Source organism: Scyliorhinus canicula, chromosome 26, assembly GCF_902713615.1.
Source record: "Scyliorhinus canicula chromosome 26, sScyCan1.1, whole genome shotgun sequence".
Taxonomy (NCBI): Eukaryota; Metazoa; Chordata; class Chondrichthyes; order Carcharhiniformes; family Scyliorhinidae; genus Scyliorhinus; species Scyliorhinus canicula.
Window position 1 is genome coordinate 10,242,299 of NC_052171.1, and position 52,930 is coordinate 10,295,228.

Consider the following 52,930-nt stretch of genomic DNA (forward strand, 5'->3'; position numbering starts at 1 on the left):
CAGAATAGATTAATAAAAGGGAGTTGCATAAATATTCCATGGGGAAATATTTACAAGATTAATGGGAACACTTTCCAAAAAGTTGACATTGACGCGATGGGCTGGATGGCCTCCTTCGTCACCATACAAATCTCGGAGTCTACAAAATTGTTACTTTAGAAAACAACTGTACTCTCAAATGGCAAGAATTAGGAATACTGAGTGCACTTAAAATTTGTTAGTCCCCCATGTCCGTGCCCTAGTGGGCAATAGTTTGACGTGGGTGCCACTGATCTATAGAGGCGTCACAGGACGTGGCTGAGGGCAGGGGGTAAAATTGGCTTAGTCTCTCTTCCGAGAAAGGCTCCGGAAACCTATCCACTGACCCCCATCTCGGAGTCGGCCAAAAGATGGTCAAGCGTGATGCCACCTGGAGTCGATTAACCTGCTAATAGCTCTCGAACACACGAAGAGCAGCCACTTGAATAAGATACCAAATGGTGCTGACAAAATCCAAAGTGTTTGAGTCCTTCCTATCTCCTTTCGAGGTGTCCCTTCAAATAGCGAGAAAAAGCAGAAGACTGAAAGTTTAAAACATCCTGCGATCCGGGATATTGTATTCTCCGGCTTTTCTATTTGGGAGAAGGAAGAGCCAGACTCTTCGGCACCAAGTAGACGGGAGGAACCGGTTTTGGACGGAATCAGTTTGATTGGTTAACTGGAAACCCATGGGTTGGCCAGGGACAGTGTTCTGCCTGGCAACAGCCAGACATTGGTTCCTGCTGGGTGATGTTTCTGAGCGAACCTTCCAGAAGTGATCCGGCCAGTTGCGTTTTCTATCTGTTTAATTAAAGATAGTGTTCATAAAGTTAGTTTATTGGGCGCAAACCTCTGGTATTTAAATAAACCTAATTTCACGGGCGTGGTGACTCTGGGTCAAGTGGGGCTGGAGGTGACCGCACACTAGCCCCGGGTGTCTTAACAATAGGGGACTAAAATCCAGCAATCCTTTGCATTGTTTGGTGCACTGCCTGACTCTCTCTCCGCAGGTTTCGAGCTGGGCTTTGCAATGGCCAGTCCCAATGCGTTGGTTCTGTGGGAGGCCCAGTTTGGCGATTTCCACAACACCGCCCAGTGCATCATCGATCAGTTCATCAGTCCGGGCCAGGCCAAGTGGGTGCGACAGAATGGAATCGTCCTGCTGCTTCCCCACGGCATGGAAGGAATGGTAAGACCCTTTCCCCGCGGGGCGGCTATCTCGGGAGAGGATTCTGAATAAGTTCTGTGTTGATCGCTGTGCGGCGCTTAAGCTCTCATGTGTCAGAAAGGTGGTCAGGAAACCCAGCGAATCGACAGAAATGACCGTAGCAACGAATCCTTCTGCCCCTTTGGGCATCAGCGAAAGGCCCCCACTGAGGCCGTCTTGGCAGTTGCCTGAGAAAGTGATATTTTCCCCAGACTTGATGGAAAGAAAAATTGAGCACAGAATTTTTTTAAGAATGCCTTGCGCCCCCACCTCCCCCTTCCCTCCGGGGCGCAGGGCTTCGTCGGCCAGGCCGCAGAGCACTTGACTTGGCATCGTGGCCAGGTAGGGCGCTCCGCATAAGCGCTCACTGTCTTCCTCCTCCGAACTCTTCATTCCGCGGCAGGTTTGTGTCGAGCTGTAAATGACTCACGGCTGTTGTGATGGTTTACAGGGGCCGGAACATTCGTCCGCCAGACCCGAGCGATTCCTGCAGATGTGCAACGATGATCCCGACATCGTTCCGGTGAGTGCCAAGGGATATTGTGGGCAGCCCCGCCGGTGGGGGGGGGGGGGGGGGCGTAGTGTGCTATTGTGGGATTGCACTAACCTTTACCCGTGTCTTTTCTTATTCCCCCCGCCCGCCATCCTCCAGAAACTGACAGAAGATTTTGCGGTGCAGCAGCTGTACGACGCAAACTGGATTGTTGTGAATTGCTCCACGCCTGCTAATTTCTTCCACGTGCTGAGGAGACAGATACTGCTGCCCTTCAGGAAGCCGGTCAGTCTGGCCTCTGCCTTGTCCGTGCTTCCCTCTTATTCCGGTTCCCCTCGGTGCATCGTTTCCCAGCAAGTTTTCTTCCCTGAAGTGGGCCAGATGGAGTTAACGACAATCGCCGGTTGCCCTGGTCACCGTTCCTGAGACTAGCTTTCCGTTATAGATTTATTTGTTCAATTTAAGTTCCGCCAAATGGCCTCATTCTGCTCCTCTATCTTATGAAGGGAGAATTCGGGATGGGCAATAAATTGCTGGCTCCAGTGAAAGAATATTGTTTTTGAATCGGAAGGGAAATCGCTTCCGAAATAATCCTGCTCGCCATTTCCTTTCGTTGTCCGTTTCTGCCTAGGCCTGGTCTGATTTCAAGATGGCGAAACAAAAGGACAGGATAAAGAGGGCTGAGGGGGCCTGGGCTTTGCTCCAATGCACAAAGGGTTGATTTACTCGCCAGATTGGAGTGACGTGGGGCAATGTATACATTTCTGTTCTGCATTCCTACTGATTTGGTTGGCGCAAAAATAGCCTTTGGCCCCCGGGGCCCCAGGAGGTGCCCTTTCCTGTCCGTCCTCCCGGCTCTCTCGATTCAAACTGGACCAGCTAGCAAGTACATATTAGGAGCACAAGTGTGGCTCGGGTGCCCGTTTTGAGGGCCTGGTCGCACCCTGGAAATGCCCCTTATTCAGTCAATGATTAAGGCGAAGGTGTTGGATGAACCGTTCAAAGAGTCTCCCTCCTCGGAAGCGGCCTTCTGATGTTTGCTCTCTCCGAGGGAGGGTCCGCGCTGAATCACGTGTTCCGGTGAAGATCCTAACAGCCAAACTAATTCCTGTGCTTTCAATTCCAGCTGATTGTCTTCACCCCCAAATCGTTGCTACGACATCCCGAGGCAAAATCCAGCTTTGACGTGATGCTGCCAGGTAGGTTGGCATGGCGACGAGGGGAGCCCCTCACTGCCTCCTGTCCCCTTGCCCTGAAAACCCTCACTCCCCCACTGCCGGCAGTGACGACCCCTCCCATCGTCACTTGAGCATCCATCAAAACGTGGTTAACCGCCGCCGGCCTCGTCGTGTTGTCTTGGGCAGCACTGTGGTAGAGATGCGCCGTTCCTGGCAGCAGCCTCCATTTTAGGCCCTTGCCACTACTTTTGGAATGGAGTTAGTGGATTGATGGAAGGAGGAGCGATCATTTCCTGGCTACATGCCAGGCTTCCCTGACTTCTAGCATATTTTCCTCCGGGCTATCCTCAATCCAATCTCCCCGCCCCTGTTGCCGCCACCATTGGTGTTTGCAGCACAGTCTCTTGTGCAGTGCCCCCCCGGTGGGGGGGAGGAGATCCATCAGCTCTGCCCGATTTCGCACGGTTGCTCGTAGAGTGGACGAGAGAGAGTCACTGCAGTCCATGCTGCCTGGGACTGGGACCTTCTCTTTCAACCCGATTTCCCCCGGAACCCAAGACTTCCCTGTAGGGTTCCGCACGATTTTCCAATCATTTGAAAATTGTCCCGGGGAATTTTCACATCTGGAAAGGACATCTGGAAATGAGACTGTAGCTCGTCCCGGTGACAACTCTGAAGTCCTGTCAAAGCCTAAAGGTGTAAGACGCCACAACTGGCGAAGAAAGAGCTGTACAGTAAAGCCTTGTCCAATCGCCATGGTATTTTCAGATTCTTCAAAGCAATATAAAATCTTTTTAAAAATTCTGGCTCCCTGGCTGGATCGGAACGTCTCCGAGACAGCCCGCTAGAATTCGGGAGTGCCCGCTGCTGCTTTGGGTCAGTTCCTTGTCCGTTTTAACTTGGCTCTGGTTCCAACAGTGGGTCTGCACCGAGCTTCCGAGAGAGCACTCTAACCTAGGCCCATTCCCTCCACCGCCCCATCCCCATAACCCCACCTAACCTGCACAGAGGAAACCGGAACACCCGGAGGAAACCCACGCCAGTGAATCTTAAATCCCCTTCAGACCTCTGCAGTTATATCCACAACCCAATCAGCCATCACCATATCGAGGGGCTGATAGGCCCACTCCTGCTCCCAGCCTTTGTGTTGTGGACCCCTGTCCGAAGAGAGGCAAGATCTCCTATTCAAGGGCAGCAGGGTGGCGCAGTGGTTAGCACTGCTGCCTCACGACACCGAGATCCCAGGTTCGATCCCGGCTCCGGCTCTGGGGCACTGTCCGTGTGGAGTTTGCACATTCTCCCCGTGTCTGCGTGGGTCTCACCCCCCACAATCCAAAGATGTGCAGGTTAAGTGGATTGGACACGCTAAATTGACCCTTAATTGGAAAAGATTAATTCGGTACCCTAAATTTATATTGAAAAAAAAAGTTCTGCTCCTTTTCACAAACACCTTTATTTTCCTTGAACATTCTTGATATAAAACTATCACCACATTACAAGAGCCACCTGCAACCCCTTTCCATATCACTGTCAATTATTGGATAATTAACATCAGTGAGACATCTAATTGAAATGTCTCTTAACCCATTCCTTAACATCACTGTCCATGTGGAGTTTGCCCATTCTCCCTGTGTCTGCGTGGGTCTCACCCCCACAACCCAAAAAGATGTGCAGGGTGGGTGGATTGGCCACGCCAAATTTCTGCTTAATTGTGGAAACATCCGTTTCAAACTCTGGTCGCCAATGACGGTTGGAGGGCTTCCGTTTCAGTGCCCGTGAGTCAGGGAAAGGGTTGAATCTCGCCACTGACCACTGCTGTGTTAGGGGTGAGCTGTGTTGACCCTCACAATAAACCATGTTCCCCTCACACCCTTGGGCATGGAGACTGATCGCTTGGCTTAATATTGTCAGGGGGCCAGGATCTTTGGGACGTGCAAAGCGAGGAATGGATGGCATGTGTATCTACCTCCTGAAAATATAGACGTTGACGGCCTTTTTTTTCTTCTCCCCCCCCCCCCCCCCCCCCCCCCCCTCCTCACTTCCAGGTACAGAATTCCTGCGTGGAATTCCGGAGAATGGGCCTGCAGCCGAGAAGCCGGAGCAGGTTAAGAGGGTGCTGTTCTGTACCGGTAAAGTATACTATGAGCTGGTAAAAGAGCGCAAGACTAGAGGGCTGGAAGCCGAAGTGGCCATCACTAGGCTGGAGCAGGTGAGAATGAGAGGGACTCCCTTCTGAGCTGGAGACGGTCCCCGGGGACCTTCCCCTGTAACCTAACCCCGAGGTCAGAATAACTCCCCGTGTTCAGTAGCCTCTCAGCACTCACTGGACACCAGACAGGGATATCTTGATGAGTTACCTGCGGCCTACATTTATTTGTGGTCCCTCTCCCCGTTTCCTTTCTTAAAACACACAGGATCAGACGTAGGCCATTCGGCCAGTCGGGCCTGCTCTGGCCCGTGTCGCAGGGGGGTCGGATCCCCCCCCCCCCCCCCCCCCCCCCGTCTTCCCTTTTCACCTTTTGCTATAGTTTGGGGGAAGGTGGTTGGGTAAATGATTTGGGACCAACGCACTCTGGAGCCTCACCATGTCGGGCCTTGTTTTCGCCTCTCCCCCCCCCCCCCTCCCCCTCCAGCTCTCTCCCTTCCCGTTCGATGTGGTGGACGAGGAGGCGAGGAAGTACCCCAACGCCGAGCTGCTCTGGTGTCAGGAGGAACACAAGAATCAGGGTTACTACGAGTACGTGAAGCCGCGTATCCGTGCCATCACCCGCCGCGAGCGGCCTGTCTGGTGAGTAAGGTGTAGCGCTGAACGCTGCCGGCTTAAAGCTCTGGGGGAGGGGGGGGGATGGGCACCCCCATCCTGGGTGTCTCCATCCTGGGCGTCGAGGCATAAAAACAAAGCTACACTAACAATTCAGGGGGGGGCCAAATACAACGCACTCAGCCGTAAAGCAGATTGACCGTCAAATGAATCGTCAAGTACACGTAAAGGCGTTTCCACCCCCCCCCCCCCCCCCCCCCCCCCCCCATTAAACATTCCCCACCAGCCTCGGGAACTGCGAGCCTTCCCATTGGCTCCCTGCCCTCCTCCCTCCCCAAAGCATCACCCTCCGCGTTGCTTGAGACGCCCGCACTACATTTCCAGCTCGCATCTTCAAAACGGTCACGGATCAGAGACGTTACAGTGCAGAAGGAGGCCATTCGGCCCATCGACTCTGCACCGGCCCTTGGAAAGAGCACCCCTACCTAAGCCCACACCCCCCCCACCCTATCCCTGTAACCCAATAACCCCACCCAATCTTTTTGGACACCAAGGGTGTCATCCAATCCACCGAACCTGCAGATCTTTGGACTGGGGGAGGAAACCGGAGCACCCGGAGGAAACCCACGCACACACGGGGAGGACGTGCAGACTCCACACAGACAGTGACCCAGCCGGGAATCGAACCTGGGACCCTGGAGCTGTGAAGCATTGATGCTAACCACCATGCTACCGTGAGGCCCCCAAAGGAGTCGGGATCGAACCTGGGACCTCGGCGCCGTGAGGCAGCAGAGCTAACCCACTGCGCCACCGTGCTGTCCCTTATGCAGGCCTACTATGAGAAGCACATGTATTTAATCTGTGTGGGGGAAAGATTTGGCTCGCTGACGGGTGAGGTTGAAAACCTAGCAGCAAGGAGACGGGCGAGGAAGATGCCCGATTCTCCCTCGCCAGCTGGCACCGAAAGCAGGATTTACAGCCTGTGCTTCCCGATCTGGTATCCTCCAGCTGGGTCATGTCGGCCAGGAGGAGGTTGGGGCATCGAGACTGAACATTAACCAGACCAGGCATAGCAGCTGTCAGAGTCCTGACTCGCTGTGTTCTGTCTGAAGAGCGTCCCTCACGATTCGGGGGGGCCTTTGCGATAGTTGTCCACTTCTGTGCCTGGAATTCTGTGAACCTGAGGAGTGAATTGAAGGCCTACCAGGGTCAGCCTGTGCTATTAGCCCACAGCCAGTAAGAAGGGTGGCGGGGAAGTCGCTTTTTAAGTGAACGGTGTTCAATTTCGATTACTACGGAGCACCGATCAGCGGTAATAGATGGAGCTGAGCTATAATCACCGAGTGTGCCAGGGGAGAGCCAGTTCATCTTATACTACAGCCTTCCACAGTGTTGTCAACTTTCCACACTAATTGATCGGGAAGAGCTACTGAGCGAATCTGTGGTAACGAAATGTACAATGCGGACTAGCTGGAGAAACACAAACTATTCTCCATTGAACATAAGTGGCTGAGAGCGAGTCTGGTGGTATGTAGGATAGAGGAGGTAGAAGTGAAAAATGGCTTCAAATAAGGGAGATTTGTCTATCACTGGTCATCTCCTTGGCACGTGTTCAAATGGAGTCGCCGTTGTCGTGGAAACGGCAGCTAGGGCAGCATGGTAGCACAGTGGTTAACACTGTCGCTTCACAGCTCCAGTGTCTCAGGCTCGATTCCCCGCTTTGCGTCACTGTCTGTGCGGAGTCTGCACGTTCTCCCTCCCCCCCCCCCCCCCCCCCCCCCGTGTCTGCGTTGGGTTTCCTCCAGGTGCTCCGGTTTCCTCCCACAAGTCCCCGAAAGACGTGCTTGTTGGGTGGATTGGACATTCTGAATTCTCCCTCTGTGTACCCGAACAGGCGCCGGAATGTGGCGACGAGGGGATTTTCACAGTAACTTCATTGCGGTGTTAATGCAAGCCGACTTGTGACAATAATAAAGATTATAAAAGTCGGCACTTGCGACAGCGCAGCACTCCCTCAGCACTGCACTAGAGTGTACGCCTCAAGTTTCAAACCAAGGCCTATGGACCAGGCTTCAAAAACCTCGTCAGCCTTGGCGACTATTGAGCCAATGCTGGCAGTTAGAACCAACACATTTAGGATGTTGTTTCTTCACAACTCCAGAGAGAGAGAGAGTAGTCCAGTCAAATGCCAGTTTAAACAATTGCATAGGGAGGGAAAACTATGGGGTCTCCCCGGCGGGCAAGTCAAGAGGAGCTGGGGTCACCTCCCTTCTCCTGTCTCATTTTGGACCTGGGTTGATTGTCAAGCTTCATTCACTAGCCAGACGTGAATACGGCCCACCAGCTCGGTCAACTTGAGGAGCCTGTCAGACTGATGGCCTCTCTCTCTCTCTCTGTCTCTCTCTCCTGCAGGTATTCTGGCCGTGAGCCGGCCTCTGCCCCAGCCACGGGTAACAAGAACACCCACTTGCAAGAGCTGAAGAGGTTCCTGGAGACCAGCTTCAACCTGGACGCCTTCAAGAACCTGGGCGTTTAAGAACCGGCCTTGGATTCATTCGCCGTCTGCCCCTTCATCTTCCGTCCTTGCTCTAGGGACTAGGCTGTGCATGCTACTGAGATCTAACTTGGACATCTGGGTGAGAGGCTTGTATCTGCAGCATTTATTTCAGATAGAGCTACGAGAAAAAAAGAAAAAAAAATACCTCGATTCAATACAGGAATTATGAAGCAGAAGAGAACTATGTATAAAACAGGCCACTGACGTGCTTTAGCTTCACCCCCTCCACTTTTTCACGTATTGTTTAACTTAATCGAGCAGTCAAAGTAATACGGTGTGGTTTGTAAATTTTGTGAATAAGGAATTTTTCTATTTCCGAACTAGCCACGGGCTAACTCCCGCTCGATGGCTGGCTGGCTCGCGTTCCGATTTTAACTACCCGACCCATCCCAACCCCTTCCCCCGCCACACCACACCCCCCACCCCCACCCCCCCCCCCCCCCTCTCCACTGCTACATGAGTTGTTGAAAGCGGTTAACTTTGGGAGAAGGCATTGCACTTTAGCCTGTGCCAAAGTCAAGACGACGATATTTTCACTCCCCTATCTGTGGAAGCGCTTTCTCTCGGTGACCACTTCCCGAGAATGCGTGGTAGGAAAAGCTGATTTATTTATTTTGGTACAAATAAAAAGTTTTCAACTGACTATATAGCTCCATCAATAAAAAGACGTTCTCCTCGTGCAACACGTTCTGGTTTTGCTTTGCAATGCGCCGCGGGCTCTTCCTCTTGTGCCTTTAGCTAAGGTTAAGTGGCTTCAGGTTCTCTGGAGAGGAGGGTTTGTTCTAGAGCGGGTGGGGCACATGGGGTGCACCATTGTTCTAGAGCGGGTAGTGGGGAAAGTGGGCCGTGTGTTCTAGACCAAGCAAGGAGAGGGCAAGTGGAATGAACCATTGTTCTCGAGAAGGTGGGGAGAGGGCAAGTGGAATGAACCATTGTTCTCGAGAAGGTGGGGAGAGAGCAAGTGGAATGAAATGAAATGAAAAATGAAAATCGCTTATTGTCACGAGTAGGCTTCAATGAAGTTACTGTGAAAAGCCCCTAGTCGCCACATTCCGGCGCCTGTCCGGGGAGGCTGGTACGGGAATCGAACCGTGCTGCTGGCCTGCTTGGTCTGCTTTAAAAGCCAGCGATTTAGCCTGGTGAGCTAAACCAGCCCCTAATGCACCATTGGTCTGGATCAAGGAGGGAGAAAGGAATGCTCCATTATAGAGCGGAGAAGGGTCAAGTGGAATGGGCCATTCTAGAGTGGGCAAGTGGAATGCACCGTTAATCTTAAACAGGTAGAAATTAGTCAGTTGTTCGAGGGCTGGGAGTGGTAAGTGGAATAAGCTTTTGTTCTAGAATGGGTGGGGAGATGGCAGGTGAAATGTGCCATGTTCGAGAGCGGGCAAGTGGAATGAGCCACTGTTCTAGAGAGGGCACCTGGAATTAGTTAGTCTTCTGGAATGAGGAATTGTTCGAGAGCCGGTTGGGAGAGGGCAAGTGGAATGAGCAATCGTTCTCGGGCGGGCCGCTAGAGGGTGAATGAAATACACCATTGTTCTTGAACGAGTGGGGAGAGGACAGGTGGAATGCACTATTGTTCTGGAGAGGGCAGGTAGAATTAGACATTGTTCTAGAGTGGGCAGGGAGATGGTGAGTGGGCTAAGTCATTGTACCAGAGCAGGTAGCGAGTGGGCTAGGCCATTGTTCTAGAACAATAGCTCGTTCTACATGTTCTCTCCCCACAAGCTCTAGAACAATGGGTTCGGGTGGGTGGGGAGGGAAAGTGGAATGTGCCATTGTTCTAGATCAGACAGGAAGCGGGCAAGTGGAGTGCACTATTGTTCGAGAGCAGGTAAGTGGAATGAGCCGCTCTAGAGGTGGCAGGGAGTGGGCAAGTAGATACATCAGGAGGGGCAAGTGAAATGCAATGTTGTCCCAGAGCGGGTAGGGGAAGAGGGCACGTGGAATAAGTCATTCTGGAGAGGTCAAGTGGAATGTGTTCTAGGACTGGGAGAGGGTGCATGGAACCACCCATTGTTCTAGAGCTGGTGTGGAGAGGACATGTAGAATGAGCCATTGTTCTACAGCTCGCAAGTGGCATGAGCCCCTGTTCTAGAGAGGGCAAGTGGAATGCTCCATTGTTCTAGAGAGGGCGAGTGGATTGAGCCATTTTTGTAGAGCGGGTAGAAAGTGGAATACTTTGTGGGTCTAGAGGGAGTGTGGAATGCACCCTTGTTTTGGAGCGGGGCCGGTGAAATGCTCCATTGTTCTAGAGTGGACGAGGAAGAATGGCCCAGTAGAATGCACCATGGGTGGAATGAGCCATTCCTCCAGGGCAGGGAGAGGGCGAGTGGAATGAACTATTGTTCTAGATCCGGCAGCGAGATGGAGAGTGGTGCGCACCCATGTTCTAGAGTGGGTGGGGAGAGGGCGGGTGGAAGTTAGTCACTGTTCTGGAGTGGGCAGGGAGAGCTCGGGTGGAATGTGCCATTGTTCTAGTGAGGGAGGGCAAGTGGAATGAGCCATTGTTCTGGAGTGGGCAGGGAGAGCTCGGGCGGAATGTGCCATTGTTCTAGAGAGGGCGGGGAGGGCAAGTGGAATGAGCCATTGTTCTGGAGTGGGCAGGGAGAGGGAGGGCGGAATGTGGCATTGTTCTAGAACAGGTGAGGGTGGGGTTGTCACGAGCCAGCGTTCTAGAGCAGGGAAGGGATATCCAAGTAAAATACATGTGCCAGGATTCTGGAGCGGTGGATGACATGAAAAGCACCCTCACTGAAGGGGACCTGGAGAGGAGAGGGAGCCAGGAAATGTGGGTGGCATATGAACGGTGGCATTGTAATGTTTTTAAAGGCGGAGATTTTGAAAGAGGGGGCACTGCCAATGAAAAGGGAGCTGTGCTTGGCCCTTGGGGCTAGTAGTGGCAGGAAATGTGAACTTCTGACCTGTGACCATGACCCCTGCACTTCATCGGAATACAGCCAAACTGCCTGTGGCCTGGCGCAAACTGACCCATTGGTCAGAGCGAGGGAACAATCTCAAAATGATTTACTGGCATTCCGACTCTGCCCACACAAGCGTATTATCAAACCCGTGTTCATTTTACCACAGAACATCCATTGAAGATTTGGGTAGGCAGGAGCCCGTTGCCAACACACTCGTGCGTATCATTAAGCAGGATTCCCTGGCACTCTGTGAAAACTGCCGTGTTTAGTCATCCATCTGCTTTAAGTCAGGGCATTCATTCGAGGGATGTGGGCTTGGCCAGTGTTTATTGCCTGTCCCTAATTGTCCCTTGAGAAGGTGGGGGTGAGTCGCCGCCTTGAGCCGCTGCAGTCCGTGTGGTGTAGGTACACCCACCATGCTGTTAGGGAGGGAGTTCCAGGATTTTGCCCCAGCGACAGTGAAAGAACGGCTGATATATTTCCAAGTCGGGGTGGTGAGTGACTTGGAGGGGAACCTCCAGGTGGTGGGGTTCCCAGGTATCTGCTGCCCTTGCACATGGTAGAGGTTGTGGTTTGGGAAGGCGCTGTCAGGGGGCAGCACACGGTGGCGCAGTGGTTAGCACTGCTGCTTCAGCGCCAAGGTCCCAAGCTCAATCCTGGCCCCGACTGTCCATGTGGAGTTTTCACATTCTCCCCGTGTCTGCGTGGGTTTCGCCCCCACAACCCAAAGATGTGCAGGGTAGATGGATTGTCCGTGCTAAATTGCCCCTTAATTGGAAAAAATTTATTGGGTTCTCTAAATTTAAAAAAAAAGAAAAACAAAAGGAAGGTGCTGTCGAAGGAGCCTTGGAGAGTTGCTTGCAGTGCATCTTGGAGATCAGAGTTTTTCAAAAAAAAATTTCCCCGCTGACCTTCGTGACCCACGGTCGCCTACCTTTGATGCAAAAAGGGGAATCTGCTCGGTCCTCACGTTCTCACTGGGATCAGGTTCACAGGAGGAGAGCGCAATGCGCGTGTCAGGTACAGACTTCAGCCAGTTCCTTTGTGCCATCTTCATCTTTGTGAGAACGGTAAATCCCACCTCGTACATGTCAACCCGATGGGCAATAGCAACAAAATGCTTGTTTTACTCAGCACTAGATTCTCCCGGGAGATGCTACTCCAGAATACTGACAGCCCGTGGACTTTTGGAGTGTTTGTAATGTGGTAATACAGGTCGGGTACAGCGGTGAAGTCTTTTTATTTGGAGTCAGTGGTAAGTTAATAACTAACTCTGGGGTCTCGCCCTCAAAAGGAATTTTTCACCCACCACTTCTCTTTCAAAATCTCATTTGCCAGTACTTCCCCGCATATAACGCACACGGGCGTTGCATCCTTTTTACGCAATTGATAAAACCATACCTCAAGAAACCATCGTTATACCGCTTTGTTCGGGAGTTAAGTTTCTTCTTTGTAGGCTGTTAACCAGTGGCCCTGGAGCTGTGAACAGAGCTAACGCTGCTCTAGACTCTCCTGAGCCGCTCTCTCCAGCAGATTCTGTTGTGAGAACCTGTCCAGTAAGTACACTGCCTATTTGTGTCCATGGCCATCTCTTACCAGTAGCAATAGATCCATCTTCACAGCCCTCTTGATAGCAGCTAGAAAACGGAAGCAGCTCGTGACGATTTTGCACCAAAAGCAGGTACATGTTGGGCGCTTTACGTCAAGGGGGCAGCAGGGTAGCATGGTGGTTAGCATAAATGCTTCACAGCTCCAGGGTCCCAGGTTCGATTCCCGGCTGGGTCACTGTCTGTGTGGAGTCTGCACGTCCTCCCCCTGTGTGCGTGGGTTTCCTCCGGGTGCTCTGGTTTCCTCCCACAGTCCAAAGATGTGCGGGTTAGGTGGATTGGCCATGATAAATTGCCCGTAGTGTCCTAATAAAAGTAAGGTTAAGGGGGGGGTTGTTGGGTTATGGGTATAGGGTGGATACGTGGGTTTGAGTAGGGTGATCATGGCTCGGCACAACATTGAGGGCCGAAGGGCCTGTTCTGTGCTGTACTGTTCTATGTTCTATGTGTGTGTGCGCACAGAGCGTGACGTGCTCACTGCTGCCACCTCTGGCTGGAAGACTGCATACATCCTCATTCTTTCTCCTTTACAAGGTGGTAGTGGGCGACATTCTCAACTTCAAATCTGGCAGCGGCCATTGGGCACTTCTCCAGCGGTAGCAATGGCCGCGGGAAGGGTGCGACCCATTGCTCCCTGACCCCCCTCCCAAAACACCCGCTCGCGACCTTTGAAAAACCCTGTTGTAGATGGTACACACGGCTGCCACTGGCGGTGATGTAAAATCGATGGTCTGTTCGTGGGATCTTGCTGTGCATTGGCTGCAAACCATATTGAGATGTGAAAAGCACTGGATAAATGTTTTAATGCATTTTAAGGATTTTTAAAAGAGCCTTATGGTGAATCGCAATCCGTCGCTAATTTGATTCCTGCCAGTTGTATAATTGCGTAATTAAATCTGAAATCTCGTTGATTTGGAAATTTAAAGTATTCTGCGTGACCTCTTCACTCCCGCTCACCCAGGCAGAGTCCTATTTAAGGGAATCTGGGACTGCCGGCATATCTATGACGCTTAAGAAACGAGTGCTGTTGCAATAGGTTTGAATTCTGTGCTGGTATATATGTAGCGGGGCGAATGCGGTCAGCAAAGTTCAAATAGAATAGACGGGGTTGTTGGAACCTTTCAAGGGTTACTGGAACGCCCAGAGCAAATTCAAATTGCTCTTCAGAAGAACCAAGACTGCTAGATCACTTGCAGAGCGACGTTGAACGGATTAACTGCGTTAAACGGAAACGGGACTGACTGGATTGATCTACAGAGGATTCAATGGGCTGAATGGCCTTCTCTACCAGAATGACGATGGCTCGCTATTGCTCCAGCGCACATTGGCAGTCAGACTTTGACGGTGGTACAATGGACTGCTGCTTCACAGCTCCAGGGTCCCAGGTTCGATTCCCGGCTGGGTCACTGTCTGTGCGGAGTCTGCACGTTCTCCCCATGTCTGCGTAGGTTTCCTCCGGGTGCTCCGGTTTCCTCCCACAGTCCAAAGATGTGTAGGTTAGGTGGATTGGCCGTGCTAAATTGCCCCTTAGTGTCCAAAGATGTGTAGGTTAGGTTACGGGGATAGGGCGGGGGCTTAGGCCTGGGGGTTAAGATGCTCTTTTGAAGGATTGGTACAGACACAAAGGGCCTCCTTCTGCACTGTAGGGATTCTGCGATTCATTACGGTCTGGTCCCTTGCATGCTGCGCAAGAACACGGGCCTAGCAACACAAAAGCCACTTCACCCAAGCTCTATAGTTGAACTCAGTCAGGCAAGAGAGAGAGCGATGCAGTTAGTGCTCTCCCCCCCCCCCCCCCCCCCCCCCCCCCCCCCTTACTGGGAAGAGAAAGAAAATCAGCCCCGATTTACATTCCCTCGATGTCCATCCCAAGCATGCATGTTAGAATCCATAAATCCCGACAGTGCGGAACGGAGGCCGTTCGGCCCATCGAGTCTGCACCGGTCCACTCACCCTGCATCTGCAACCCCGTAACATAACCTGCACATCTTGGGACACCAAGGGGCAATTGATCATGGCCAATCCACCTAACCTGCCCATCTTTGGACTGTGGGAGGAAACCGGAGCGCCCGGAGGAAACCCACGCACACAGGGGGGACGTGCAGACTCCGCACAGACAGTGACCCAGCCGGGAATAGAACCCGGGACCCTGGAGCTGTGAAGCAATAGTGCTGACCACTGCGCCCACGCGCGAGAGAAGAGCAGTCACGAGCCCTCGCGATTGAATAGTCCGTCATGTGAGTGGAACGGCCATTTTGTTTTTCCAAAACAAGGCGATGCGGGAGGGGGGGGGGGGCCTAATGGGAACACGGGAAGTTGACGCTGTCCAGGACGGTTGGGCTTAGTTTTATTCCAGCCCGATTTGAGGATGTAGCACCTTCCCCCACCCCCCCTGTGCTTGACTACACCGTCGCTGTCAGATAATTGGACTGGCTGTAAGTATATTTTGCGCCGGGATTAGGTGCACTGTACGGCTGAAACACTCCTGCGTTATTTGCTATTACATTTGGAAAAGCACAAGAGATGGAAAGTTCTGAAAGCAGTGATTCGGGGGGAGCTGATCTCCATCCGGGCCCATAGGGAAAGGAGGGAGAGGGAGAGACTGGTGGGGGAGCTCCTGGATGTGGACAGGAGATACGCGGAGGCACCGGAGGAGGGGTTGCTGGGGGAACGGCGCAGTTTGCAGGTCAAATTTGACTTGTTGACCACCAGAAAGGCGGAGACACAGTGGAGGAGGTCGCAGGGCACGGTATATGAGTATGGGGAGAAGGCGAGCAGGATGTTGGCGCATCAGCTCCGCAGGCGAGATGCGGCTAGGGAAATTGGTGGAGTGACGGATAGGGGTGGGAATGTAGTGCAGAAGGGGACAGAAGTAAATGGGGTCTTTAGGGACTTCTACGAGGAACTGTACCGGTCAGAACCTCCGATGGGGAGAGGGGGGATGGAGAGCTTCATGAACAGGCTACGGTTCCCAAGGGTTCAAGAGGAGCTGGTAGAGGGGCTGGGGGCGCCGATAGAGTTGGAGGAGCTAGTCAGGGGGATTGGACAAATGCAGTCAGGTAAGGCGCCGGGGCCGGACGGGTTCCCTGTGGAATTTTATAAAAAGTATGCGGATCTGGTGGGCCCCCTGTTGGTGCGAGCTTTCAATGAGGCATGGGGGGGGGGGGGGGCTTTGCCCCCGACGATGTCGCGGGCACTGATCTCTCTGATCCTAAAGCGGGATAAGGACCCCTTGCAGTGTGGATCATACAGGCCTATCTCGCTCCTCAATGTTGACGCCAAGTTGCTGGCGAAGATCCTGGCCACCAGGATAGAGGACTGTGTGCCAGGGGTGATACACGAGGATCAGACAGGATTTATCAAGGGACGGCAGCTCAACACGAATGTGCGGAGACTGCTAAATGTTATTATGATGCCGGCAGTGGAGGGGGAGGCGGAGATAGTGGTGGCGCTGGATGCGGAGAAAGCGTTTGATAGAGTTGAGTGGGGGTACCTGTGGGAGGTGCTGGAGCGGTTCGGATTCGGAGAGGGATTCATCAAATGGGTGAGGCTGCTCTACGCGGCTCCGATGGCGAGTGTAGTTACAAATGGAAAGAGATCGGAGTACTTTAGGCTCTACCGTGGGACCAGGCAGGGGTGCCCCCTGTCCCCCTTGCTCTTTGCACTGGCGATTGAACCTTTGGCTATGGCGTTGAGGGAGTCAGGGAGATGGAGGGGTCTGGTGCGGGGTGGGGAGGAACATCGTGTATCGCTGTATGCGGACGACCTGCTGTTGTATGTGGCGGACCCAGAAGGGGGAATGCCGGGGTGATGGAGCTGTTAGCGGAATTTGGGGGCTTCTCGGGCTATAAGTTAAATTTAGGCTAGAGTGAGGTATTTGTAGTACACCCGGGTGATCAGGAGGAGGGAATTGGGAGACTCCCATTTAAGAGGGCAGTGAAGAGTTTCAGATACCTGGGGGTGCAGGTGGCCAGGAGTTGGGGGACTGTCCATAAGCTTAATTTTACCAGGCTGGTGGAGCAGATGGAAGAGGAATTTAAAAGGTGGGACATGGTGCCGCTATCGTTGGCGGGTAGAGTGCAGTCCGTCAAAATGACGGTTCTCCCGAGGTTCTTGTTCCTTTTTCAGTGTTTGCCCATCTTTATCCCTAGGGCCTTTTTTAGAAGGGTTACGAGCAGCATCATGAGCTTTGTTTGGGCGCATGGGACCCCGAGGGTGAAGAGGGTCTTCTTGGAGCGGGGTAGAGATGGGGGGGGCTGGCGTTACCCAATCTCTCGGGGTATTATTGGGCAGCCAATGTGTCGATGGTGCGCAAGTGGATAATGGAGGGGGAGGGGGCAGCATGGAAACGGATGGAGAGGGCGTCCTGTGGAGATACAAGCCTGGGGGCCCTGGTAACGGCGCCGTGGCCGCTCCCTCCTACGAGGTATACCACGAGTCCGGTGGTGGCGGCTACCCTCAAGATTTGGGGGCAGTGGAGGCGACATAGGGGAGAAGTGGGGGGCTCGATGGAGGCTCCGTTAAGGGGGAACCATAGGTTCGTCCCGGGGAACATTGATGGGGGATTTCAGGGTTGGTACAGAGCGGGCATCAGACAGCTGAGGGACCTGTTTATTGATGGGTTTGCGAGCCTGGGGGAGTTGGAGGAGAAATTTGGGCTCCCCCCGGGGAACATGTTCAGGTATCTGCAGGTAAAGGCATTTGCTAGGCGGCAGGTGGAGGGATTCCCTTTGCTTCCCGCGAGGGGGGTGAGCGACAGGGTGCTTTCGGGGGTCTGGGTCGGAGAGGGGAAGATATCTGATATCTACAAGGTTATGCAGGAGGCAGAGGAGGCGTCAGTAGAGGAGCTGAAAGCTAAGTGGGAGGGGGAACTGGGGGAACAGATCGAAGACGGGACATGGGCTGATGCCCTGGAGAGGGTTAATTCTTCCTCCTCGTGTGCGCGGCTTAGCCTCATCCAATTCAAGGTGCTGCATAGGGCCCACATGACTGGGACAAGGATGAGTAGGTTCTTTGGGGGTGAAGACAGGTGTGTCAGGTGCTCGGGGAGTCCAGCGAACCATGCCCATATGTTCTGGGCATGCCCGGCGCTGGAGGAGTTCTGGAAGGGGGTGGCGAGGACAGTGTCGAGGGTGGTGGGATCCAGGGTTAAGCCAGGATGGGGACTCGCGATTTTTGGGGTTGGGGTGGAGCCGGGAGTGCAGGAGGCGAAAGAGGCCGGTGTGCTGGCCTTTGCGTCCCTAGTAGCCCGGCGAAGGATCTTGCTACAATGGAAGGATGCGAGGTCCCCAAGCGTGGAGACCTGGATCAATGACATGGCGGGTTTTATTAAGCTAGAGAAGGTCAAATTCACCCTGAGAGGGTCGGTACAAGGGTTCTTTAGGCGGTGGCAGCCTTTCCTCGACTTTCTGGCTCAACGATAGGGTACGGGGACAGTAGCAGCAGCAACCCGGGGGGGGAGGAGGAGAAGTGGGAGGAGAAGGGGGAGGGAAAAGGTGGGGGGAGGGAAAAGGTGGGGGGGGGGGGGAGGGAAAAGGTGGGGGGGGGGGAGGGAAAAGGGGGGGGGGGAGGAGAAGGGGGAGGGAAAAGGTGGGGGGGGGAGGAGAAGGGGGAGGGAAAAGGTGGGGTGGGGGTGGGTGGGTGGGGGTGGGGTGGGGCGGACGATGACTATGTTTGTTTATTTAATTTAAATTTATTTTGAAGTCCTTTTGTTCATTGGGGTTGGGGGGTGGGGGATGGGATACATGCGTCGATACGGTCTGGGGGTGGTACGGTTATTATGGGTTATTTTGTTGCATTTCATTGTTTGTCGTTATGTTTTATATTTTCTGTAAAAAATTCCAATAAAAATGATATTTTAAAAAAGAGATGGAAAGTCGCATTTAATCCGCCAATTACCCCCCCCCCCCCCCCCCCCCCCCCCCCCCCCCTTTAACAAAACAGAGCTCAGTTCGAAATTGTAGATGAAGGGACCAGCTCATTTAAATTCATTTCGTACCCCGTTGTCAGTTAACTTCTGTAACGTCGGAAGGTAGAGTCGGGGTGGATTGGAGGCAGTTAAGTTGAAGGTAGGTATTCGCGATACCGAGGGTCCACGGGATCTGCCGTCTGCAAGTCCCCAGCTCGGCCAGTTGTGAATACCGTCTCATTAAAGCATGATTAAGGACCATCGAGGTTTTCTTCACCCATCTATCGCCCCCGATTTAAGACTCCCGATTAATTTGAGGAGTGAATCGTGAATTAGATCCTCTCTTCGATCAGCGTAAGCAGCTTCTGATGGCCCAAGTGTAGCCTCCTGTTCAACAGATCCTCTCGGCCTGGTCGGAGGTTAGATCCGTCCTTTCAAACAGCCCATGTTGCTCAGGATGAACTGGTAGAGATCCTTGCCCTCGCTCAGTCTGGTAGCTATCTTCGAGTACTGCTCCAGAACCTCATAAAGTTGCCCTGTCAGAGGGGGAAAGCAGCAACGTTGAGTACGATAAAGTTTGCTCACGTCACACCGCGACCAGCTCCCCTGTTCTCTCCTGCAGGATTGTGGGGCGATAACCTTTTTGGGTCAAAAGCCACCTGCCTTCCTCCGGAACGAAAGTGCTGACAGGCTGTTCGACCGGGTGGGGCTTCATGTCTGTGCCTGATTCTACCTTTTACTAATAATCGTTATTGGTGTCCCAAGTCGGCTTACATTAACACCGCAATGAAGTTACTGTGAAAATCCCCTAGTCGCCACATTCCGGCGCCTGTTCGCGTACACAGAGGGAGAATTCAGAATGTCCGATTCACCTAACACCACGTCTTTCGGGACTTGTGGGAGGAAACCGGAGCACCCGAAGGAAACTCACGCAGGCACGGGAAGAACGTGCAGACTCCGCGCAGACAGTGCAGGGAATCGAACCCAGGTCCCCTGGCGCTGTGAAGCAACAGTGCTAACCACTGTGCCCTGTCTGCACACACATGCACCCATTATGTGTAGTAATAGAAGGCCAGAAGCTCGCTAACTGCCTGATTTAACTTGGTGACCACGACGCAAAGCGGGAACGAAACCTGCGGTTCCTCCTCGGTCTCCTTCACACGAGGTCGACAGAGCCTCGGTCAACCTGCTCTGCCAGCATCCCTCTGCCTGGTTTTAATGATGGGCTTGGTATTCCCGCTCGTTACGACTTCCCGACTGCTAGAAAGCGGCAGAAACCGGGCAGGTGCGATGCCTCCCACAGTCGAACAGCCGGTTAACTGGTTTGGGCTCGTTGGAGGGAACTACCAAAGGGTGGGGCTCTGTGGTGGAGGTACTCCCCGCAGCGCTGTCAGGGAGGAGGGGGGGGGGGGGGGGGGGGGGGGGGGGGGTGGGGGGGCGGTGTTTGTACAAAGCATTCTCACTTTCAGCCAAAGGTAATATGGCCGTTTCTGACTTCAGACTCACCCACTGTGACTTCTTTCCTTTGCAAAAACTGGTGCAGCTCCCGTATGCTTCCCTCGAGGGCAGTGTCCCCGAAAGTAAAGTAAACCACGTCCCTCTCTGCCTGGGCAGCAGCCATTAGCTGAATGAGCGCTGTGGAAACAAAATGCCGGAGAAACCTTTCAGCGCAGTTTGAGGCCCATCACGTCCGCGCTGCCTCCCGCTCTTTCAAAGCCCTTTTACACCAGAGTGCGAGGTAAACGCAAGTTGTCGTGGACCTCATTCGATGCTAAAGAACTCACGAAAATGGGTGCTTTTTAAAAAATAATGGCACGTCGCTCATGCGTTCGAAGTGTCGGCCATTTAGTTGTGGCGGGCGGTCACCGTCCTGCCTTCCGGTGCCACCAGATGGCGGCGCTGAGCTCGGGAAGGTTCCAGCGGCTCAGCAGCTCCGCCAGCAGCTGCTAGCTGGTACTGCGACTGCAGTGGTGACCAAACGCGGAGCGGCCAAAGGGTCAGTGGAGTTCAAACGGTCATGAGCTCCACTCTGAGGTGGAAATCTAGACGGGACTAGCAAGCTCCCACAGAACAGATCCATTAAAAAAAAAACACAATACTGAGTGAGGTTTAAATACTGGCCGGGCATCAGGGAGGCCACCTTGCTCTCCTCTTCAAAATGGCGCCACAAGGGTCTTTCACGGCCGCATGGGAGACTTTGGTTTGACATCTCACCTGACCGTGCGGGGCAATGTCCTCGGTATTGCACTGGGAGTGTTGGCCTGGGGTTTTTGCGCTCAATTCCTGCGGTGGGACCTTCTCATTCACAGGCAAGGGGTTTTATTTTAAATCCTTGCACAGGACGTGCTGGACCAGCATTTTATTGCCCATCGAGAAGGCTGTGGTGAGCCGCCTTCTTGAGCCGCTGCAGTACGTGAGGTGTAGGTACTCCCACGGTGCTGTTAGGGAGGGAGCTCCAGGATTTTGACCCAGCGACAGTGAAGGAACGGCCGATATATTCCCAAGTCAGGGCGGTGAGTGACTTGGAGGGGAACCTCCAGGTGGTGGGGTACCTCCAGGTGGTGGGGTTCCCAGGTATCTGCTGCCCTTGTCCTTCTAGATGGTAGAGGCCGTGGGTTTGGAAGGTGCTGCCTAAGGAGCCTTGGTGAGTTGCTGCAGTGTATCTTGTAGATGGTACACACGGCTGCCGCTGTGCGTCGGCGGTGGAGGGAGTGAATGTTTGTGGGTGGGGTGCCGATCAAGCGGGGCTGCTTTGTCCTGGATGGTGTGGAGCTTCTTGAGTGTTGTTGGGAGCTGCACTCATCCAGGCAAGTGGAGAGTATTCCCTCACACTCCTGACTTGTGCCTTGTAGATGGTGCACAGGCTTTGGGGGGAGTCAGGAGGTGAGTTACTCTCCGCAGGATTCCCAGCCTCTGACCTGCTCTGGTAGCCACAGTATTTATATGGCTGGGTCCAGTTCAGCTTCTGATCAATGGTAACCCCCAGGATGCTGATAGTGGGGGATTCAGTGATGGTAATGCCATTGAATGTCAAGAGATTCTCTCGTTGGAGATGGTCATTGCCTGGCACTTGTGATTGGTCCGCAGCCCACCACCATTGCTTTCAGCTGGTCATTTCTACCAGCGACAGTTTAACAAACCTATCAGCCAAGGGCGGCACGGTGGCGCAGTGGCTAGCACTGCTGCCTCGCGGCACCGAGATCCCGGGTTCGATCCCAGCCCTGGGTCACTGCCCGTGTGGAATTTGCACATTCTCCCCGTGTCTCACCCCCACAACCCAAAGATGTGCAGGGTAGGTGGATTGTCCACGCTAAAATTGCCCCCTTAATTGGGGTTTAAAAAAAAGAATTGGGTACTCAAAATTTAACAAAACAAAACAAATCGACCAACCTTTAAGGTTCGGATCGCCTTTGTAAGCTCCACAGCCCCAGTTGCCTGTGACAACAGCTGGTTTGTAACTGTTCGATATCACGCGGTCCTCAGCGGAGAATCCACAATAGGCCTGTTGGAGGATCACAGCGTTACAGCGAAGGAGATTCTGGCACAGAACCACAGTAGGGGGAACTCCCTCTAATTTGACTTTCACCGTCGATACCTTTGAGCGTTTCACATCCAAGCTGCCCCCCCCCCCCCAGCAATTCGCAAATGGACGCGTCCTCTTAGAAAACCGTAGAGGGAGAGAGGGAGAGATAAGGCCAGGGAGTGACGCAAAGCTCCTTCGGTGGCCCATCACCATCTCAACGGGCCGAAAGACCTTGCTTTCACTCATTCCAGAGGGTTGACGTTAGTCGAGATGGAGGAGCAGCTACAGAGAGAACCCACCCTGGTCCAAATTAAACGGATTGAATCGAGAGCCGAATAAAACCACCCCAGGACCGGCGGCAGAGGTGGCTCTTCGAATAATGTTTGAATTTTTTTGAGTTCTTGGTAAGCGGGGAGAGGGTGGAATTGCCGATTTGAGGTCACTATCAGATCGGTCATAATCTTACAAAATGGCGGAGCAGGCTCGAGGCCTACTCCAGATTTTGAAAATGAAATGAAAATGGCTTATTGTCACGAGTAGGCTTCAATAAAGTTACTGTGAAAAACCCCTAGTCGCCACATTCCGGCGCCTGTCTGGGGAGGCTGGTACGGGAATTGTTGCTCGATATTCCTCTTTTCAGTCGACCTCCGTCTTTATAATGGTTGCTAAGGCCTAACGACACAAGGGGTGAAGTGTGGTAGTATGACTAGGGGTATTACGGTACCTGGAAGGGTGAGCTGCCATTGGTGCAGAGGACTCGCTGCCCATTGGCCCAGGTATGTCATGTGCCTCTCAGCCGATTAGCTGAGAGGTAGGTAGCTCCGCCTGCGAGGCGGAGTACAAGAACCCGTGTTCCTGGCAGTCGGCCATTCTTCTGTACGTCTGCTGCCGGGTACACTTCTTGTGTATTAAAGCCTATCGTTCGGACTTTATCTACGTTTCGTGTCCATTGATTGTGCATCATGAAGTAAAACCGTCTTTAAAAATTTGTTCCTGGGGGTTGCTGGATAGGCCCAGCATTTATTGCCCATCCCTAATTGCCCTTTGGAGGAGTGGGTCGGGAAACCGCCTTCGTCAATCATTCAAGTCAACGCTGTGTTAACGCTCCCTTCAATATTCCGCCAGGCTTTCCCTCGGATTCCCTGAGCTCATGTAAAGATCAGAAGATAACCTGTGGGCCGTTCTTCCTTGACCGGCACAGCGGTGGAGGCAGAGACCCTGAACGCTTTTGAAAAGTATCTGGACCTGCACCCTATGGCCAGTGTGGAGGAAGATGGGGTTAGAAAGGGTGCCTGGGTGCGTAGGGTCAGCACGGACAAGATGGCGCCATTCTGTCCTTTCAGCTCACCACCGCCTGCGCTTGGAATCCATTTCGAAGCCTGCGGACACATTTACTGCTGCCTGCGTTTGGTTCTTGCTGCCGGAGGTCTTACCTTATGTAGCTCTCTATCCAGGAAACACGTTTTGTACTGGTCCATGCGGTTCTCAAATTTAACAGCGTCAATGGCCACTATCTCTGTGTAACACCTCAGCCAGGAATCCCTGCAACAATTTTTTTTAAAAAACATAGGAACGGGATGAATATTTCTGTTTGCAAATAAGCCAGCCAACTTTCTCCAGCCCCTTCCCCAAGTTAATAAAGCATCGGGTACACGGAAGGAGAATTCAGAATGTCCAATTCACCCAGCAAGCACGTCTTTGGGGACTTGTGGGAGGAAACCGGAGCGCCCGGAGGAAACCCACGCAGACCCGGGGGGGGGGGGGGGGGGGGGGGGGGGGGGGGAGAACGTTGCAGACTCCGCACAGGCAGTGACCCGAGCCGGGAATCGAACCCGGGACCCTGGCGCTGTGAAGCAGCAGTGCCAACCACTGTGCTAGCGTGCCGCCCAGATATTACCTCAGAAGCATTTCTAGTAATTTTCCCCCAATTAAGGGGCAATTTAGCGTGGCCAATCCACCCACGCAGACACGGGGAGAATGTGCAAACTCCACACGGACAGTGACCCAGAGCCGGGATTGAACCCGGGTCCTCGACAGCGTGAGGCAGCAGTGATAACCACTGCGCCACCGTGCCGCCCCTTATTTACCACCGATACCTGACGTTTCCATGCACCAACATTATTCATTCATGCACAAGAAACCTCATTCGCTCCCAAGTTTTTAACCTTTAACCTTTAACCTAACGTAGTGAGACCTTCCACCCACTAGTGTCACAGAGCGAACACTCCGTTAACATTCATAATTATTTCTGGTGGCCGTTTGTGAGGTATATAAACCAAACCGACTTAAACCAGTTTGACTTGGTTCCAGGCTCGGAGATTGGGCCTTCTGTCTTGGGCTTTTGCCTTGGGGCTTAGTTCTTAGACCGTGGACAGACTCTGGTGTCTGCTGAACACTTATCCAACATCACTACCTTCCAACAGGTTGCGGGGTCGGAACATCGCTCTTGGACATGATTCCAACCTCTCTCCCTCCAGGCAGGACCTCCGCGGCTCCGAGCTTCCCGCACTTTTTTTTTTGTTCCGGGTCCAAAATGGCCGACGGCAGACTTGGCTGCCGCAGTTTGGTCGCCCTGATCTGGCAAAGTCTCTTTGGTCATTTTCAGCGCCGGTCTACAACGCCAATTATTCCACCAGTCTTTGCGTTATTGGCCAACTTGCATTCACGCTTCCGGAGTGTCGGAAGTCTGGGGGGGGGCAGGGAAGCACGGTGGATACGTCAGGCGCCAGCACAATGCCGTGTGCGAGGTTCTGCCGAACTGGATCGTGCCGGTTTTCTACCTCTTGGCCAGGTCAATAATGTGCTTTTGATTCCGCCAACTTCCCTCTGACCTCCTCTCTCGATCAGCCTCCCCTTGTGCCCCCTCCCCCTCGTGCCCCCTCCCCCCGAAAATGGCTCAGTTCCGAAAATCCCGATAACTTGACACCAAAACTTACTCCCACCCATAAGACATGGGAGCAGAATGAGGCCACTCGGCCCATCGAGTCTGCTCCGCCATTCAATCATGGCTGATATTTTCTCATCCCCACTCTCTCCTGCCGTCCCCCCTGATCCCCTTATTGGTCAAAAACCTATATCTCAACCCAAATCGTAGGCCAAGCCTGTTTCCGTTCGTGGAGTCAACGGAAAGATCACAGCACGGAAGGAGGCCATTCAGCCCATCGTGACCGCTGCGGGAACAACTCACCGTGTCCCACTTCCACCCCCACCCCCACCTTTCCCCCCCAAAAGCCCCACGCTTATTTTCTCTTCAGTTAATTCTCCAATTTCCCCGTCGAAAGCCTCGATCGTACCTGCCTCTGCCGCGCTCTGAGGCGAGCGCATTCCCCATCCTAACCACTCGCCGCGTTAAGACGATTGGCGGCTCGGAAGTACAAGGCAAGATCCCACTGGGCGAGCGACAGGGTTCAGCCGCCTTCTGGGAGGTGGCGACCGAGAGAGAGAGAGGGGGTTGAGGACACCGAGCGAAATCTCACTCACCTCGCGGTCTCGTCATTGTGATATCTCAACCACCTGTAGGAGTCACTGTACCCGTCGTACTCGCTGAAGCGCTGGGCTCCTGAAAGTCAGATCAACAATATCAGACGAGTTCTCCAGTACCCGCTGGTTCCCATTCCAACTGTGTCTCGTCGGCTGCTCCGACAGATCAACTCGCCGCTTAAAGTGAGTGACATCTTCCTGTCTCTCTCCCAAACCCTCCCGATGATGCAAGCGGTGAGCGAGGGGAGGTGAGGGGTGCGTAGTGGTGTTGTCACTGGACTAGTAATCCAGAGACCCAGAGTACTCCGTGACCCCAGGTTCAAATCCCGCCACTGCACATGGTGACAATTTTTTTTAAAAATCTAGAATTGGAAGTATAATGATGACCACGAAACTATTGTCGATTGTCGTGAAAACCCATCTGGTTCACTAATGTCCTTTAGGGAAGGAAATCTGCCGCCCTTACCCGGTCTGGCCTACATGTGACTCCAGACCCACAGCGATGTGGTTGACTCTTAACTGCCCCCTCATTGGTGTCAGAGTTTTACAGCTCCGAAAGAGGCTTTTCGGCCCATCGTGTGTGCGCTGGCCATTAACCACCTCTCTATTCTAATCCCATTCCCCAGCACTCGGCCCGAGGCCTTGTTCGCTACCGTGTTTAAAGAGCTCATCTAAACACTTCTTAATAGTTGTGAGAGTTCCTGCCTCTACCACCCTTTCAGGCAGTGAGTTCCAGATTCCCATCATCCTCTGGGTGAAAAGGTTTTTCGTCAAATCCCCTCTAAATCTCCTGCCCCTGACCTTAAATCTGTGCCCCCTGGTTATTGATCCTCCGCTAAGGGGGAAAGTTCCTCCCTGTCCACCCTATCCATGTCCCTCATAATGTTGTCCACCTCAATCAGGTCCCCCCTCAGCCTTCTCTGCTCCAAGGAAAACAACCCCAGCCTAACCAGCCTCTCTTCATAGCTGAAACGCTCCAGCCCAGGGCAACATCCTGGTGAATCTCCTCTGCTCCCTCTCCAGGGCAATCACATCCTTCCTATAGAGTGGCGACGAGAACTGCACTCAGTACTCTAGCTGTGGCCTAACCAGCGTTTTATACAGCTCCATCATAACCTCCCTGCTCTTATATTCTATACCTCGGCTAATAAAGGCAAGTATCCCATCAGCCTCCTTAACCACCTTATCTACCTGCCCTGCTGCCTCCAGGGATCTGTGGGCATGTACCCCAAGGCCCCTCTGCTCCTGCGTACATCCCACCGTTCATTGTATATTCCCACAATGCATCACCTCACACTTCTCAGGGTTAAATTCCATTTGTTCTGTCATCTGACCAGCCCGTCTCTAATCGAAGTCTATCCTTCTTTGGTGTTTGCCACACCGCCAACTTTTGTGTCATTGCAAACTTACTGATCATACCCTCCACACACACTGCAAACAGCAAGGGAGCCAGCACCGCTCCCTGCAGAACACCACCGGACACCCGGGGGGGGGGGGGGGGGGGAGTAGTCAGGGGCGCCCGCTTTCTCAAAGTAACCGCGTTGAGAGGGCGCAACTGCTCACCAGTGACGACCAGGCACTCGTTCTGGTCCAGTTTCTCGGTAAAGAGCCGTGCCAATATCAGCTCCGGGTTGATGAGGAATCGAATCTCTTCCTGGACAAGTCCGGTGCCGAGAACTCCCCCGCCCACCATCGGAGAAGCAAAATCCACCTAGGACCAAGGAGGCACTTTGGTCACATTGCCCATGGAGATCTCTTTCAAACAGGGTGGCCCCCCCCTCCAAAGACCTGAATTAACGGACGCCTTTCACGATCGTCCGACACCAGCAGGGAGGGGGAGGCAGAGGTACTCTCGCTGGACTAATAACCCAGAGACCCAAGGTAATGCTCTGCGGATCCGAGTTCAAACCCACTACCGCAGATGGTGAGATTCGAATTCAATTTAATAATGACCATCGGCGTAAAAACCCATCTGGTTCACTAATGTCGTTGAGGGAAGGAAATCTGCCGGCCTTACCCGATCTGGCCTACGTGTGACCCCAGACCCACACAGTGATGCATGGCTCCCTCTTAAATACTCTCAGGGCTGGACAATAAATGCTGGCTCAGCCAGCGCGCCCATATCCCACGAACGAACAAATTAAAAGGAAACGTTACAATGGAATACTTTTTGAAGTGTTTTGCGATGTTGATTAAACGCTGCCAAGAGGCAGGCCTACCACATGTCTTTTTCATTCACCCGAGGGGGTCGAACCGTTCGTCTGAAAAGGGGCAGTTCAACAGCTCGTTCGAAAGACCCCTCCTCTGACCCAGCAGCTTCCCCCTCAGAGCTGCTCCAGGAGTGGCGGCCTCGATATGTGTGCGGGAGGAGCTGGAGTGAGGCTCGAACCTACTAACCTCCTGAGCCAGGGGGTGAGAGTGCTCCCAATCGGAACACCACGGCGGCCTACATTCATCCAGCACCTTTGAGTGCTCTGCAGCTGCAACGTTAGGCCAACGTTGAAGCGAGGGAGCTTCCCGAAGGGGTCACGACCCCTCTGAGGTGGTAATGGTTGCCGAGCAGCTCGGACTGATTTCGGAGGGCCGGTAAAAATGCTGCAGTTGGTGGATTCGGCCGAACGGACTGCACCCTGAGGCCGAAAAGCTGCCGCAAAAAGAGAGCTGGGGAAGGCCAAATCAGACGTTTGAGAAACTCTACCTTCTCATCAACTGCGTCAATGTTAAATTCTTGTTTCCGACTCCCTCCGCCCCACCCCACCCCCAGCGTAGCCACCCACCCCAGTTGAAAACTAAAGCCCTCCACACCCACTCAACCCAGAACAACTCCCGCCCCCCCCCCCCCCCACCGAGTTTTCACCCGGGGATCACACCCAGTCCGAGGGTAGCAGAACGGGTAATAGGGTTTAGTGAGTGCTGATCCCGAGTTACCTGCAATTTTCCTTCTTCCTCCTCAATCCTTCCCTCGCTGTTGACCCGGAGTTGTCTCAGCTTACGCGCAGACCTGAAGCAAATAGAAACAATCTCTGGTACAGGCGCTGGGTTACACAGGTACTGAGCAAGGAACCGAAGGGCACACGATTTAACATGGAAACAAGATTTCGGATTCCCCGGCAGCTGAAGGCAAACGGGAAGGAAGCAAACGGAATCCCCTGTAAATCAAAACCATAGCCCTGGGGAAAATCTCTGGAGAAAAAAAAAATATTTTGACCCCCACCCCAACACCATACAATCTATAAATTGCACTCCAAACAACTCACCACAGTCTCTTCAAAGGCCCCTTCCAAACCCGTGACCTCTACCCTCTAGAAGGACAAGGGCAGCAGATACCTGGGAACCCCACCACCTGGAGGTTCCCCTCCAAGTCACTCACCGCCCCGACTTGGAAATATATCGGCCGTTCCTTCACTGTCGCTGGGTCAAAATCCTGGCACTCCCTCCCTAACAGCACTGTGGGAGTGCCTACACCACACGGACTGCAGCGGCTCAAGGCGGCGGCTCACCCACCACCTTCCCGAGGGGCAATTAGGGATGGGCAACAAATGGTTCCATCCATTAAAGAATCTTTAAACAGTTCATAGAAACAGATAATAGAAGGCCATTCAGCCCTTCGAGGCTGCTGCACCATTCATTCTGATCATGACTGATCATCCAACTCAATAGCCTAATCCCGCTTTCCCCCAATATTCTCTGATCCCCTTTGCCATAAGCACTACAACTAACTACTTCCTGAAAACATGCAATGTTTTGGCATCGACTACTTCCTGTGGTAACGAATTGCACAGGCCGACCCGTCTCTGGGTGAAGAAATTTCTCCCCATCTGTCCGAAATGGCCTACCCCGTATCCTCAGACTGTGTGACCCTTGGTTCTGGACACACCCACCGTCAGGAACATCCTTCCTGCATCTACCCTGTCTAATCCTGTTAGAAGTTTCTGACCTCATTCTTCTGAACTCCAGCGAAAACGATCCTTTTTTAAAATAAATTTAGAGTGCCCAATGCATTTCTTCCCAATGAAGGGGCAATTTAGCGTGGCCAATCCACCTACCCTGCACATCTTTTTGGGTTGTGTGGGGGACTTAAAGCAAATACTGGGAGAATGAGCAAACTCCACACGGTCAGTGACCCAGAGCCGGGATCGAACCTGAGACCACGGCGCCGTGAGGCAGCAGTGCTAACCCACTGCATCGCCGTGCTGCCCCTGCGAATGCAATCCTAACCGACTCAATTCCTCCTCATATCACAGTCCCGCCATCTCTGGAATCAGTCTGGTAAACTTTCGCTGCACTCCCTCGAGAGCAAGAACATCCTTCCTCAGAGAAGGAGGCCAAAACTGCTCACAATACTCCAGGTGTGGCCTCACCAAGGCCCTGTACAATTGCAGCAACACATCCCTGCTTCGGCCTATGCTGGCTGCCTACAGAGTAATCCACTCAGTCCCACCTCCCACCGTTAAAACAACGAAAGGCAACAGCCCAATTTGTGTAGAGTGACTGGCAGCACATTCCCAGCACAGATCCGATGGGCTGAATCAACTCCTTCTGCACCGTGATGACTCTACAATGCAGGACTTGAGACACGACAGCAGGTGAGGTTGATTCCAACTTGGCAAATTTCAAATGCGAGCTTACATTACGAAAATGCGGCAAATTGACATGGAATCTTGACACCAAGTTCTTGTGGACCGGATCTGCGTAGGGACAGAGAGATTGGAGGTTGTCGCCCAGTAATGTTTGTTTCAGTGTATCTTGCCCGAAATGGGGGGGGCAAATGATTTTGAGCGCTAATCATGTTTCCGCAATCTTTCATGCTACTTCTTAAACAAATTGAGCACAAAAACTCTCCAAAGGATAAATCAATCACCATAAGACATAGGAGCAGAATTAGGCCACTCGGCCCATCGAGTCCGCTCCGCCATTCGATCATGGCTGATATTTTTCTCATCCCCATTCTCCTGCCTTCTCCCCATAACCCCTGATCCCCTTATTAATCAAGAACCTATCTATCTCTGTCTTAAAAAAACTCGGTGATTTGGCCTCCGCAGCCTTCTGCGGCAAAGAGTTCCACAGATTCACCACCCTCTGGCTGAAGAAATTCCTCCTCATCTCTGTTTTAAAGGATCGTCCCTTCAGTCTGAGATGGTGCCCTCTGATTCTACTTTCTCCTACAAGTGGAAACATCCTCTCCACGTTCGTCATTGCAAGTCCCTGCTAAACTATCTCCACCACGATTATAATGGGAGGAATACGATTGAAAGTGAAATTTTATGACGAAGATCCAGCTTATGTCTGTAAAATTATCGTCACTAGAGAGAATGGAGGCAGGGTCATTGAATATATTCAAGGCTGAGTTAGATAGAGACCAGCCAAGATCGAATCAAATGGCAGAGGAGATTTGAGGCTCCAGAATAGACTCCGCTTGCTCCTAATTTGCAAGTATGTATGTAGTTTTCCATTAAAATGTTAACATTAAGCTAACATTAAAACAAAAAATATTAGACACTTGGACACTAACCGATTGTTTTAAAAGCTTTCAATTTTTAGAAAACTTAATAAGATCTGGACACCAAGGCGGCAGGGCGGCGCAATAATTAGCACTGCTGCCTCACGGCGCTGAGGACCCGGGTTCGATCCCGGCCCCGGCTCACTGCCCGTGTGGAGTTTGCACATTGTTATGGCCCAGGGTTTAGAGAACCCCAAAGTGTATCATAGAGTTCACCAGACCCACAACTTTTAATAGATTGTGGTATGGGGAGCACACGGCCCACTCTACAGGTGTGGTACAGCAGAAATGGAAAAGTATTTTTTAAACCAAAACAGTGTTTATTCTACGAACTCCAGTTAATCTTTTTAAAACATACAGTGAACATCTTAGCAACCATTAATTCAAATACAACCCTCAAAGAATACAACGCTAGGTAATCCTTTAACCTTTCCTTTTAACATCCATACGACTTAAAGCACCTTTTACCAGAAGCACGTCAGGTTAAAGTCACCACTGTTGTTAGTTTTAAATCACCAGGATCGATTTACAGTCTTTATATTTCAGAGAGGGATTCATACACCTTCTGGCTGTGACTGCAGCTATCCAGCTCTGAAAACGAAACTAAAACACACCCTGCAGCAAACAGCCTAAAACGAAAGTAAAAAGCTGACAGACAGCCCAGCTCCACTCACTCTCTGACATCACTGCAGTGATAAACACTCATTTCTTAAAGGTACTCTCACGACAGATATTTATATACACACCCATTTATAAACACCCATTCCTTAAAGGTACTCTCACACGACAACATTCTCCCTGTGTTTGCGTGGGTCTCACCCCCACAACCCAACGATGTGTAGGGTAGGTGAATTGGCCATGTTAAATTGCCCCTTAATGGGAAAAAAAACGTTTTTAAAAATGTTTTTTTCAATAACACATCAATGTCATGAGGCATGGTCAGATTTAAATCATTTTTTTAATAGAATCACAGAATTTAACAACATGGGAGGCCACATTAATCTATTGTGCATCAATCCTGTTTACCTTAAACCTGCATCTAGTGACTGGGGCCCTCCTCAATGTTAAGTTGATTAAATTCAATTATTTAAACCCATTTCCATTTCTGTAGAACTTAATTGCATAAAGAGTGGTGGGCCAGACACGTTTTAAACATGCTTATTTGTTAAACCACCTTCAACTATACTCATCAAACGTCAGCACCGCTCTTAAACCTTTTTCACACCCTGCCCCGCCCCGAGAAAGGTTTTTTGTTTCAGCAATGGCACTTTAAAACCCTACCGTTGGTCACAACAGATCGTGATAACGTACAAATCAATTGGGCAGAACCTGAAGGACAAAAAAGAAGTCTTGAAACGAGTACAATATGCACGCAATTTGCCCCCCGGATCATATATAGACAAAGTCAATGATGCAAGACGATACTTTGAATGCGAGTCTTTGCGGGTAATTAAGTCTTTACAGGTCCAGACAGAGCAACTGGAGAGAGGGATAATCCCAGGTTAAAGAGATGTGAATTGTCTCAAGCCAGGACAGTTGGGAGGATTTCGCAAGCCCAGGCCAGATGGTGGGGGGTGAATGTAATGCGACATGAATCCAAGGTCCCGGTTGAGGCCGCACTCATGTGTGTGGAACGTGGCTTAGTTTCTTTTTTAAAAATAAATTTAGAGTACCCAATTCATTTTTCCAATTCAGGAGCAATTTAGTGTGTTCAATCCACCTACCCTACACATCTTTGGGTTGTGGGGGTGAGACCCACGCAAACACGGGGAGAATATGCAAACTCCACACGGACAGTGAGACGGGTTCGAACCTGGGACCTCGGCGCCATGAGACAGCAGTGCTAACCACTGCGCCGCCGTGCTGCCCGGCTATCAGTTTCTGTCCGGCGATTCTGCGTTGCCGCGCGTCCTGAAGGCCGCCTTGGAGAACGTTTACCCGGAGATCAGAGGCTGAATGCCCTTGACTGCTGAAGTGTTCCCCGACTGGAAGGGAACATTCCTGCCTGGCGATTGTCGCGCGACGTCCATTCATCCGTTGTCACAGCGTCTGCATGGTCTCGCCAATGTACCACGCTTCGGGACATCTTTTCCTGTCTATATATATATATATATATATTTTTGTGTAACCTACCTCTTCACTCACTCGATGAAGGAGCTACGCTCCTAAAGCTCGTGATTCCAAACAAACCTGTTGGACTTCAACCTGGTGTGGTAAGACTTCTTATTGTGCCCACCCCAGTCCAGCCGGCATCGCCACATCATGCATTAAGCATTGTTGACCAGCAGTCGCTAAGTCCTGGGGTGGGACTCGAACCTGCATCTTTTGGTTCAGAGGCAGGGACGCTACCCACAACGAGCCCTCCCGGCCTACGTAACACAGCCAGATTTAATTTAATTGACTGCCAGAAATGAATCAAAGAACAAAGAACAAAAACAAAAGAACAAAGAAAATTACAGCACAGGAACAGGCCCTTCGGCCCTCCCAGCCTGCGTCGATCCAGATCCTTTATCTAAACCTGTCTCCTATTTTCCAAGGTCTACTTCCCTCTGTTCCCCGCCCGTTCATATACCCGTCTAGATGCCTCTTAAATGATGCTATCGTGCCCGCCTCTACCACCTCCGCTGGTAAAGCGTTCCAAGCACCCACCACCCTCTGCGTAAAAAACTTTCCACGCACATCTCCCTTAAACTTTCCCCCTCTCACCTTGAAATCCTCACTCTTGGAAAAAGCTTGTTGCTATCCACTAATCGTTATGGTGTGCAGGATATTGAATTCACTAACCTCTTCCACCCGATGCCAGCAGGTAGGCAGCACCTTTGGAAAGTAACCAGTCCTTTGCGCACTAGCAAGAGGAAGGTACAGATTAGGATTAAATACGGTGAAAACTGATTGGTTTTTCATCCATTTACTAATGGTAAAGTATAAACCCAAACCCTCAACCGACCGAGAACTGACCGACGAACAGAATTATTCCCGGCTCTCTTTGTGAACTTTAGCGTTTAATTAATCTGCGACCAGTCTAGGATGAGTAGGTTCTTTGGGGGCGAAGACAGGTGTGTCAGGTGTTCGGGGAGTCCAGCGAACCACGCCCATATGTTCTGGGCATGCCCGGCACTGGAGGAGTTCTGGAAGGGGGTGGCGAGGACGGTGTCGAGGGTGGTAGGATCCAGGGTCAAGCCAGGCTGGGGACTCGCGATTTTTGGGGTTGGGGTGGAGCCGGGAGTGCAGGAGGCGAAAGAGGCCGACGTCTTGGCCTTTGCGTCCCTAGTAGCTCGGCGGAGGATCTTGCTGCAGTGGAAAGACGCGAGACCTCCGAGTGTGGAGACCTGGATTAATGACATGGCGGGATTCATTCAGCTGGAGAGGGTCAAATTCGCCCTGAGGGGGTCAGTACAAGGGTTCTTTAGGAGGTGGCAGCCTTTCCTCGACTTTCTGGCTCAACGATAGGGTCAGTAGTAGCAGCAACCCGGGGGGGAGGGGGGGTCTTAGGGGGATAGTGTTTCAGTTAATTTGCTTATTGTTAATTTATTTTGTTGTCTATTGGGCTTGGGGGGGGGGGGGGGGGTGGGTTTGTTATATGCGTTGTTACGGGTGCCGGGGGGGTGTTTATTATTGTTATTGCTATTATTGTTCTGTTGATATTTATTTTTCAAAAATTCCAATAAAAATTATTTACAAAAAAATTAATCTGCGACCAGATCGGAATTTGTTCCAGGGACTGTAACTCAGCCACCAAAGGAAGGAAGATTAACAACAACGGGAGCAGAGGAGGGGGAGAAGTCAATCAATATTTCAAAGAGAAAACTGGTTTAGCACAGTGGGCTAAACTGCTGGCTTGTCATGCAGAACAAGGCCAGTGGCGTGGGCTCGATTCCTGTACCGGCCTCCCCGAACAGGCGCCGGAATGTGGCGACTAGGGGCTTTTCACAGTAACTTCATTTGAAGCCTACTCGTGGCAATAAGCGATTATTATTATTCAGTCGTGGGCTGGGCTGTTTAGTTAGCTGGAGGCGGGAACTTGGGAGGTAGGCCACTTTGTCGAGGTTGTCCTTTGTGAGAGAGGAGAACCTTTCTTTAAGAGGTTCAAAATTCTGTGAGAAATCAAATCTGCAGCGTTTTTCCTCACCGGAAGCGACACTTCCGTCTCCCGGAATAATCAACCATTTCCTACCTTCGCTGAACCCGAAGACTATTTCCCACGCGTTGCCACCTTCACCTGGTTGTGGCAACTATTTACTAGATTTAGCGAATAAAGTTACTCAATATTGGATGCTGTTGGGGAAAAGAGTGTCTCAGAGTTCACGCAAACATAGGTAATTGCGGACCACGGGATTGTTTCATGTAAAATTATGTGGGTCCAGTCATCAGTATATTTAAGTGGCACAGTGCTGCCTCACAGCACCAGGGACCCGGGTTCGATCCCGGCCTTGAATGTCTGTGCGGAGTCTGCACGTTCTCCCAGTGTCTGCGTGGGTTTCCTCCGGGTGCTCCGGTTTCCTCCCACAGTCGAAAGTTGTGCAGGTTAGGTGGATTGGCCGTGCTAAATTGCCCCTTAAGTGTCCGAAGATTAGGTGGATTGGCCTTGATCAGGGCTGTGAAGGTTAGGTGGGGTTACGGGGGATAGGGCGTGGGCCCAAGCGGGGTGCTCCTTCAGAGTGACGGAGCACACTTAATGGGCCGAATGGCCCCCATTCTGCACTGTTATAGTCCTTGTGTGTTTTGTCTATTTTTATTTTTTCCAATTAAGAGGCAATTTAGCGTGGCCAATCCACCTACCCTGCACATCTTTGGGTTGTGGGGGGTGGGACCCACACAAACACGGGGAGAATGTACAAACTCCACACGGACAGTGACCCGGGGCCGGGATCGAACCCAGCTCCATGAGGCAGCAGTGCTAACCACTGCGCCACCGTGCTGCCTTTTATCTTTTAAGTTAATAAATATCCCCGCCTTTCCTTCCCCCCGCGCCCCTCTGGATTGCTCCTTCCTTTGGTTCTCCCTCTATCTTGTTTTCCCCCCTTTGTCTTCCCATTTTTCCTTCCTCTCTCTCCCGTTTTCCTATCTTATTCCTCGTTGCTGGCCTTGAACTGGTTGTGGAACAGGCCGTCGAACTGCCCCCATGTATTTAGGAAGCCTTCCTCCCACCCTCGGGCGGCGTACTTAATCTTCTCCAGGTGGAGGAATTCCGCGAGGTCAGCGAGCCAGTCTGCCGATCGCCAGCCGAGCAGGATTCTCCGGCGGGCGATTCGGGAAGCGAGGGCGTCGGCCCCCTTCCCCATGTGTAGTTCCGGCTGCTCCGATACCCCGAAGATTGCCACTATTGGGCTTCACCATCCCTCATATTAGACCATAAAAATCACATACCCACTAACAACCGGTGTTTCCAAGTTACCTTTCCCGAAGAAATCTACCATCGTTACCTGGTCTGGCCTACACGGGGCTCCAGATCCATGGGTGCGAGAGTTGAAAGACGGAAGGTGCAGACGGGGGGGGGGGGGGGGGGGGGGGGGGGGGGGTGGGGGGGTGGAGGAACTCGAGCTGAGGGAGGAAGTGTGGGGAAGTGGCAGAGACAGACAGTGAATAGAATATTGATGTACCTCATGTAAAGACCCCTGTGCAGACTGAAATCCTGCGCCAATTAAACATGGTTCGCGAGGGAAAGCAACTCTGCACTGACTCTCATTGAAGAAAATATCAGGTCAGTGTCTGTCGGGGGCCAGGTCAATATTTCTTTCCCACTTTCCCTACTGCGGGGGGTGGGAGGTTCGGCCTCAAGATGGCGGCCTACACAAAAGGACGAAACATCAAAACCAAGTACCCAACCGCCCCCCGAATGCTTACCAGCTTCCGTAACGCTGCTGAAGTAACAGAAAATGGTCTTCAGCTTTTCGGACGTCCTCGGCGAGCAGCACGCGAATAACCTTCGGGCAAGAAAGAGAGCCGCGCGGTCAAGCGGTGGAAATGTGGGTAAATCTAGCTTCCATTTTGGCGTATGGACGGAAAGCCGGTCACTGCCGGCTGTGATTTTTTCTTTTGCGGGGGAAGGATCGCGAGGCGCAGGGATCGGGGATAATCTGGCAGGGTTCGGGGCGTTCCCTGTGGGCTTCGGGACGCCGTTGCCATGGTTACAATGGGGGCCCGAAGGCCCGCGCTGATTGAGAAACGGTCAACCTGCTGTGACTTTCCCCCAAAATGCAGAGGCTGGCTGGGCTCGCTCTCTATAATCGGCGTGAAGGAGGAAGTCGGCGGCACAGTAGGCCTCAGAGAAAGGGCCCTTCAAGATGGAGGCGCCCTCTTGCCAACATCTTTAAACTTTCAAAGTGAAAATGGGCCCCAATAAAGGACGGACGGTGGTCTTTGCGTTTCTATTTAGAGCACCTTTCACGACCGCTGCGCGACCTCAAGGAGCTCCACGGCCAATGAAGTCCTTTCTGAAGCGCCGTCCCCGTTCGGAGGTAGGAAATCCTGCCGCCATATCCGCGCATAGCAAGATCCCGCAAACATCATGGCGACAGTGGTCGTGGTGATGTTGATTGTGGGATAAATATTGGCCAGGATACATGGGGTGGGGTGGCTAAATCTTGCCTCAAAACTGTGGCCGAGGGAGGGGGGGGATGGTAACCGGGCCTCCGCCAGAGGCTCGCGTGTGGGTTCGGCTCAGAGGGCCGCTGACCTGCTGAAGTTGATGTTCGGGAAGTTGCCGTACTCGGCGTTGGGGTGCGTGCTGTTGCGATGTGGGAAGGTGCAGAAGAACGCGTTGGCCAGCAGGCAGGCGACCTGCTCCTGCGACATGGTGATGGCGTGGGCCTGTTGGCGTTTCAGGAGCGGAATGGGCTGAAACGAGAAAACAAATCGAGGGAGGCCCCTCAGTGAAACAAGCTCCCCCCCGAGGGGGACAAGGAAACAGGAGACGTCCGATCGACCACCGTACCTCCACCTCCCAGTGACGAAGCCTCCAGAGGCCTTTTCAAAGATTCATAACCCTCCGAGTGAAAATATCTCTCCTCATCTCATTCCAAAATGGCTGAGCCCCGGCCCGAGAAGAATTTAAATACACCCTCAACTTATTTTTGTCAGCAATGCTTCCGCCTCCTTTTGATTTTTTGTTCATCGACTTTCCCGAAGTCTTCGCCCGGCCTCCCCTGAAGATATAGAATCTTACAGCAAAGAACGAAGGCAACTGGCCCACCTTTGACCCCGCGGGACTCCTTGTTGGCATCCTGTCACCGCCAACTTTCCCAAGTGCTCCTTCTTCATTGGAGCGTTTGGGAGGTTGCTGAAGCACTTAGTTACCCGACATGTTCCCACTTCTTGAGGCCATTCTTGTTCCCGCCCAATTCCCTCTCCCACTCCGTGTACAAGCGCTTCCCAGGACGCAGACCCGCATATCCATTTTTACATTTTTCTCATCATTATGAAAATATAAAAGTGTGCAGATTCGAACGACCCGTAGATTTGCAACTACACCATTCGGCCCATCCATGCTGGGGTGTGTTTATGCTCCACTTGAACCTCCTCCCTTCTTTCCTCATCCAAATCTCCCATCGTAACCCTCCTCCCTCATATATTTGTCTAGTTTCCCCTCAAGCACATCTCTACACTATTCACTGTTAACTACCCAGTGTGGTAGCAAGTCCCACATTCTCCCTCCCCCCGGCCTCTCTGGGCGAAGACCCTCTTTCTGAATTTCCTATCGGATTTCCCAGCGACTATCTCATATCGACGGTCTCTCCTTACGCTCTTTCCCCTACAAGAAAAAACATTCTCTCTGTGGCCACTCCGTCAAAAACGTGTCAGAGTTTTAAAGTGCTCGATTAGGTCACCCAATCATCCCCCTTTATCAAGGGAAAAGCGAGTCGGCCGGTTGATCCTTTCCTGATATGTTATCCCACATATTCCTGGGATGATCCTTGCAAATCTTCATTCCAGTGCTTCGATATCATTTTTAGAACACAGTGGCCAGAACTGTACCCCGTGCTCTCAATATGGTCTGATCGCGGGACGACATAGGTTTAGCATAACTTCCATACTATCCAATCCCATGGATGGCGAGTGCTAACCTTGGAACACAGCTCCGGTAACCTCAGAGCCAGTTTCGCCATGGCTGGGAGGAGATTTTGCAGCAGGTACTGGCACTCGCTTTCGCACAACTATGGAGCAAGGAACAGAATAAAATGTCAGAGGTCTCTTCAATGCTAGAATGATCCGGGAAGGGGAGACGGCAAGTGAACTTTGGTTTCTGTGACTAACCCCCCTCCCCAGCACTCCCCCACGTCCCCTCCCCCTGCGTGACCCTTACCAAGTTGGGGCAATCATCCATCCCTGCCGAAGTCAATGGAACTTCAGCAGGGGTATAAATACAGTCCTTAGGCCCTACCAGGGATTGACCCATGACCCATATGATTGACCCATGACCCCGCCCAGATGCACACGACGCACTTGACAAGAGCCAGTCGCCAATGTTCCACACCACCCCCCCCTCCAAATATCACTACCCAACGCTAGAACCCCACCAAGAATTGACCCATGACCCACAAGAATTGACCCATGACCCAACGCTAGAACCCCACCAAGAATTGACCCACATGATTGACCCATGACCCCGCTCAGATACACACAACGCACTTGATAAGAGCCAGTCGCCCATGCCCCACACCACCCCCCTCTCCAAATACCCCTACACCAACGCTAGAACCCCGGCGGCGATCAATTAGAAGAGAAGGAATCGAATCTGGAGCCGGTACCAGATATTCTGAGACGATACCAGATATTCACCGGTCCCACTTTACTCTGACGAGCACCTTGCGAAAACGATAGTGAGAGGGGAAAGGTTCAACTTACCTGGTCGAAGTGTCTGTGGAGACCAGAAAACTTCCATTCGTGGGCATACTTTTGATTGTATTCTTTAATAGCGCTCTGCGAGATCAACAGATAGGGTTGTTAATGAATCAAACCCAAGCAAATATGTGAATCCTTGGCCTCCTCTCCTCCTGAAGGTACTTTTTATTATCCTCTCCCGAGATGTCGGCATTGCAGGTTAGGCCAGCATTTACTGCCCATCCCCAATTGCCCCTTGAGAAGGTGGGTGGTGAGCCGCCTTCTTGAGCCGCTGCAGTCCGTGAGGTGTAGATACACCCACCGTGCTGTTAGGGAGGGTGTTCAGGGGTTTTGACCCAGTGACAGTGAAGGAACGGCCGATATATTTCCAAGTCGGGGCGGTGAGTGACTTGGAGGGGAACCTCCAGGTGGTGGGGTTCCCAGGTATCTGCTGCCCTTGTCCTTCTAGATGGTAGAGGCCGTGGGTTTGGAAGGTGCTGCCTAAGGAGCCTTGGTGAGTTGCTGCAGTGCATCTTGTAGATGGTACACACGGCTGCCACTGTGCGTCGGTGGTGGAGGGAGTGAATGTTTGTGGATGGGGAGCCGATCAAGCAGGGCTGCTTTGTCCTGGATGGTGTGGAGCTTCTTGAGTGTTGTTGGGAGCTGCACTCACCCAGGCAAGTGGAGAGTATTCCCTCACACTCCTGACTTGTGCCTTGTCGATGGTGGACGGGCTTTGGGGGGGGAGTCAGGAGGTGAGTTACTCTCCGCAGGATTCCCAGCCTCTGACCTGCTCTGGTAGCCACAGTATTTATATGGCTGGGTCCAGTTTGTGTTCAATGGAGCTCCCCGAGATGTTGATAGTGAGGGATCCAAGAGACGGTAATTTCATAGAATTTACAGTGCAGAAGGAGGCCATTCGGCCCATCGAGTCTGCACCGGCTCTTGGAAAGAGCACCCTACCCAAGCCCATACCTCCACCCTATCCCCATAACCCAGTAACCCCACCCGACACTAAGGGCAATTTGGACCCCGAGGGCAATTTATCATGGCCAATCCACCTAACCTGCACATCTTTGGACTGTGGGAGGAAACCGGAGCACCCGGAGGAAACCCACGCACACACGGGGAGGACATGCAGACTCCGCACACACAGTGACCCAGCCGGGAATCGAACCTGGGACCCTGGAGCTGTGAAGCATTTGTGCTATTCACTGTGCTACCGTGCTGCCCAAAACTACAAAACTCAAAAGATACTACGCTACAAGTACAACAATACCAAACCAAAATCCAAATTTCCCAACATTCCTCCAATTCTGCTCTTCCCAATTCTTTTTTTTTACATAAATTTAGAGTAGCCAATTCATTTTTTTCCAAGTAAGGGGCAATTTAGCGTGGCCAATCCACCTAGCCTGCACATCTTTGGGTTGTGGGGGGTGAGACCCACGCAGACATGGGGAGAATGTGCAAACTCCACACGGACAGTGACCCGGGGCTGCGGTCGAACCCGGGACCTCGGCACCGTGAGGTAGCAGTGCTAACCCACTGCGCCACCGTGCTGCCCCTGCTCTTCCCAATTCTAACCGCTCGACCAGTGGCGGTAGCGCCTCGAGCTGCCTGGTCCCCAAGCTCTGGAGTTCTGTCCCTCCCTCCCCTCCCTCGGCAGCAAATCAATTAACCAGTCAAAGTGACGACAGCACGGTGTCAAATAAACTAAGGGACAAATTGAAGGGACTGCCCTTAAAGAGGTGCTACCTGAAACTTAAAACATTGAATCAAATTGTGATTATGGGGTTCGATAGGGCACCCCAGCAATCCCCTACGAATACGTCTCTACCTCTCTGATCCTCATGGAAGCGACAACAGGGATAGAGAAGGCCCGGCAATCCAGTCCGCGCAGGTTTAATCCTCCCTAGGAACAGTGGACCAATCCCGTACCACTGTGTCCTTACATCTCGATTCACACAGGAATGAATACCCCGACTTTACAGTCTCCATTTCCATTTCGTCCTGACTCTATCGCGAAGCACAACACGGTACTCAGACGCCAAACTATTCTTTTTAGGCTTTTGAGAAGAAAATTCCCACAATGTCCTAATTTCCAGAAGCATCGGCTTTTGCTTCATTTGGGGCAACAGTTTCAGATGTTCCTTACATTCCTGAACCCTGAAAATTATTTACCTCCTTCAGATCATTCAGTTTCACACAGATGTATAATTAATATTACTTTGGAAAGAATAATTCAAAGATTATATTCCTGGTTCGCTGCCCAGAAAGAGCTTTACTCTGTATCTAACCCCGTGCTGTACCTGTCCTGGGAGTGTTTGATGGAGACAGTGTAGAGGGAGCTTTACTCTGTATCTAACTCTGTGCTGTACCTGTCCTGGGAGTGTTTGATGGGGATAGTGTAGAGGGAGCTTTACTCTGTATCTAACCCCGTGCTGTACCTGTCCTGGGAGTGTTTGATGGAGACAGTGTAGAGGGAGCTTTACTCTGTATCTAACTCTGTGCTGTACCTGTCCTGGGTGTGTTTGATGGGGACAGTGTAGAGGGAGCTTTACTCTGTATCTAACCCCGTGCTGTACCTGTCCTGGGAGTGTTTAATGGGGACAGTGTAGAGGGAGCTTTACTCTGTATCTAACCCCATGCTGTACCTGTCCTGGGAGTGTTTGCTGGGGACAGTGTAGAGGGAGCTTTACTCTGTATCTAACCCCGTGCTGTACCTATTCCTGGGAATGTTTAGCATCAATTAGGCTAATTTAAGTCTATCTGCGTCCGGAACGGGGCTGTGTTTTGTCCGTTGAATCACGGCCAATGCTCCAGTTACATTTCGTCCGAACACGTTGTAACGTTAACACGGATTCCCTCTCTACAAATGCTGCCTGACCGGCTGACTATGTCCAGCATATTCCGTTTCTAACATATCCGGCAGGTGTAATATGGACAGGGTCTGTCGAAAATGAACTAACATCCTCCAGCAGATCATTCCGCAATCAGGAATCGAGACCAAAGAACGAGATGTTAAAATAGACTCTCAATGGGATGTAATCAGAGTTTAATATTAATAATAATAATAATAATAATAATAATAATAATAGCTTATTGTCACGAGTAGGCTTCAATGAAGTTGCTGTGAAAAGCCCCTAGTCGCCACATTCCGGCGCCTGTTCGGGGAGGCTGGTACGGAAATCGAACCCGCGCTGCTGGCCTTGTTCAGCATTACAAGCCAGCTGTTTAGCCCACTGTGCTAAACCAGCCCCTAGTTTCAGTCAAAGATTTAGTTACCTCTAAATGCTTCGATGTTTCGAACGTGGCCTCGTCCAGCGCCTGCTTAATCACCTTCCAACGCTTGACTTCAACGGAACGCTGCAAGAGAATCGATTGGGAGGGGGTTATTTTTCCCTTCTTGTTGCAATGTCACCGAGTTACAACATTTAGTCCACGTTAACCAGCTCTAACTTCATCTGTTCACCTCCCCCCCCCTCCTCTCACGGATCTCACGGCTCCATACACAGCAAGAATCATAGAATCTCAGGGGCAGCACGGTGGCGCAGTGGGTTAGCCCTGCTGCCTCACGGCGCCGAGGTCCCAGGTTCGATCCCGGCTCTGGGTCCGTGTGGAGTTTGCACGTTCTCCCCGTGTCGGCATGGGTCTCACCCCCACAACCCAAAGATGTGCAGGCTCGGTGGACTGGCCACGCTAAATTGCCCATTAATTGGAAAAAAAATAATTGGACCCTCTAAATTTATTTAAACATTTTTAAAAACAGAATCTCAACAGTGTAGAAGGAGGCCATTCGGCCCATCGAGGCTGCACCGACCCTCTGAAGGAGCACTCTACCTAGGCCCACTCCCCTTCCCTATCCCCGTAACCCCACCTAACCTACACATCTTTGGACACTAAGGGTCAATTGAGTATGGCCAATCCACCTAACCCCCACATGCCTAAAACGGCATGCTGGTTAGCACTACTGCCTCACAGCTCCAGGGACCCAGGTTCGATTCCGACTTCGGGTCACTGTGCGGAGTCTGCACGATCCCCCCGTGTGTCCGTGGGTTTCCTCCGGGTGCTCCAATTTCCTCCCACAGTCCAAAGATGTGCAGGTTAGGTGGACTGGCCATACTAAATTGCCCCTTAGGGTGGGATTGGGCATAGGTGGTGTGGTCGTTCATAGTGTCGGTGCAAAGACTTGATGGGCCGAATGGCCTCCTTCTGCACTGTCGGGATTCTATGATCTTTGGACTGTGGGAGGAAACCGGGGCACCCGGAGGAAACCCACGCAGACACGGGGAGAACGTGCAGACTCCCCACAGACAGTGACCCAAGCCGGGAATCGAACCCGGGGCCCTGGCTGAGGCAGGCGTGCTAACCGCTGTGTCACCCCGCCGTGCCCTGACGAGCTACACCACCGGGTCTGCCTCCTCGGTGTCCAGCTGGCTGCTTCTGGAAGGCCCATAGCCTTTATCTTCAATTGGGCGAGAGTACAAGACAGATATATGTTATGATGCAGATCAGTGGCAGGCTGACATTAGCAGGCAACATCGTTTTGATATCATTCATCAAACGTTCCAGTTCATTACCGAAAATGTTTTTGTCCTGGTTTGCGTGGAATGGTTCGAAAACGGCATCTTGACAAAGTCAGACCTCCAGACGTCCTCTGCGCTTGAAACTTTGAACGGTATTACTTTTCCCGATTTCAAAGCCGATATCTGCAAGGAAGGCGAGATTACTGACAGCTCCGGGGCACTTTTACGGAAGCTTTTCAGCGCCGACACACCGTATTCGCCACACGATCCCCTCGACATCGGGACGGGGGTGGGGAACCAAATACAGACTGATTGATCGCTTTGCAGAACAGTCCCATTCAGTTGGCAAGCACAGCCCCACCACCCCCAACCCGGGCGTGCCAGTTATTCTCAGATCCTGATCCCGCTCTCGGTCAGCCTCACTGAGCTCCGCTGATTGTTTTTTTAAAGCTGCATTATATTACAAACATGGATCTAAACAGGTCACAGCAGGTAAATACCCTGGGAAACATACTTCCCAGCAATCAACCATACAGTCTAATATAACTTTCCCCCCCCCCCTTTTTAACCCTCCCCCTCCCCTCCTAGCGACCAGCAGCTCCTCAAATATGGTCACAAACATCTCCCAACCTTTTCTCAAACCCCTCTGCAGAGCCCCTTAACCCATACTTTATCTTCTCCAACCGCAGGAAATCATTCAGGTCACCCAACCAAGTTACCCCCGGTGACGATGCCGACCGCCACTCCAGTAAACCCCCCCCCCCCGTTTTTTTCTTATCCAGGATTGGTCAGGATTCTGTTACTCCCCACTTACATCTCCTGGGGACCCACCTTTCCTTTACCTGTCCCCGTTCCCTTCTAATTTCCTCCCCCCCCCCCAACTCCCATAGACTTTTATCATTTAATTGGCCCAGATTAATTCTCCAGGGGACACGGATTCAAATCCAACTAATTTGAATTCAATTAACGAATCTGGAATTGTCGCTAATCTCAGTAATGATGACCATTGTCGTTTAAAAACCCATCTGGTTCACTAATGTAGTCCTTACCCGGTCTGGCCTCCACGTGACTCCAGACCCCCCCCCCCCCCAGCAAATGTGATTAACTCTCCGCTACCCCTCTGAAAGGGACTAGCAAGACACCCCAGTTGCGTCCACCCACTGCTCGAGGAAACTAGGGATGGGCAAGGAATTTGTTGAGGGGAGTTGAGCACTCGCTGAACAAGCCTGAGTGCGCCATCAACCAATTTAAGTTAACCAGGCCCCTGAAGTGGCCTCGCAGAGCACTTGGTTCAATTAGGGTTGACTTGGCCAGGAGCGCCCACAATTCAGGAGGAATACATTTTTTTTTTGTTTTAGAAGGTTGTCACTCAGGGGAGAAGTGTCAATGATGGTCGGACAGGTCACTCACCTTAACACAGACGGTGTGACTCGCTGACGGCTCAAGAGGTGGCAACTCCAGGTAAGATGGTGCCGGGTTTTCAAACGCCCCCTTGCCGTCTGCGCTCGGACAAGCGTCCCCGGAGCAATGAGGCTCGTCGCTGACTGCCACAAAGCCTGGCTGCCCGACATTGCCTTTGCCCTCAACCAGGCCATCTGAGCGTGTTCGATCTTCGCTCATTCTCCTGCCTGCCGCCTCCTGTTCGCGGACGGGGCGGTGACGGGGGGGGGGACCGTGAAAGCGGTCGGACGGGTTGGAAAAAGGCTGTTCATCAACAGAGGAACACAAATACATAACACTCAATCTTTACGTCAGCAGTAAGGGGATGTTGGCACCACGCCCTCGGAAGGTTGTCAAGGCTTTGGAGAGGGCGCAGAGGGGAGCGATTAAAGGGGAAGGAGGGACTTCAGTTAAAGCGGAGAATCTGGGATCATTCGCCTCAAGCGCACAGGAGGGAAACTAGGGAAGGGCAAGGAATTTGTCAAGGGAAGTTGAGCACTCGATGAACAAGCCCGAGTGTGCCAACAATCAACTTAAGGTAACCGAATGGCCTCCTTTTGCACTGTGAAGATTCAAAATGGTGGCCAGTCTCGATTAAGCCAACAAGGACAATCCATTCGGCCAGTGCTAGGAGCTTTCAAAAAAAGGGGGAACTGGATAAATACTTCCCGGAATTCTATGAGGGAAAAGGAGAGTGATGAAGAGTACAACACGATATACATGGGCTGAAAAATTGGGCGGAGAAATGGCAGATGGAATTTAACCCGGACAAATGCGAGGTGATGCATTTAGGTAGATCCAATTCGGATGTAAAATAAATGGCAGAACCATCAGGAGCATAGAGACACAGAGAGATCTGGGCGTGCAGGTCCACAGATCTGTGTCAGCACAGGTGGAAATGGTGGTAAAGAAAGCATATTGTGCCTTCATAAGACGGGGTATCGAGTATAAAAGCTCAAAGATTATGTTACCGTTATATAGAACGTTGGTTCGGGCCACATTTGGAATACCGTGTCCAATTCTGGTCACTGCACTACCAGAAGGACGTGGAGGCTTTGGAGTACAGAAAAGGTTTACCAGAATGTTGCCTGGTATGGAGGGTATTAGCTATGAGGAGAGATTGAATAAACTGGGATTGTTCTCCCTAGATTGACGGAGGCTGAGGGGCGATCTGGCAGGTATATAAAATTATTAGGGGCATAGATGTCAACAGTTGGAGGCTTTTTCCCCAGGGAGGAAATGACAATTACAAGGGGGCACAAGTTCAAGGTATGGGGGGGATAGGTTCAGTGGAGATGTGCGGGGGATTTATTTTACACAGAGGGTGGTGGTGGCCTGGAATGCGCTGCCAAGTGAGGCGGTTGAGGCAGATACGTTAGCGACCTTTCAGACTTATCAGGATTGGCACATGAACAGACGGGGTGCAGGCGGTTGATCTAGATAGGACACGTGATCGGTACAGGCTTGGAGGGCCGAAGGGCCTGTTCCTGTGCTGTATTGTTCTTGGAGGGGAGATTGGGACTAATCTGTGAATTCTCTCCATAGGCCATGCGAGAGACAATGAGCAAAATCTTCCACTGAAGAATTTGGGCAGCAGGGTAGCATGGTGGTTAGCATAAATGCTTCACAGCTCCAGGGTCCCAGGTTCGATTCCCGGCTGGGTCACTGTCTGTGCGGAGTCTGCACGTCCTCCCCCTGTGTGCGTGGGTTTCCTACGGGTGCTCCGGTTTCCTCCCACAGTCCAAAGATGTGCGGGTTAGGTGGATTGGCCATGCTAAATTGCCCGTAGTGTCCTAATAAAAGTAAGGTTAAGGGGGAGGTTGTTGTGTTACGGGTATAGGGTGGATACGTGGGTTTGAGTAGGGTGATCATTGCTCGGCACAACATCGAGGGCCGAAGGGCCTGTTCTGTGCTGTACTGTTCTATGTTATAAGAATGAGTGTTCAATCAGCACCATAGAGCACGCTGTGAGTAACTGCTCAAATATGCAATAGTGCTGATGGAACCTTCTGGAAGCTCACACACCCACCTCTGACTGACATGTTGACAGTGGAGCCCCTGGCTACTGAGGCCGAGGGAGCAAATGACCATTTTTGGCCATCTCTGCATTTACGTGGCGCCTTACACAACCACAGAACAACCCCAACAAACACCTCACAGCCATGGAAATATCTATGGAAGTGTTGTGATGGAAATTTGCACAGCAAGCTGCCACGAACAACACCGTGACAGTGAGCAGGGTATGTTGCTTGAGGGGACGAGCACAGGGACACAGTGGGAGCTCTCGCCTGCTGTACAAAGAGACTGGTGGCTGTGGTTGACAGAGGTCAATCGTCTCAGCTCCAGGACATTCCTCAGGGTCGTATCCGAGGCCCAACCATCTTCAGCTGCTTCATCAATGACCTCCCTTCCATCATAAGGTCGGAAGTGGGGATGTTCGCTGATGACCGCACAATGTTCGGCACCATTCGCGACTCCTCAGATACTGAAGCAGTCCATGTCCAAATGCAGCAAGACCTGGGCAATATCCAGGCTTGGGGCTGACAAGTGGCAAGTTACATTCGCACAACACAAGTGACCATCTCAAACAAGAGAGGATCTAACCATCACCTCAACATTCAATAGCATTACCATCCCAGAATCCCCCACTATCAACATCCTGGGGGTTACCATTGATCAGAAACTGAACTGGACCCAGCCATATAAATACTGTGGCTACCAGAGCAGGTCAGAGGCTGGGAATCCTGCGGAGAGTAACTCACCTCCTGACTCCCCCCAAAGCCTGTCCACCATCTACAAGGCACAAGTCAGGAGTGTGAGGGAATACTCTCCACTTGCCTGGATGAGTGCAGCTCCCAACAACACTCAAGAAGCTCCACACCATCCAGGACAAAGCAGCCCCGCTTGATCGGCACCCCATCCACAAACATTCACTCCCGCCACCACCGACGCACAGTGGCAGCCGTGTGTACCATCTACAAGATGCACTGCAGCAACTCACCAAGGCTCCTTAGGCAGCACCTTCCAAACCCACGGCCTCTACCATCTAGAAGGACAAGGACAGCAGATACCTGGGAACCCCACCACCTGGAGGTTCCCCCTCCAAGTCACTCACTGCCCCGACGTGGAAATATATCGGCCGTTCCTTCACTGTCGCTGCGTCAAAATCCTGGAACTCCCTCCCTAACAGCACAGTGGGTGTACCTACACCACACGGACTGCAGCGGCTCACCCACCACCTTCTCAAGGATGATGGGAAGGGGGGAGGGGATAAGTGTTACAGCAACACTTCCATCGTATGAAGTAACAGGTTGCTCAAACAGCCAATTGATCCGCTTTCCTGTTGTAATGATCGGCGATTCCGATCCTGTCAACTGTTATTTTCCCTTTTCTCTCTCCCCCCTCTCCTGAGATTGATCCCTTGTGGAGCTCGAAATGTCTGATTGGCAGGGAATCGGTGCCAATGGAGCCACGCCACTCCCTGTTACCAGCAAGCCAAACACAAAGGAACACACAGTGCTCTTGATAACGGTACCTTTGCGGCCTAAATAAACAGGCTGCTGTTTCAAATGTGGAAAGTAGCCAAAAAAAGCCTTCCATAAACGGCCATAATTATTGTCAACCAAGACAGGCAGATGAACATTGGGCAGGTGGAGCAGTTGCTCCCGGGAGATTTTAATGAAAAATATATGGGAGAGAAAGCTGGACCGTGGTAGTTTTCTCTTAGCGGGTGTCAACAAAACCAAAGGGCCGGCGGTTCACCTGGAATGGTTGGTTAACAGCTCAATCAGTGGTTAAACACTCACCCTCTGTGACGTGGACGCGGGAGTTCAGTTCCGAGGAGGGATAGACGGGAGAAGCCTGGGGCCTAGCCTCCTCGGAAGCGAAGGGGAGGCCGTGAGGAGGTTTGATGGGAGACGGGAGGGGGAGGGGGTTCGAACGCACGAGGGGCCGAGGAGGTAGGGAGAGACTGTTCCCGCTGGTGGGGAGGAGCAGGAAGCAAAGTTCGAGGAGCAATGGCGAGGGGAGGAAAGATGTTTTGGCGCGGTTTCGCCTCGGAAGCGGGTTGGAGAGTGCGGCGGAGACGCAGTCGCGGGTTTGACGATTGACCGAGCGGCGGGATTACAGGGCAAAGGTCACCAGGGGTAGAGTTCGCTGCACACTTTTTTTGACCTATATCAGCACGGGCCGAGTGGCCAACTGTATTTGTTTTTTTAATAATTTAGAGTATCCAATTGATTTTTTCCAATTAAGGGGCAATTTAGCGCGGCCAATCCACCTAACCTGCACATCTTTATGGGTTGTGGGGGTGAAACCCACGCAGACACGGGGAGAATGTGCAAACTCCACACGGACAGTGACCCAGAGCCGGGATCGATCCCGGTCCTCGGCGCCGTGAGGCAGCAGTGCTAACCACTACGCCACTGTGCTGCCCTCCAACTGTATTGTTGACCATTCTACCTGTTTCACAGTGTACGTACAGCCAATGTGTGCAGCCCCCCCCCCCCTCCCTGACTGATAAAACAAGGAAGATAGCTCTCCCCCACCCCCCGCACTGTTTGAGCTTTAAGGTTCTCCAGTTTGATTGCGGGGGAATTGAAGGGGTTCCCAACAAGGGGAGAGGATCGCAGGGCAGGGAGTTTGCTCTGCACAGTAACACGCACACATACTCACCTGCCTGTCTCCTTCTCCACCAAGCCGAAAAGAGTTCAACTCAACAAAAAAAAATACTTGAATGTCACGTGACCCAGCCGGCCCTCCAATCAGACACGGGCATCGCCCTCCACGGCCGTGAGGACTGAAAGTGAAAGTTCGGCACCCGAGCTCTTTCCTGTAAATCAGACACAGCTGGAGGAGGGCGACACTGGAGGAGGAGCTTGCCCAAGCTGATGTGAAGAGAGAGAGAGGGGGGGGGGGGGGGGGAATCAGATCAGCCGCAAACTAAATGAAAATCCGGCTTGGCCTGGCGGTCAACTCTCTCGGAGACCGCTGCCCGCCACGAGGGGGGGGGGGGGGGCATGTTCATGGAAGGAACGAGGCCGTGATGAGGTCAAAAATAACACGACGGAGGCGTAACGGTCACGCAGTGGTTAGCACCGCTGCCTCACGGCGCCGAGGTCCCAGGTTCGACCCCGGCCCTGGGTCGCTGTCCGTGTGGAGTTGAGTTCACACATTCTCCCCCCCCCCCCTCCCCCCCGCAACCCACAGATGTGCAGGGTAGGTGCCTGCTAAATTGCCCCTTAAATTGGAAAAAAATAAATTGGGTAGTGTATAAATTTATTTTTTAAAATAGCACCACGCAAATTCAAGCACATTTTTTTCAATCTCCCCGTCCGTCCGCATTTATTTCCGGTTCTCCCCAAAACGGTCACGCTGTGCGGAATCGGACGGGGGCTGCCCCGTGTGCACGGAGGTGCTGAGCCATCATCACAAGGGGGTTTGAGAGGGAGGGGTGCAGGGGAATATTACTCCAAGGACAGTTGCTCAGGCTGGCCAGTCTTCAGGGCCTCTGGGGACTCTTCACCCATTGATTATGGAGAATGGAGATTGTAGGTGGTAAGTATTTGATTTTAGACCAATGCAATTTGGAACATGTTGCAGTAAGTCTCACACACCTCTAGATGACAGCGTTTCCCAGACTCTATTCACGGCCACCTACTGGAGCAGAGACATTCGGGATAGAGTTACTCCCTCGACCTAGTAGAACCCAATAATTGTACACCTCTGGGCACTGGACTCCTGATGCACCCCTCCAGTTAGAATAAAGCTCCCTCTACACTGTCCCCATCAAACACTCCCAGGACAGGTACAGCACGGGGTTAGATACAGAGTAAAGCTCCCTCTACACTGTCCCCATCAAACACTCCCAGGACAGGTACAGCACGGGGTTAGATACAGAGTAAAGCTCCCTCTACACTGTCCCCATCAATCACTCCCAGGACAGGTACAGCACGGGGTTAGATACAGAGTAAAGCTCCCTCCACACTGTCCCCATCAAACACTCCCAGGACAGGTACAGCACGGGGTTAGATACACAGTAAAGCTCCCTCCACACTGTCCCCATCAAACACTCCCAGGACAGGTACAGCACGGGGTTAGATACAGAGTAAAGCTCCCTCTACACTGTCCCATCAAACACTCCCAGGACAGATACAGCACAGGGTTAGATACAGAGTAAAGTTCCCTCTACACTGTCCCCATCAAACATTTCCAGGACAGGTACAGCACGGTGTTAGATACAGAGTAAAGCACCCTCTACACTGACCCCATCAAACACTCCCAGGACAGGTACAGCACGGGGTTAGATACAGAGTAAAGCTCCCTCTACACTGTCCCCATCAAACACTCCCAGGACAGGTACAGCACGGGGTTAGATACAGAGTAAAGCTCCCTCTACACTGTTCCCATCAAACACTCCCAGGACAGGTACAGCACGGGGTTAGATACAGAGTAAAGCTCCCTCTACACTGTCCCCATCAAACACTCCCAGGACAGGTACAGCACGGGGTTAGATACAGAGTAAAGCTCCCTCTACACTGTCCCCATCAAACACTCCCAGGACAGGTACAGCACGGGGTTAGATACAGAGTAAAGCTCCCTCTACACTGTCCCCATCAAACACTCCCAGGACAGGCACAGCACAGGGTTAGACACCGAGTAAAGCTCCATCTACACTGTCCCCATCAAACACTCCCAGGACAGGTACCGCATGGGGTTAGATACAGAGTAAAGCTCCCTCTACACTGTCCCCATCAAACACTCCCAGGACAGATACAGCACGGGGTTAGATACAGAGTAAAGCTCCCTCTACACTGTCCCCATCAAACACTCTGGGACAGGTACAGCACGGGGTTAGATACAGAGTAAAGCTCCCTCTACACTGTCCCCATCAAACACTCCCAGGACAGGTACAGCACGGGGTTAGATACAGAGTAAAGCTCCCTCTACACTGTCCCCATCAAACACTCCCAGGACAGGCACAACA

At 52.1% G+C, this 52,930-nt stretch overlaps 2 protein-coding genes across 2 annotated transcripts in view; one reads left to right on the forward strand and one right to left on the reverse strand.

Moving 5' to 3' along the window:
- Nucleotides 1-8,897, forward strand: part of LOC119957552 (2-oxoglutarate dehydrogenase, mitochondrial-like) — a 67,606-nt gene extending 58,709 nt beyond the window's left edge. The window contains exons 7-13 of the mRNA XM_038785700.1: nucleotides 968-1,207; nucleotides 1,677-1,748; nucleotides 1,878-2,003; nucleotides 2,845-2,917; nucleotides 4,942-5,105; nucleotides 5,530-5,684; nucleotides 8,070-8,897. Coding sequence (XP_038641628.1) covers nucleotides 968-1,207; nucleotides 1,677-1,748; nucleotides 1,878-2,003; nucleotides 2,845-2,917; nucleotides 4,942-5,105; nucleotides 5,530-5,684; nucleotides 8,070-8,193 — 954 coding nt within the window. The 3' untranslated portion in view covers nucleotides 8,194-8,897. The remainder of the gene's footprint in view (nucleotides 1-967; nucleotides 1,208-1,676; nucleotides 1,749-1,877; nucleotides 2,004-2,844; nucleotides 2,918-4,941; nucleotides 5,106-5,529; nucleotides 5,685-8,069) is intronic.
- Nucleotides 8,898-18,705: 9,808 nt separating this feature from the next.
- On the reverse strand, nucleotides 18,706-50,669 carry LOC119957452 (poly(ADP-ribose) glycohydrolase-like). Its single transcript, XM_038785528.1, has 16 exons — nucleotides 50,620-50,669; nucleotides 45,916-46,209; nucleotides 44,560-44,688; nucleotides 43,265-43,345; nucleotides 40,004-40,078; nucleotides 39,223-39,312; nucleotides 37,836-37,996; nucleotides 37,004-37,083; nucleotides 33,944-34,004; nucleotides 28,588-28,660; nucleotides 27,223-27,370; nucleotides 25,660-25,738; nucleotides 23,613-23,721; nucleotides 22,047-22,158; nucleotides 20,163-20,291; nucleotides 18,706-19,192 (listed from the first exon to the last, which is right to left on the reverse strand). The coding sequence occupies exons 2-16, from the start codon at nucleotides 46,123-46,125 to the stop codon at nucleotides 19,077-19,079; spliced, it is 1,653 nt and encodes a 550-aa protein (XP_038641456.1). The 5' UTR covers nucleotides 46,126-46,209; nucleotides 50,620-50,669; the 3' UTR covers nucleotides 18,706-19,076.
- Nucleotides 50,670-52,930: the final 2,261 nt, after the last annotated feature.

Coding starts and splice junctions, on each gene's coding strand:
- LOC119957452 (XM_038785528.1), bottom strand. CDS start 46,125: ATGAGCGAAGATCGAACACGCTCAGATGGCCTGGTTGAGGGCAAAGGC. Junction 27,371..28,587: donor AGGAAGAAGGAAAATTGCAG/GTAACTCGGGAT, acceptor CCTTGGTCCTAG/GTGGATTTTGCTTCTCCGAT. Junction 19,193..20,162: donor AAGGAAAGAAGTCACAGTGG/GTGAGTCTGAAG, acceptor CCCCTCTGACAG/GGCAACTTTATGAGGTTCTG.